Raw genomic sequence first — 53480 nt, 5'->3', positions numbered from 1 at the left:
ATCAGAAGTGGTTGAGATGGTTAGAATCTTATTAGAAACATGAAGAACTTGGAACTACATCTTCTAAAATACTTTAATTGTAAGGATTTTGGTTTGTTTCTGCTTCGAAAAATTTAATGTAGCAAAATAATGACACAAAACATTTATTTTGATAGTCCTATTTATGACGAATATTAGATGAATATAGGCTGTGCTATAGTCTTGATTTTTCTAGAAAAACTTCAAATAATTCTGAGGTTAATTCTGAGTTGATAATTAAAGACACTCAATAATAATTTTTATATCCTACATATTTAGTCAATAATTCCAATAAAAATTTGTAAAACTTCACTTGAATGTTCTAATTTAAAGGTTCTAAAATTGTGGATTTTCACAGTTTTATTTTTCTTAATAAATATATAGATATCATTCATTTACCATGTTAAAGTAAACTCTTTCACACATTTTTTTCAAAAATGCCATTTTCATAAAAAGGGGTTAAAGTTGTGTTGATTTTTGATAACACATTGAGTTATTTTTTTCTAGTTTGAAATCCAGACAACATAAATTTGTTGATTTTTGATTAGTTTACAAGATGAATTGCAATGATTGTGAGGTTTCCAAAATGTATGTAAGAGAATCAACATATGTATTTGAATAATTTATATATATATATATATATATATATATATTATATATATATACACCCTAAAATTTTAATTTCTACGGACGTTTCCTCTTAAAAATTTAACCTTCATTCGGAGTATACCCCGGTCGTGCGAGGCGAGGCATATACCAATATCATATCATAGTAGGACATCTAGTCACAAATTTTGAGTAAAATATTTAAAATCAAACGATAAAAGGTAATGCATAACTTAGTAAATGAGTCTTTTTTCTAAACGTCCAATGTTTCATAGATAAATTTAATAAGTTAATCTTATTTAATAAAGTAAGAAACTAGATCAAATGGATATGAATGGAATTAGTAAATGAAATTTTCAGATTTTTATAAATTAAAATCGACGTCTATGAATTTTTGAAGTACGCTGTTTTGTGCTAAAAAGATTGAAAAATTTAAAAACTAAACTAGTGGTGCATGGCATCGTGCCTTAAGCAAATTGCTGAAACTTCCGAAAGAAACTAAAATTTTTAGAAAACTGAAAAAATTAGATTTTTTAAAAAAAAAAGACACGGAGTTTCAAAAAATTTTTTTTCAGCATTGAATTTTTCTAAAATCTTTTTTAGCTCAAGAAACATTATATCGTCTCTTTCAGTTAAGTTTTAATTTTTGCCATGTAGTTTTTTTTTTTTAAATTTGTAAACAATTTTTTTTAACAACTTTAACAGAAGAATTTTTAAAAATTTTCCATGTAGTTTTTTTTATAAAATTTTGTAAAAATTTTTTTGCAAAAACTATTTTTAAGTGATTTCTGCATGCCTTCGTATAGAACTTTAACAGAAGAATTTTTGATTACGGTTGAAATACTATTAATTTACTATCTACTAACTATTCATTATAAAACTTATTAACTTACTTTACAGTTTAACTTCCCTTAGGGTAAATTGTAGTCATCGTTCAAAAATCGAAAATAATTTTTTTTGCATATCTTTATGTTTCACAGCTTTCTGAACATTTTGGCATACCTTATAAAAAATGGATGTGTGTGTATGTATTTTTCGTCGACGTTTTCGGGAGTTCCGGTTAACCGATTTGAATGATTCAAAACGCATTCGATTATTATTGATTGGGAGATGTGCTAATTAGTTTTTGGCAAAGTCAGGATCAGCCGTTACGGAGATATGGGGCAAAAAGTGCCCAAAAGGGTAATGCACTTTGTGAGAGAACGAATACTCGATTTGAATGATTTAACGAACATTTTACTTGTAATGACGAATTGAATAATTGATGAAATTTTTGGTCTAGCGGTTTTGTAGATACAGACTAAAAAGTAATAAAAAAATATTTGGTAGTCAAAAATGAACATTCAACGTATGCACATCAAATTATCAGATATTTGATGAAGTTTTTAAAAATAAGTACTAATTTTTTTTTACAATTTTCTTGAGTTCTGTACCAAGATTTTTAATTTTTGAAGTTTACTTCTACGATTCAAGGAAGTTTCAAAATTTTCCGAAAAAAATTCAAATTTTCAAAAATATACAAAGTTTTATACGTCAAATATGAATTTTAAATTTACAATTCAGTACCAAAATGTATATATTTCAAATGCGTTATGCTAATCGTAAGAAATATATTCACAGATGGATTCATTCGACACCTTTTGTAAATGTAAACTTTTTCAAGTGCTTTGAGCTATAAGATCCTCACTCTATGTTTTATGAACAATAAAATGTATAGTGAATATTATTATCTATTTGAAAATGTATAAAACGATTGTTGTAAATGATTGATCATTTTTTATTGATTACTGATTTTTTCCCTCGAATATGTAATTCTGGGACGGGAAGTTTCAGCAATTTCCCTAACACCACTAATTCTTTTTTTGAACTGAAGTGTGTCACTTGAGGCCACTCGGTAACCCACGGGGTAAAAACACAAAAACTATACATAATTTTATTTTTACTTCCTTCCTTCCAGCTCTCCGTCTATTACCTATATATTCACCAAACTGTACAAACTTCTCATCCAGAAATCTCCTGGTTTTCCTTCCAACTCCTTCCATGTTCCGAAACTCCGTTCTTTCTGAGCCGGTTCCATGTAGATATACACACACGGTGCGCCAGCAAGTATGAACCGAGAGCGCTATGGCGCTGCCGAAGGAAATTTCAGTACTTGATGTCGGAGCAGGAGTACAGTCGTCCTAGTAATTCGGAGTTTGGAGTGTATTAGGATTTCTGATAAGGAGTGAAGCAAGGAATAGACGGAGTGGTTTTACTGCACTATACCAAGAAGGATGTAGGGATGGGAAGATGATGGTTGAAGGTTTTCGATCTGTAGTGGGGTGAAAAATTAAGGTCACGAGTTTTAATTATTTTTTTGTTAGATAAAATTATTTGAGTGTTTGTTATTTGTTAACTTTCCGTAGAGTAAGTTATAGTAATCGCAAAAAAATCGAAATTAAAAATTATTATATATCTTTACGTTTTAAAGGTTTCTGAATATTTTGGCATACCTCAGTAAAAATGGATGTATGTGTGTTTTGTTTGTCCGCATTTTTTTGTTCACGTTTTCGGGCGCATGAATTAACCGATTTGAATGGTTCAAAAAACATTCGAATCCTATTGATAGGGAGATGTGCTGATTAGTTTTTGGCGAAGGCGGGCCCAGCCGTTACGGAGATAAAGAGCAAAACGTGCATAAAATATAAATCAAGTTTTTGAGAGAACGAAACATCCGATTTGAATGATCTGAAAAACTTTCAAATTGTAATGATGAGAAGAAGTCGTGATTAGTTTTTGGCATAGACAGGAGCAATCGTTTCGTAGATACCGAGCAAAATGTGCAAAAATGGCAGGTTTTGAGAGAACTATTAAACATCCGATTTTAATGATTCAAAAAAACTTCCTGCTTGTGTTGACAAAACGATTGCTTTTGGGAAAAAAATAATTTTTCAGAAATTTTTTAGTTAGATTTGTTGTTTAATTGAATAAAAAACTGGTGTAAGTGGCATTTAGCCTTAAGACATGTTGCGTGAACTTCCCGCTCTGTGTAAACGATAAACTTGATCCATAAAGGTAGACTTAATTTCCGTTTTTCTGATTATTCAAAATTATAAGCTCGCAGAAGTTTCTAATTGCCGACAGTCCAGCAGTCCGGCATTCGATAGACCGGCATTCTGAAAATCCGGCGAACTATGGATTTCTGGGTTTTTGGATTGTCGGACTATCGAATTGCCGAACTGCCCGGACTGCTGGACTATCGCAATAATAAACATCTATTTAAGAACTACAAAACTTTACACTTTGGGACTCGAATTTTTCTGAACTTCAAATTTTAGGTTCTCCTTAAAAACTGACTAAATTTCGACTACTGAAGAAACTTTTTTCCATTAAATTTTATTATTCAAAATACTCCAGTCATTTATTTAAAAAAATGCAGATGAGTTATTGAATTTTCATTGTGAAGCATAATAGTATGAATGCTATAGCATTCAAATTTCAATGTAAATTATTAACTTCCCGTACGGTAAGTTATTGTGATTATTCAAATTTATGCATATTTTCACGTTTCAATGGTTTCTGAACATTTTGGCATACCTCAGAAAAAATGGATGTATGTGTGTGTGTGCGTGTGTGTATGTATGTATGTGCAAATACAATTTTTTATCGACGATTTCAGGAACACCGATCAACCGATTTGAATGGTTCAAAAAACATTCGATTCCTATTGATGGGAAGAGATGTTGTTTAATTTTTGGCAAAGGCAGGTCCAGCCGTTTCGGAGATACGGGGCAAAAAGTGCCAAAAATGATAATTCAATTTTTGGCACTTTGAATTTGATTTGAATAATTCAATAAAACATTTTATTTGTATTGATGAAATGAAGAACTTATAAAATTTCTGAGAAGGCAGGTCTAGGGGTTTTGGAGATACAGAGAAAAAACTAAAAAAAAATGATGAAAGAGAAGAGGTCAAAAATGATCATTAGACTTATGCACATCAAATTATCAGATATTTTATGGAGATTTTAAAAATAAATACTATTTTTTGGGGTTCCGTACTGAGATTTTTAATTTTTAAAGCTCACTTACACGGTTCAAAAAAAAATTTCAAAATTTTCAGAATAAAAAAATCAAAAGTTTCAAAAATATACAAAATGTAAATGCTTTAAATATAAATTTTAAATTAACAATTCAGTTTAAAAATGTATATATTTAAAATGCGTTATTCTAATCGTAAGAAATATATCCTCAGACGAATTCATTTGGCATCTTTAGTTAATGTAGACATTCTTAAGTGTTTTGAGCAATAACATCGTCACTGTATAATAAATGCACTATAAAATATATAGTAATTGTAATTATCTCTTTGAAAATATTTAAAACAATTGTTATTAATCATTGATCAATATTTATTGATTATTAATCTTTTTTGCTCAAATATTTAATTTTGTACGGGAAGTTTCAGCAATTTGCCTTGAGGCGTGATGCCATGCACCACTAGTTGTAATTATTATACCTGTCCAAGTAACGACTAACTGATTCTTGACATATTTTTTTATTATATTGTCTTTTCGCATAAATTAGCTTGGACAAGAATTTTGGGTGAAATAGAAGTGCAATACTTGACGTGGATGCTATAGCATTCATCTAGTATATAATGATTAAAATATGATAATCTGACTACCCCTTAAATTTTGGTTATCACAACCAACTTAAAAACTAGTAGGGTGCATGGCATCGTGCCTTAAGGCAAATTGCTGGAACTTCCCGTACCGTAATTAAAAATCTTAGTACGGAACCTAAAAAAAATACCCAAAATGTGTACACATTATTAAAATCTTTATAAAATATCTGATAATTTAATGTACATATGTCCAATAAACATTTTTGACCGACAAATGACATTTTTTTCAACTTATTTGTATTAAGAGTCCATAACCGCTGGACCTGCCTTCCCAAAAATTTAATCAGTTGTTCATCTTGTCAATACAAGTAAAATGTTTTTTGAAATATTCAAATCGGACGCTCCGTCAAAAACTCGATTTCTACTTTTTATACTCTTTGCCAAGTATCTTCGGAACGGCTAGACCTGCCTTTGCCAAAAACTACTCAGCTCGCCTCATTATTAATACGAATCGAATGTTTTTCAAATTATTCAAATCGGTTGATCGGTGTTCCCGAAATTATCGACAAAATTTGTATCCGCACCACACACACACACACACACATACATACACAGACACATACATTAATTTTTTCTGAAGTATGCCAAAATGTTCAGAAACCTCTGAAACGTAAAGATATATAAAAAAATTTATTTTCGTTTTTTTTGTGATTACTATAACTTACCCTACGGAAAGTTAATCACACGACTGTCAATTATTGTACCTCGCCGAAACTTTTACTGTCCGCGAACGTGTCAATAACAATTTTCCTAAAATCTACCATTTAATCTTTCGCTGTCCGTCCGAAAGTTTTTTACTTCACAGCATGCGAACTAAGAAATGTCAAAAATTTCAATGTGTTCCTTCCTCCTCGTCTCTGACGTCGACGTCTTTTGTGTTTTGTCGGATGGTGGAACGTGGAACGTGGAATCTGGAATTCGGAATTCGGAATTCGAAATAGAGGATTCTGGATTTCGGGAACTCGACTTGAGTTTTCGATATCAAGGGACTGGGACGAGGACAAAACAGCCGAGAGAAACAGAGCCCGAGCCCGAGCCGAGACGATGGAGAATTCTGAGCCGGGCCGAGAGCTCGCTCATATGTTTGTACGCTAGACTGACTGGTCTCGGTGGTGGATAAAGACAGGGTTAAGGAAAAAGTTTTAAAATTTTGATAAAAATCGAAAATAAAATTTTTTGCATTCACGTTTCAGAAGTTTCTGAACATTTTGGCATATGTGCGTATGTATGGATAAAATTTTTATATGTATGTTGAACTTCAACTTGACTCGTTGAGTAAACGCTCGTGATGTCTTAGAGAACAAAAATTGTAATAGAGGTATCTTAGAAATAGATACCTTAAGGCACATTGCTGGAAATTCCAGTATTGAATACTAAATTATTTAAAAAATATTTGCAAAACTTTAAAAAAATTAGATTTTTGTCAAAATTTGACTTATTTGAAAAATTTGATTTTTTTTGTATTTTAATTTTTTTTTTTAAAATTGTCAATACAAATAAAATATTTTTTGAATTATTCAAATCAGTTGATCTGTGTTTACAAAATCGTCGACAAAAATTTGTATCCGCACACACACGCACATACACACATAAATCCATTTTTTCTAAGGTATGCCAAAATGTTCAGAAACATTTGAAACGTAAAGATAAATAAAAATTTTCATTTTCGATTTTTTTGCCATCACAATAACTTACTCTACGGGAAGAAACAGAAGTAGCAAAGGAAAAAGAAATAAAAATATGTAAAGTGTTGCATATAACTGTAGGATCCAGATAGACAGAATTTATTTTGTTTACAGTATTAAATACTCGTAAGTAAATTATTACTATTATTATTATATTAATTATTATTATTATATTTACTCAATTAATGCAGAATTTTGCTTTAACTATTGTGCCTTAAGGCAAATTACTGGAACTTTCTGTGCCGAAAGTTTTTGTTTCAATTATTATCTTATATTCTTATAACCTGGTCATGTGCTAGTATCAGTGCCTTGTTCCGTATAGTCTGTAGTATCCTTAAGTTTGACTTTCTTAACACATTCTATGCGGATCTTTGTTTAGAAGCCCTTATAATAAAAAATGGGTTTAACATTTAGTGTAAAGAAAATATATTTCTTTAAAAAACATAAGAAGAAGGTTTATCTTGCTCAGACAAATGATATCGTGAATTTTTATGTTGAATTAAGCAATGTAAAATATTGCTATTTATAATATTTTGTATAGGTAATTTAATATGTAAGAATATGGTAATATTATGAATAATTATTTGTGCCTATTTTTATTCTTAGAAAATCCCCTTTTTAAACTTAGAAAAAAATCCATTTTTAAGAACTTTAAAAATTTTCAGAAAAAAATTACGTTTTTGAATTTTTTTTTTAATATATTTTGATATATATTTTTAACTTTTTTAAAGCAATCGTGCGCAGCTGAATTGTAAACATTGAGAAACAAGAAACAAGAAACATTGTAACAAAAACCATAGAAATGTACAAAAACTTTTACCTATTATTAAAATTGCCAAATGGCATTTTTGTACTTTTAATGGAATTTCCGAAACGGAAAAGCTAACCAGCACGTCCCACCATCAATACAAATCGAATGTTTGAATTATTTAAATCGGTTGATTCGTGCTCACAAAATCGTCGACGAAAATTTTTATCCTCACACACACACACACATATACAACATTTTGGTCTACCTTAGAAAAAATTGATGTATGTGCGCGCAGATACAAATTTTGTCATTACGGTTAACCACGTGATATATGACACATGACATTTAATAAATCGGGAGTGTTCTACGATTGTCGGCAACGCTCGTTTACTAAGTGATATCACAGTCCCCTTCTATCTTTTGACATTGACTTATTTTGTACTCGACTAGCAAGCGGTCCATGTAGTGTAAGGCCTATTATTATATATTATAAATTTGAATGACAATTTTGTAAGTACATAACACTTCCGATTTTGTTTGGATTTCTATTCACAGGTATATCTTTCTTTATATCTGTTCTATCAATACAATAATAATTATTTTAAATATAAAAGGTGTGATACAATAGTGTGACAAAAAAGGAGAAGATAATTTTCTTAAAAAAAAAATTACATGATGTTTATAATAATAAATGATTATACAAAAAGAAAAACAAAACAATAGATTTATTGACTCTGAAAATCGGTAACGAGGGATTTTGTAAGTTAAAAATTATTTTTCTTTACCTTTGGCCACCACTGCTCTACAAGATACGTACATGCACACAGAAGAGTATGCTCAGAAAGTATTCAGTATTCGGTTGCTATATATTTAATGTTCAAAATTTCTATATTTGATGTCGGAGCTATATCAAGAGACACAGCAGACACAGGAAGGAAAAAAATGCACGAATTTTCTTTTTTCTTTTTTTTTTTCTCTCTTTCCAAGCCTGCCTGAACGCCGTCATAGACGGACAGGGACGAACTGGGAAAAGATACAGTAAAATATTAGAGGCCTACGAAAAGTGGTTGAATTGTAGAAATTCCTAAACCAGACATTTTGCTGGAAGAAATATACATACTTGTAATTTTAACTGTATTTTTTTGATGTTTTTGTTTCAAAAGTTGAAAATCGCTGGATACAAATTTGTAGAGAAATTTATGAGATTTAAATTCATATGAAATAATATATATATAACAGAAAAAAAAATTACACAATAAAAGCAAATGTAAAGTTATGTACCCAAAGTTTCCGAAGAAACGTATAGTGCAGTAAACAAAGAAGAAAAAATGGATTTTCAGTTTTTTACTGTGCTTCGATTTGCATGAAATTTTGGAATTAGGTTCATCTTACCCTCAAGTTCAAAAGTGAAAACAATTTAGACTCCCCTTCTCAGTTGTGCAATTTTATTTTTTCAAAATAACGTCGGATATCGATAGAATAACTAATTATAAGAAAAACATGTCTCTTAAAGTTTTGCAAAAAATCTAATACTCTTCAAGTTACTGGGTACTAAAAATTCATATATTTTGGCGTTTTTCTTAGTTTTTTTGCAAATGTCTCCAAAAATATACAACTTGGGGGTAACGGGTAAGATGAGAATTCCAAAATTTCAAGAAAATTGGAGCACAGTAAAAAAATTAGACCCAAAACGCTCCATTGACTGGAGTAGTAACTAGTTTTGTAATTGTATAGTTTAACTATTTGTTAATAAATATGTAATGTTAAAAATTATTGCAGTCAAAATTCCTACAAAATGTGTGGTATAGTGTTGAATTAATACAAAAAATTGTAGCAAAAAATTACTGAATTACCTCTTTCAACTCCGCTTTACTACATCCAATTTTTTCTTCTATTTCCATCAAACCTTGAATAGAATTTATCGTACCGATTTCACGGCAAATTGCATACAATTTAAAACGTTTAAATAGTCAGGGACAGAATTCAAAATTGAACGTTTCGAAAAAAGAACCAATTCCCTATTACTAATTGTAAGAAAGAATTACTTTTATAGATATATTTAGCAATGCGAATTAAAGTAAATGGCCTTGGTTGAAATTAGTTGAGGTGGTTACATAGTGTGAGAGCTAGAAGGAAAGGAAGGGAATGATTTGTGGGTTTTAGAAATATTGAGTTATTATTATGATTGAATAACTTCAGGTACAATAATTTATTTATGCGATTTTTTCTGTAAATTTTGTGAGTTTTAAAATGGTTTTGAAGTGTGAAGAATCATATTGCTTAATTATTGCATATTATTGATTATGGCAGATTTTTGTAAAATAAACAATACATAAAGACTGAATGGTACATAAGTTGTCTTGTTCCTTGAGTATTATCAGATATTTTATATCAGTACTCTTAGAAAAACAGTATATTATATTTATGTAACAAAATAGAAAACATTCGACATTTTTTCAAAAAAAAAAATTATTAAGACATATTTTTAGTAATAGTGTTTTATGTAATATGGAAAAACAGTATATTATATTTATGTAACAAAAAAAAATTCGACATTTCTCCCAGAAAAAAAATTAAAATAATAGTGTGATTCAATTGATTGATCAGGGTATGGTGTGGCATAGCGTGTTTGCCATATCAAATTATTTCTTTTGTAAATTGGTCAAATGCTAGTTTCAGTGCCTCGTTCTGTATAGTCTGTAGTCTTCGTAAGTAATTTTACTGCTCTTATGATGAAGAAATGGGTTTATTTCTCTTGTAAATTGGTCAAGTGCTAGTCTCAGTGCCTTGTTTTGTGTAGTCTGTAGTCTTCGTCAATTCGTCCTTTTTGACACATTCTATGCTGATTTTCATTTGGAGGATCTTGGAAAATGATTTGTAATTTTACTGCCCTTATGATAAAAAATTGGTTTATTTTTCTTGCAAATTGGTCAAGTGCTAGTCTCAGTGCCTTGTTCTGTATAGTTTGTAGTCTTCGTAAATTCTTCTTTTTGGACACATTTTATGCAGCTTTTTATTTGAAGGTTTTTGGATAATAATTTGTAATGCCGTTATGATAAAAATAGGTTTATTTCTCTTATAAATTAGTCAAGTGCTAGTCTCAGTGCCTTGTTCTGTGTAGTCTATAGTTGTCCATAAATTTGTCTTTTTTTACACATTCCATGCGGATTTTTGTTTGGAGATTCTTGGTTAATAATTTGTAATTTCACTGAGCTTATTAAAAAAATAGGTTTAACATTTAGTGTAAAAAATTTATATATTTCTTACAATAACATAAGAAAAATGTGTTTCTTGCTTGGACAAATAATCTCGTTAATTTTTTTTGAATTAAGCAATATTTTACATTTACAATATTTTCATATAAAATTTTTCATAACGTGTAAACGGTGTATGTAATAATAAGGTAAAATTAATAAAAATTATTTGTGCCTTTTTAATACAGTTGATTTTGACAAATATAAAGCAATATAAAATTTGTATAATTTTAATAATATTTTTAATATTATTTTAATAATATAATCTGCACCATGTAAAATATTCACATCTTTTATCTGTTACTACAATAAATTTTAAGATTAGGGGATTAAATATGTACAGACATTTCGTTTTTCACATCTCTTTTAACCTAGATACTTTATTTAAAAACTTGTTATTCTTATATAAAACAGCCGACAATGTAAATTTGTATTAATATCTATTTAAAATGGTTTCTTTTCTATAAATATCTTCGAAAATTTCATTCCCCAAGTATTATTTGCAGCAATTTGAATGCAAATTGTAATTGGGTGTCCATTGATGTAAATCGATCCATTTCCACATTAATTTGTTCGGGAACGACTTCTTTTAATTGTAATAGGGAATTGGTAATGTACTATTAATTAGTATCTTTCTCAAAGTTTTTAACTTTTCAATTTTGGTTAAGGATTGTTTGCTCAAACATGTACGTAAAATTTTGTACTTTTCTGCTGATTCTAAAGAAACGGTTTGGCCGATCTTCGTATAAAAATAAGCAACGCTAATCCGTATAAAGTTTCATCGAATGTGTTTAAAATTTAAAAATCGGTTTAGTCGTTTTTTGAGAAAACGTTGATGAAAAATAACAAGAGGATCTTGACCAATCACATCACACAATGATAGCCAATGGCAATCAATATTTGTGGCGTAACGTTATTTCCGTTGCATTTTAGTTTTACTTTAAAAAAATATTTCAAATATTTTCTCTAATTTTGGTTTCAAACTATTCAGAATAACTTTTAACATTGAGATAAAAAAACTGCAAAATCGAATTTTCTGAAAAATAAATATATTTTAGGGACATCAAAAAACTAAACACTTTTTATATTATAAAAAATATAAAATTTATTTACAAAATTAATTTGGTAACTTACATTACAAACTTATATACTAATTTCATACTTGTATAAAAATATTTGTGAACATTAAAATAAATATTTAATATTCGGGAATGTTGTAATAAAAATTGTAAGTCTTCTAATAATTTTCAAAAATATTGATTAATTATTTTAGGATATATACATATTTCGATTTTAAATTCATAATAATGCCAATATTTTAATAATGCTAATTAAAACAATATTTTGAGGACATTTAATAAAAAAGTAAAAATAAAATTGATAAAAAGATTTAAATAAAATTATTTTTGGAAAAGCTAGTTGTTACAAACAAAAATGTTAAAAATATAGTTGAAAAGAAATTAAGTCGATTTTTTACTCATGATTTAAAGTCATTCAAAACAAATAAAGATTTTTTTTTAATTTTGTGTGGAATGCCTTTTCTGTATCATTTTCCCATCAGCTATTATTATGATTAATTTTCATTTGATAAATATCATCTTTAAATCTATCTGAAGATGCAGCAAGTTCATCCAGATGAGCTAATTCTTCATCTAACATCAATTTCGCGATTTTCATCTTAACAGTAGCTTGTCTTCTGGCAGAAAAATTTTTCAACAATTTTGCATAACCGAGAAAAATGTGTTCGGTGCCATCTAAATTTTCTATACACCTAAGGGATAAAAAAATAATAAAGGATAAAATACTTACTGGGAAGATTAGTATTTTTGAAGAGCTCTACAGGGCGCACCGCTTGTACTACAACCTTGTAATTTAAATATATCAAAATTCAAAGTGTCTATTATAAGATACATTTTTAATTTCGACAAGTTTTCTAACAAAATTTTGCATTAAAAAAGATTTTATCTATAGATGTCTTATATGTAAAGTGTGGTTTATGGGTGAAATGACTCTCGGAAATTTAACATTTTCAAAGAGCTCTACAGGGCGCACCGCTTGTACTACAACCTTGAAATTCAGATATAACATTATTCAAAGTGTCTATTATGAGATACATTTTTAATTTCGAAAAGCTTTCTAACAAAATTTTGAATTAAAAAAGATTTTATCTATAGATGTCTTATTTGTAAAGTGTGGTTTATGGGTGAAATGACTCTCGGAAGATTAACATTTCCAAGGAGCTTTGCAAGACGTACCGCTTGTACTACAACCTTGAAATTCAGATATAACATTACTCAAAGTGTATATTACAAGATAAAATTTTAATTTCGACAAGTTTTTTAACGAAATATTGAATTAAAAAATATTTTATCAATACATGTCTTATATGTATTGCTGAAGTGTCTCTCGGATGATTACTATTTTCAAAGAGCTCTACAGGGCGCACCGCTTGTACTATAACCTTGTAATTAATATATATCAAAATTCAAAGTGTCTATTATAAGATACATGTTTAATTTTGAAGAGTTTTCTAACGAAATTTCGAATTAAAAAAAAAATTATCTATGGATGTCTTATATGTAAAGTGTGGTTTATGGGTGAAATGAGTCTTAGAAATTTAACATTTTCAAAGAGCTCTGCAGGGCGCACTGTTTACACTACAACCTTGTAATTTAAAAATAGCATTATTCAAAGGGTCTATTATAAGATACATCTTTAGTTTCGACAAGTTTTCTAACAAAATTTTGCATTAAGGAAAATTTTATCTACGCATGTCGGCTGAAATGTCTCTCGAAAGATTACGATTTTCAAAGAGCTGCACAGGACGCACCGCTGTACTACAATATTGAAATTCAGAGATATCAAAATTCAAAGTGTCAATTATAAGATACATTTTTAATTTTGACAAGTTTTCTAACAAAATTTTGAATGAAAAAGGTTTTCGTCTATAGATGTCTTAAATGTAATATGTGCTAATAAACAATAATTGATCAACTTCAAAGAGCTCTACAGGGCGCACCGCTTGTACTACAATTTTGAAATTCGGATATATCAAAATTCAAAGTGTCTTTTATGAGATTAATTTTTAACTTCAATACGTTTTCTAACAAAATTTTGAATTAAGGAAGATTTCATCTAAGCATGTCTTATATGGCTGAAATGTATCTCGGACGATTACTATTTTCAAGGAGCTCTACAGGGCGCACCGCTTGTACTACAATCTTTTAATTAAGATATATAAAAATTCAAAGTGTATATTTTGAGATGCATTTTTAATATTAACAAGTTTTCTAACAAAATTTTGTATTAAAAAAGATTTTGTCAATAGATGTCTCATATGTAAAATGCGATTGTAAATAATCTATGGGTGATATGTTTTTCGGAAGATTAACATTTTTAAAGAGCTCTACAGGGCGCACTACTCGAACTACAATCTTGTAATTTAAATATATCATTATTCAAAGTGTCTATTAGGAGATACATTTTCAATTTCGACAAGTTTTCTAACAAAAGTTTAAATTAAGAAAAATTCTATCTATACATATCTCATTCGCAAATCCTGGTTATAAACGATAATAACCTTTGGAGTGTGCATTTGGAAGGATTTTTTCACTTTTTTTAATTATTTATCACGTGATAAAAAAATTAAATTTTAAATATATAAATTAGATAAGTTTTTATTACCTGTGGGTTGCATTCTTTTAAAATAATTCGGTATGTCACTTCCACAAGGAGTTTTGGCTTCATGAAGTTCTACTTCTACAGGTTGCTCATTGGGAAGATAGCAAGGTAGTTGTTCCTGAAAATAAAAAAAAATAGTTTATCACCACAAATTTGTTAGCACAAAAATATGCAGTATCATGTATACAAAAATATATCCAAAAACAATTTATCCTTTACCCTACCTCATCGAATTCTGGTAACTGCAATTCATCAAAAGTGGCGGCATGTTCTTCAGCAGATTCCATAGATTCGCATTTCATAGTTTTGGCATCTTTTTCTTTTTGGGCGTTATTTGCAGCATTATTGACACTGCTCTGGAAAGGCTTAACGAAGTCCATGTGTTTGGCCCAGGGCCAGTTCTTGTAGTTCTTTGCTGCCAGATGGCCAGCTTGACTTCGCAGATGTTTCGTGTAAGTGTCGCGCAGGTTTTTCCATTTTTCTTGATATCTTCACCTGGGCAATGGTAATAGACACATGATATAATGAAATTTATAAAATAAAGTTGTCTCATACAGTTGCACAATTTTTTTTTCATTTTGCTGCTGACAAATCTTCGAAAAAAATTACGGGTTACGTCCGAATATTTTTACAACCTGTCAATATCATCGACGGTGTGATTGACATACACCTGATTCTTTTCCATTTTTTTCTTTTGTTAAAAATTATCTTTTTCAAAAATTGTCGACTCACCTGTGGTGTTAAGTTGCTTTCCAATGTCCTCGTAGATGGCTTCTTTAAGTTTTGCATTTTTGTACTGAGGATGTTCCATGTCGTACAAAAGTTCATTCGATCGCACTTTGGCGATCAGCAAGGCGGTAAAATCTGCCATTATCATTAGAAGGCGATTTTTTAATCTAGAATAAAAAGAAACTAGGTATAAGTGGCATTTTGCCTTGGCAAGTTGCATGAGATTCTCGATACTCGATACTCGATATAATCATCTTCAACAATAAGAATTGGGATTCGAATTCCACTGTTTAGGTAAAATGTTCATTTCGAAAACACAATTATCGGTTTTACTAAAAAATAATTAATGCGATTTCCAATTGGTGTCTTTCAAACATACTTATAATATCTGTAAATGTATAAATTAAATTAATTTGTGCATTTCATATCATCTACTTCGTGTTCTAAAAATGTATTTTCTAAAGTAACGAAATTCTAAACTTTTGTGAATATTTATATTTTAACCGCTTATCGTAAGCCTATAATATTTTAGTATATTATTTCAGACTACGAAATTTATCGTTATATAAAATTTCATCAAAATGCCAAAAAAATCAACATGAATTACGAAGAAACGACGTGACAGATGATATTTTACAATTGCAATAGGATTTTTGGCTAAAATGTGGACGAATTTTTTTTGTAATTGATTACTATTAAGTAAAAGCGAGTTCTAAATGCCTAAAAAGTGTCTAAAAATGGCAAATTGGCAAATAGGATTTTTTTGCAAAAATCATAAACTTATCTTTCGGGACATTTATAATAATTATACGTACTGGTAATAATAAAAATAATAAAACTATTTACAGTGATGAAAACATCTGTTCTGGAAATATTATGTACAGAATTTATGTCTATATTTATGAAAGTAATGAATTATCTGTAAACTATTATGAAGCAGTTTTTTTTTATTCTCTTTATTGAATTACAATCTGTCTTTACAAAAAGGAAGACATTCAGTAATTTTGATGATATATGAAATATTATGAAGTAGTGTTATCAAAAATGTATGTCATTTTGAAACAGAAAAAAATTATAAACCCAAATTTCTAAATTTATTATCAAATATTGATTATTGATACAACAACGGTTCATCTGATTGCAATCAATCAAAAAATATATCACTTGTATTAAATAGTGAACAATTGGTTATTTGGAAAGACAAGTTCAGCGGTTTTGGAGATCCAGGAAACAAGATTACAAAAATGCAATTTGGTGGTTAAAAATGATCATTAGACATATGCACATCAAATTTTCAGATATTTTAAAAAGTATAATTTGTTTTGTTTATAATTGTTTCATTTTTTTTTTGGGTTCCGTACCGAGATTTATATTGTTTTAAGTTTTTTTTATATAATTCAAACAAATTTTCTCGTCATTTTTGACATTATGGATTAACCGACTTGAACGGGTTTCAAAATTTTCAAAAAAGTCAATTTGAAAAAATTGGCAATTTTTCAAAATAATTACTTTTTCAAAAAATACGATTTTTTTCAAAAATTTGAAATTTTCAAAAAATTTCAAATTTTTGAAAACTTTCAAAAGAATTCTTTTTTTTTAAATGATCGATATTTTTAAATCAAATAATTTAAGTTTGATCCATTTTATTCCAAGTAAAAAAAAATAAATAATTACTAGTTGAAAATTTAGACTTTAGATATCAAAGGAAAGTTTTTAATCAATGGGAAAATTTTATTTTCGAAATGAAGACTTGAAAATTTTATCTAGATACCTAAATATTATCAAAATATTAATTAAAAAAGGAAAACATTGATCCATAAAATTCCTACCAATCGTTTTACATTTGCCAATCATATTTAATTTTTTTAATGATTTTAATATACACATATAAATGAGCAGTGTAAAATTTACTACAAAATACAAACGATTGAAAACCATTGATTTGAAAATCATAATATGCAAGTGGACTTTAAACAGTATAAATCTGATCTTTGACGCTTAATTTTACAAAAATATGTGTTTTATAGCGTATTTTTATAAAATGGGAAAACGTTGACCCAACAACTGGTTTGTATATGCTTATATATTTACTAGTTAATTTTAATTTTCAATAATAATATTACAAAAATTAAATGTGAGTTCCAAAAAGTAGTTCCAATATTACTAACGGATATGCTACAAATAGAAAAGATCGAAAACCATTGGTCTTACTTTTTTACCGAGGCAATCATTCGAATGAATTTAATAGAAGTTCGAAGTAATTTCAAACTAACTAGTATTGTATGACATCGTGCCTTAAGGCAATTGCTGAAACTTCCCGTACCGAATTAAAATTTTGGAAATCTGTATTATTTTCAATTGTAAAATATTTTTACGAAAAAATGCGAAAAATTGTATTCATTTATACATACATACACACATACACACACACACATACATACATACATACACACACATTCATTTTTTCTGAGGTATGTCAAAATATTCTTCAAAACGTGAAGATATGCTAAAATGTTCATTTTGGATAAACTACCCGTTTTATATAATTAACCTCGGGGAAATTAATTTGAGAGAATATTCAGTAGATATTTTAATAATTTTTTTAAATAATGTGTTATTTGGCAGACCCTGTATTATAAATGTGTATTACATATAAATTCGAAAATGAGTACGAAAATTACTTGAAGATTTGCCCCAAATAGAAAAAAATAAAAACAGTTTATCATTGAGAAAATATATATTTAACACTGCATAAAAATATGCATATGGTTTATCATTACCCTCCTACAAGCCAACTTACCAACTGTTAAATCCAACACTGAAACACTCGTCTTTCTACTTAATGACTGTACTCAACAAAAATACAACAAAAAAAAAAAAAATTTAAAATCCCTTCCCGCCCGTCGACCGTTACCGTCCGCAATCCAGCGGCGACTGACGCCTGACGGGACGGGACGGTAAGAGGCGGTAAATGCAATCGCATTTGGACGAACGGATGGCAGTCGGCAGTTGGCAGTTGGCTTAGTCTTGGGTATTTCGTCGTTCGTTGTCTTACCGCTAACAGATCGCCCCTCCACTAGAAGGACTACTGTTATGACGCTCTTCGGAGGTCGCCTTGCCTTGCCTTGCGTTTTACGTTGCCGTCGCCTTGCCTTACGTCGCCTGCTTGTTTCGAATGGTAGTTACTAAAGGTGTCCAGAACATAATCGATACAGATGGACAAAATCGATTTTGTAGGATTTTTTCAAAATTATTATACGATTTTTGAATAAAGTTGAAAATTTGTTTTAACAGATGATTTCAATACATTATATTATTCAAACGTTCAACCGGTTTGAATAATTTAAGATTTCTATTGATAGCATTCGATTTCTATTGATAATGAAACGTGCGGATTAATTTTTGTACAAGTTGGTCCAGCCGTTTCGGATATACGGAGAAAGAGTACAAAAAATTGAAATCAAATTTTTGAGAGAACTGTGCATTCTACTTTTACTACATTTTTGCAAAGGCATTTCCAACAGTTTCGGAGATCCACAAAAAAAGTTGAAAAAAAGCCATTTGGCGGTCGAAATTAAGATATATTTAATTTGAATCAACCGATATGAATGAGTATAAAAATTGTCAAAAAAATTCAAAAATTTCAAGAAAGCATCAGTATTTCTAGAGGCAATTTTTTCTATATTCAAATTCTTCAAATGTCTTCGAAATGTTAAAAAAATTCAAAATTTTCAAAAAAAATCTAATATTTCTTTTCGAAGTTTTTAAAATTTTTAAATTGAGGTACGGAAAGTTCCAGTAATTTGCCTTGAGGCACGATGCCATACACCACTAGCTACATTCTTACAATGGTCTAATCTACTCGTATGTATTTCTGTTTTCGAGTGGTAAGATGCATTTTATTCTCGAAACTATACAATTGAAATTATTAAATTTTAGTTATTTAAATTATTGCCTTTTGTATTAATTTTATTATCGATTTTTCGTTTCCATATAACCGAAAAAGTGGACATACCTAGTAGGCATCGTAGGTAGTAAAGGTAGGTAGAATTTATTCGTGTTTACCGCTTACGAAACGAATGAGCGAACGGTGTTTAGTAGGAGAGCTGATGTCAAATAAAAAGAGTAAATTAAATACACTTATGTATATAAGTAACCTTCATTTTTTTTCTGCATATCTATCCTTTCGCAGGTCAACTAAGCGGTCGAACACTTCCTTTTTATGTCTAGACTATATATATATTATATATGTATGTATAACAATGTTGACGTATATGTATTACACCAATGCTCATTAAAGACAATTTTCACTTGAGGTTATATTTGACATATTTAAGTTTGAGTGGCAATTTTATATCATTCTGCTTGATATCCAGCTGGTCAAAATTATGATCGTTCCCGGGATTAGTTTGTGCTAGCCCGCATTCTTATCCATTACACTATGATGAGCTGTACGCAAAAAATGATAGAGATCTGAGATAATTTATATCTAGAAACGTCAATGTTTGAAATTTTTTAATATATTTTTAATTTTTTTTAAAAAAGAACCTAGTTAATTATTTTCTAGATTGTCTGACTCCTTTTCATAATTGTATATTGATTTCTAAAAACATCATTACATATTTGTAATTTTTTTTAGTTTTTTTTAATCACTCACATCTTATATATTGAAGTAATAGATCTTTAAAATATAAAAATTGAATAGTTTTAACTTTATGAAGATAAATAATTTGATTATAATTAATTATCTCGTATTAGTTTTTTACTTCAACTATATCATTCATTTTACGTTTTACGGTTTTAAACTAATAATTTTTTTTACTAACCATCATATAATTCTTCAAATGTTTTTTTTTTGCTTTGTACGAATTTTGCTTCATAATTTCTATTAATTTTCGGTATTTTTTCAAATATTTATACTGTAAAAATAGGAAGCAATTAATATTTTTGAGCAGTTTCTCCAGTATTGTCTCAAATACCCATTTTTGGCTCACTATTATTTAACATTTTATTAATGGTATATATGAAGTTAATAATAAATAGTAAATTAATTGTCCTTATACTTACCGATTAATTTTATGTTGCAGATGATCTTAAGTTAAAATTGAAACAATTGTGAAGAGTTTACTGGTGCAGTCACAACATGACTCAAAGGAATTCTGGTGAGTTCTTTAAAAAATTATTCTTAATAGTACAAAAAAGAATTTGTTTAGCTTATAATTAGAAATATTTTGATTACGTTCTGATGCATTGAAAGATGTAACTAAACATCTTATTTACGGGTTCAGTTTAACATTAGCATGATTTTTACCAATCATTTATCTAAAATGTTTACGAATCCACATAAATCTCTAGATATGATATTCAGGAATTGTGAAACTAACTGAACGATAATTAGTATGTACTATGCAAATGTATGTTCTATCTATTATTTAGTATTCTCTTATTATCCTTAAGTTGTTGAAAGAATCCAAATGGTGCATCCGATCTAAATGATTCAAAAAACATTTTACTTGTATTGTCGAAATGAAAAACTGAATACATTTTTGGGAGAGTCTAGTTTCGGAGATACAGAGAAAAATGTAAAAATAAATGATATTTGGCGGTCTAAAATGATCATTAGATATATGCATATAAATTATTAGATACTTGATAAAGTTTTTAAATATTAATTTTTATTTTTTTCACAATTTTGTTGGGTTACGTACCAAGATTTTTAATTTATAAAGTTCACAGTTCAACAAACAAATTGTAAAATTTTCAGAACATTTTTTTTTCAAAATTTTCAGAAATATACAACGTTTTTATCTTCATATATAAATTTTAAATCTAAATTTAGTTTAAAAATGTATACATTTCATATGCGTTATTCTAATCGTGAGAAAAATATCCTCAGATGGATTTGTTCGGCATCTCTTGTTAATGTAAACATTCCTAAGTGTTTTGAGCGATAAGATCGTTGCGATATATATGATATATGAACGATAAAAATATAGTATTTATAATTATCTATTTAAAACAATTGTTATTAATCAGTGATCAATATTTATTGATTTTTTTTCTTGAATATTTAATTTAGGTACAGAAAGTTCTAGCAATTTGCCTTAAGGCACAATGCCATACCCCTAGTTTAAAAATTCTCTGAAATTAATAAAATCATAAAAATACATAAAAATACTTGACCTAAAAACATGAATAAATATTTTCAACCATTACCATCCTTGTGAGTAATTTTTCCTCCAGTGTCCCCATTAGCAGACGCCGCGCCGGTCTTCCCGTTGTCCGCGCCGTGTGTTTGCCTGCGACGATCGCTTCGACAAACTAACTAAGAATAAGGCAAAGATGGGCAAAGACAAGCCAAGCCAAACCAACTGCTGAAACTAAAATTCAAACTCGAACTCGAACGAAGCAAGCAGGTGTCTCCAAGGTTCCAAGAACACAGAATGAGAGGAATCGAATAACACTATTATTATTGTTGTGAATGAAATTTAAATGTTCCATATGGAAGGATAAAGGAGCGTCTTATTTGGATCAAGATTCGTTATTTTAAATCTGTATGAAATATATTTTTTTTAACTTCCCGTAGGGTGTTATTGTAATCGTGCAAAAACCGAATGTAATTTTGCATATTTTTACGTTTTAGAAGTTTCTGAACATTTTGGCATATCTTAAAAAAAATGGATGTGTGGATACAATTTTTTGTCCGCGTTTTCGGGCGCTCGAATGAACCGATTAGAATGATTCGAAAAACATTCGATCCCTATTGAAAGGAAGATGTGCTGATTGGTTTTTGGCAAAGGCAGGACCACTAGTTTCGGAGATAAGGAGCAAAGATGAACCTCTTGATGATTATCCAGATTATACACAGTACACCTCAACTTACAATGAAAATGCTGTAAAATATAAAGATGAAAATGAAGAAAAATATAAAATTCTAGAAAGTAATGGCAATAGTACCAGTGGATACACACAAGAAGAGGGAGAATATGACAAATCAAACGACTATTAAATTTATATTAAATTTGCTCTTTGTTGGATTAATTTCTGACGTTTTATAATATAGTTGTAGCAATAATTGACAAATCTTAAAATCTTTATTTGTAAATATTTTTTTTAAATATTTAAATATTTACAGTTTTTAGTAGCCATTATATTTAAAATAATTTACATTATCTGATAAATGTATTATGAAATAAAATAATTTTAAATTAAAAAAAAAGAAAGAATAAATAAAAAAGAGTACAGAAAATAGAAATCAAGTTTTTGAGAGAACGGAGCATCCGAATTAAATGATCCAACGATTATTCAATTAGTAATGATGGGGAGAATTGGTGATTAGTTTTTGGCACAAGCAGGTCTAGCCATTTTGGAGATACAGAGCTAAATGTGCAAAAAATGGCAGTTTTTGAGAGAACTAAACGTCTGAATTAAAATGATTTAAAAAACTTTCTGCTTGTATTGACGAAACAATTGCTTTTCGGGATTTTTTTTTTTTTAATTTAATTTCCGATTTTTTTTGTATACCGAAAATCATTCAGATCTTAATTTTAATTATGTCTAAAGTGTTAAAGCTCACTTATATTCTTTAACTTTAAATAAATATTTTTGACTTTGTGATTCATTTATATAATCCTTATAAATATTAGACAATGTTACAGTGTTTATAATAATCTATTTGAAAAAAATTAATAATCCTTGAACAATTTTTTACAGTACGGGAAGTTCCAGCAATTTTCCTTAAGGCACGATGCCATACACAACAAGTTTATATTTTTATTAATGACTTTTAAATTACTTGTTATAATTAAATACTGTCTTCAAAAAATAGTAGCTGAATAAATTCTCTAAAACACTTTCTCAGACAAAAATTGTTTAAATTTCCTGCTTACATTTTTAAAATATTTTTGAAAATACTTAATATTGATACGTGTAAAACTTTGTAGGGCACAAAAGCGGTATTTTTATTAATAACTTTTAAATTACTTATTATAACTAAATACTGTCTTTAAAAAATTGTAGCTGAACAAGTACTATAAAACATTTTCTTAGACAAAAATATTGTAAATTATTTGCTTATATTTTTAAAATATTTTTGAAAGACATTTTTCGTTATTTTTATTAAGAATTTTTAAATTACTTATTATAACTCAATACTATCTTTGAAAAAATGTAGTTGAATAAATTCTTTACTGTAAACATATATAAATGTTGTCTAATTCATAATTTCATACATTTTGTATATAAAATAAGAACAATGCAAGTTACAATATTTATAATAATCTATTTGCAAACATTTGAAGTTTCTCGAATATTTTGTTACGATGCGGGAAGTTCCAGCAATTTGCCTTAAGGCACGATTTCATACACTACTAGTTATACTTTTAATTACAATTAGTCATACTAGGACATTCAGAATATTCCAGAATATAACAGCTACTATAGAGTAAATACTGATATTTCTATATACTTAATAGAATATATATCACTATATTTTAATAGTGAATATTTAATAAATCAAATGGAAAATATTTAAAATATCGAATAAAAAGTACTTAAGAACATATTTATAAATTAAGAACATATTTATAAATTAAGAGATCTCACATATTTGGATTTTTGCCACGATAGATAGCGCGCGCGTGCCTAAATGCAACCTCGCGCTGCGCAATATAGTTCGCCCGTTTAAGTATAAATACAAATTCCTTTGTTCGAGTAGTTTTCTTGCTTCGGCAGAACATATACTAAAATTGGAACGATACAGAGAAGATTAGCATGGCCCCTGCGCAAGGATGACACGCAAAATCGTGAAGCGTTCCACATTTTTTCGAGAAATTTTGCAAAAATAAAGATCTTCCACATATACAGTAAAAATGTATAAAAGTGAATTAAAAATTTAGAACTAAGAGTTCCAATATTTTCACGTAGGCGTATGTTCAAACTTCGATTAAATTTACTTTTCTCCTGGTGAATTAACTGCCTAAATTATTGCTGATCAAAATGTGGCACAACCGGAGTAACTATCTATCCACGTCAAAAATTGAGCCGTAACTACACACATATATTTTTATTCAAATTATTCTTTCCTAAGTCGTTTCATTGTACACAAAATGGTCTATTGTGGCAGAGTTTTCTTCTTTATTACGGCCATGCAATGACACAGCCCACGAGGCATATAATAAGGCACAATTTATGCATTGTCTGCATATAATTTTCTCCACTTTTTTCTTTCTCTGTGACATCTATGATCTAATAACATATGATAGTCGTTATTATTCGCAATTATTATTATTTAATGTGATACACAATACAGAATAATAATACGGTACGTTTCATATAAGTAGACTCATTATGGTGCGATTTCTTTCGCAACGGGGCACGGACATGGGCTCTTGAATATGGAATATATTATATTGATAATGGATGCTGTCTTGTGTTTTATTTATACCTTTGAAAGGTAAATTTGGGGTTGCATCTTAAAATAATCATTTTTTGTAAGGTTCACAGTGAGACTTACTTCCAACTCATATATTGGGATGCTGAATAGGATATTTCACTCGATGATGCATCTAATATGGCTCAACAATCAACAAACAACATACATCAAGATGTAACAGAATTATTTGCAATATTTTAATTATCCAAAAATCAAAATTGAAAACTCTTGTATATCTTCACGTTTCAAAGATTTCTGAACATTTTGGCATACCTTAGAGCAAATGGATGAGTGTGTGTGTATGTATGTACGGATACAATTTCTTGTCCACGTTTTTGAGCACGGATCAACCGTTTCAGTGGTTCAAAAAACTTTCGATTCCTATTGATAGGGAGATATGCTGATTAGTTTTTAGCAAAGGCCGGTCCAGCTGTTTCGGAGATACAAATCAAAGAGTGCAGAAAATAGAATTCGAGTTTTTGAGAGGACGGAGCATATGATTTAAGCGATTTAAAAAACATTCGATTCCTAGTGATGGAGAGAAGTGGTGATTAGATTTTGACAAAGACAGGCCCAGCCGTTTCGGAGATATAGAGCAAAAAGTGATAAAAATGTCAGTTTTTAAGGGAACAGTTCAACCGATTTGAATGATTTAAAAAACATTCTATTCGTAATTATGGGGAGAAGTGGTGATTAGATTTTGGTAAAGGCAGGTCCAACCGTTTCGGAGATACGAAGCAATGAATGCAAAAAATAGAAATCGAGTTTTTATGAGAACAGGTCAACCGATCGCAATGATTTAAAAAAACATTCGATTCGTAATAATGGGGAGAAGTGGTGATTAGATTTTGACAAAGACAGGTCCGGCCGTTTCGAAGATATAGAGCAAAAAGTGCTAAATTTGCAGTTTTTAAAAGAACAGATCAACCGACTTGAATAATTTAAAAAAAACATTCTATTCGTAGTTATGGTAAGAAGTGTTGATTAGATTTTGGTAAAGGCAGGTCCAGCCGTTTCGGAGATACAGAGCAAAAAGTGATAAAAATGGTAGTTTTTAAGAGAACAGATCAACCGATTTGCATGATTTAAAACACATTCCATTCGTAATGATGGGGAAAAGTGGTGATTAGATTTTCGCAATGGCAGGTCCAGCCGTTTCGGTGATATAGAGCAAGAAGTTTTAAAAATGCCTGTTTTTAAGAAAACATCAACCGATTTGAATGATTTAAAAATCATTCTATTTGTAGTGATGGGGAGAATTGATGACTAGATTTTGGCAAAGACAGGTTCAGCTGTTTCAGAGATATAGAGCGAAAAGCGCTAAAAATGTCAGTTTTTAAGAGAACAGATCTACCGTCAAGATTTGAGAGTACTGTAAGCATCGGATTTCGATTATTCAAAACACTTTTTGCTTGTGTTTTGGAAAAAAAAATTTTCAATATCAAAAATAATTCAGATTTTAGTTTTAATTCTAGCTAAAGTTCTAAAGCTCACTTATATAATTTAAATAAATAATTTTAACTTTGCATTTCAGTTTATATAATTCTTATAAATATTAGAAAATGTCACGTATTTATATTAATCTAAATTATTTGAAAATATTTAAGATTCCTCGAACATTACGGTACGGGAAGTACCAGCAATTTGCCTTAAGCCACTAGTTTAGATTTTTATTTATATGTATAACACAGCAATGCTTGATCGGATACAGCTAGTAATTAACAAAAATCAAATTGGTCCTTTGTGCCTCGCCCTATATCATTTTTATAAAAATAAACCTTACATTTTAATTTTATCTCGTCTAAATTATTTACTTAAAATTCGATTTCGTTTATCACTCGATGTACAAATGCTGTTCAAACACAATGTTTATGATTATGATATTCGGCAAGGCACATAAGAACTATGTATGTATTTTTATCAAAACGACACAGTTTATTTTTCTACGCGTTTGCGAATGGAACATGGTGTTTTACGGAATAGTGAAACTTCGGGTCAGTTTTTTATTGCCTTTGAGACATACATGTACATTCGATGGGAAAAATGGGAATTATGTATAATAAAATTTCTCGAAAAAATGTGGAACGCTTCACGATTTTGCGTGTCATCCTTGCGCAGGGGCCATGCTAATCTTCTCTGTATCGTTCCAATTTTAGTATATGTTCTGCCGAAGCAAGAACATTTGTTATACAAAGGACTTTGTATTTATACTTAAACGGGCGAACTATATTGCGCAGCGCGAGGTTGCATTTAGACATGCGCGCGCCATCTATCGTGCCAAAAATCCTAATATGAGAGAGTTTTTCATTTTCAAATATGTATGTATTCTATATTCTATGTACTAAATATTATTCATTTATATTCAATATTAAAATATAGTACTATATAATCTAATGTTAAATGTAAGTTTATAAAAATATCTTCAGCTGATTTTATCTCATTCTGGAATATATATATAAAAGCTATAAATGTGACAATTACTAGATTGATATCCACGCAAAAAGCCGTATATTAATTACTGAATGTCCTAGTATGACAAATTGTGATTAAAAGTATAACAAAACTAGTAGTGCATGGCATCGTGCCTTAAGGCAAATTGCTCGAACTTCCCGTACCGCAATGAAATATTCGAGGAATATTGAATGTTTTCAAATAGATTATTATATATATTGTAACACTGTCTAATATTTATAAGAATTATACAAACTAAATTGCAAACTTGAAATTATTTGTTTAAAGTATATTAGAACAGAATTAAAATTAAAATCTGAATTATTTTCGATATAAAAAAAAAAAATTGTTTTTGATAAAAAAAAAATTGAAACATTTTTTTTCCAAATGTAATTATTTTGTTGAAACAAGCTGGAAGTTTTTTGAATCATTCAAATCGGACGCTTAGTTCTATCAAAAAATGCCATTTTTCAAACATTTAGCTCTGTATCTTCGAAATGGCTGCACCTGCCTTTGCCAAAAACTTATCACCCTTTCTCCCAATCATTACAAATTGAATGTTTTTTAGATCATTCATTTCACTCGATTTGTATTTTCTGCACTCTTTGCTCCGTATCTCCGTAATGCCTGGACCTACCTTTGACAAAAACTAATCAGCACATTTCCCTATCAATGAGGATCGAATGTTTTTTAAACCATTCAAATCGGTTGATTCGTGCACCCGAAATCATCGACGAAAATATGTATCCGCACGCACACACACATCCATTTTTTCTGAGGCCTGCCAAAATATTCAGAAACCTTCAAAACGTGAAGATATGCAAAAATTTTCATTTTCGATTTTCGACCCATTACTATACCTGCCCTACGGAAAGTTAGTTACAGTATTTATAATAATCTATTTGAAAACATTTAATGTTCCTCGAACATTTCAATACGGTACGGAAAGTTCCAGCAATTAGTTCCTTAAGGCACGATGCCATACACCACTAGTTTTTTTTAGTTCTTTACTAATAGTTCACTCGTCATTTATGGAAGACTATATTTATTACAATTAGAACATATTTAATTAAAGTATATATGTGTATTAATGTTATATATGTAGTAAACAAGTAGTTACATAGTTGTTCCCAATCAATTACAATTATTACACAAAACAAATTTAATTTTACACTAATACCTTACATCATTGCAACATTAATCCATTACATGTTACGAATGATTGAATGAATAATCTCAGATCCATTGAATGAAATCAATAATCAATAATTCATTGCGGCGATATTTAAACGTGTAAGTGTTGCGAATGAATGCATTGGCAATCATTGGTAATCATCAATTGCATTTGTATTATATTAATATTGTGTATTGATCAATTGTTTCTTAGTCGGATTAATATTATTAAATGGCCCAGAACAATTATCAACAACAGAAGTAGTTCGCAATATCTGATATTGGCGAGCGATGTCATACTAACCTTTGCCAGATGGGGGTAAAAAACGATTTATTGTAATATGCATGAATGTATATATATATATATATGTATATATATATATATATATATATATATCGATGATCCGACAGCCGTTGTCCTGTACCCACATCTACTATTCAAAAGTTCCAAATTTTTTCATTTTCTATCCTATACTTTTGAATATTCTATTTGATGACCTGTCTTTGTAATTCATTTATGGTCTTAGCATAAGCAGTATAAGAAATTCAGAAAAAAATAATATAGTATCTGCGTCAAAAGAACCATATCACACTTTATTTTACAACACAACATAATCGCTTCAATAATTTAGTCCAATAATTTAGTCATAATCTCGTACGATATATTAGTTGCTTTTTGGCAATTATAATTTCTACCGTACATTTCTCTTACTAACAATTTATTAAACATTATTGTTTATGTTCAAATCTTAGGTGAATTAATTTGTAAAATCTATTTCATATGTGCACTCTTCAATCCAAAATCAACTTGCTAAATATTCCATATCCAATGCCAAACATATGAATTTTTGATACATGAAACAAAATTCTAAATCATTTTTTAATAAGTAAAAATATATTTTTTGTATTATTAAATAATTTAGTAAAGTAAACCAAAATGCGACATGCATAAGTTTAAAAAAATAATGTATACGCAATTTTGGACTTATTGCATTATTTATAAAACTGATTTATATAATTTCAGCTGCCAAACTCATACTGTTAACTGTATCTTATATTATTTTAATTTTTGGCACATCTCAGTTGATTTTCGACAATAATAATATAGACATTACATTTTTCTTGTATATTGTATTCTAATATTATCTAGGATTATAATTTCAGCTAAATTCAAATTTCAAGTGAATCGACATTTCTAGCAGATGACATTTCAAATGTTTTCAATGTCAAACAATGATAAGTGTTTTTTTGTAAATTTTGCCAATCATTTCTACAATATTGCTATAGTTTTATCGTTTATTGAATCTTAAACATTTCCTTCGACAAACTGTAAAAAGAATTATCAAAATCCGAATAACCGTTTAGGAGAAGTATCAATACATACACCCGTACAGAAGAATTTTATTTATAAGATAATTTGAGTTAAAAAGTCAGGCGTTACATCAATAAAAATAGTATGAGAGTTTTCATAAATTTATTCAAAATCCATACGTTTCGGCTAGCATTTTAGCCTTCATTCAGTGGTAATCAATTTGAAATTTTGGATCCTAATATAACATAAATTACAAAAAACTTTCATACTATTTCTATTGATGTAACGCCCGAATTTTTAACTCAAATTAAATATATTATATCAAGATCAAATTCAAGACTATTCAAATATATATATATATATATACTAGCTGGCCCGGCAAACGTTGTTTAGTCGTAAGAGATAATTCTAGGTAATTCTTTGTATAACTTGAAAATGGCATTTTGGCTTAAGGTAAGTTGCAAAAATTCCTTATGGGTGTAATAATTGATTAAATCGATCGAAATTGAGATCTAGATATTTAGATAAAATTTTCAACTGTTTATTTTGAAAAAAAAGTGAAAGTTTTTTGAAAGTTTTTGTTTTCAATTAAATCTAAACATTGCGATTTCCAATTGAATTTTCTCAAACACATTTAAATTATCTGTAATTATATTAATTATTTTGCACAGACACGTGCTTGTAAGTCCTAAAATTGTAGTGTTTCATTCCACATTTTAATGAATGACAATGTTTGACTCATCACATTATAAAAGCAACTTTTGACACAAATTTTGACTATAATATTTTTTTTAAACTTTGATGAATTTTTAAAATTGAACTACTTGTCGTAGGGACGTAATATTTCAGTATGTTCTATAAGATCATGATATCGATCAACAAAAAAAGTTTCATAAAAATCGTCAAAAAAAATTTCTATAGTTAATTACAAGAAAACAGTTCGGTCGATCTTGATTTTTCAAAATTTTTGATTTTTTTTAAATCTATTCAGGATTGTGGGCTTAAACGTAAACGAAAAGTTCCACACTTTTTTGCAAATTATAGAGAAACGACTCGGTCGATAGTCGCACAAAAATGAGAATCGATAGTCCTCATCGAGACACATCGAATGACTTTTAAATTCTTGAAATCGGTCTAGCCGTTTTTGAGAAAACCTGCATTTAAGGTAAAAATCTGTTCACATACACATTCACACACACACATACATACTTAAAATTTGTTCACACACACACAAACTTTTTCCAAATTTCTTGGCTTGAAACGTCGAGAAAACATAAAATTAGCAAATACGATTTTTGATAAGAACATAAACTTCTCATTCGGGAAGTTAAAAAAAAGTTTTAGGGTTGGTCAACCCTTGACAAAGATAAATTAATCTAAAAGTAAAAATTTAAGCATTTTTATAATCTCGAAAAAATATGAACAAAATGCATGTCAAAAACTTTTATTGACTATACTCGTGATGAAAAAATATCCGATTACTAAAATGACTATTACGTAATAGGAGTTTGTGCTAGGTGGGTGAAAATTTAGGGCTGCTTGGGGTTTTTAATTACTCATTTTAAAAACAGAAAATGATTGTAACTGGTTCTAGAGATATGAAAAGTACATTTACAGCTCATAATATTGGTCTGGTGTATATATTGCATCGTCCAATAACTTTTATATTCGATAACATCGCAAAGGCACGAATATGTAATAAACCTCCGACAGCAGAGTTTCCACGCACTGTTTGCTTTCGTATTTGTTTATAATTCTTTGTTAGGAAAATGAAACAATGTCCGCGGTTGAAGGTCGCAATATTCCTTTATATTACGACACGATATGAATTGTTCAAGAACATCAGCGAATCAGCGATTCACTTTCAACTAGAGACATGCAGAATTATGGTGCAGAAATTAGGACAGGCTGATATGGTGAAAGAGATTTATTTAATCCTTTGCTTTAATATAGAGGATGTTTATTACATATCATTATTTCTGCCAAAGCCCGACATCAGGCAACTTTGATGTCAAATTTCCACTTTTCCAATATATTCCCCAAGTTTATGTTTTCATAAAAAAATCCGATTCGCTAATTTTATGTTTTCTCGACGTTTCAAGCCATTCTGATCGAATGAAACCAAATTTGGAAAATGTGTGTGTGTGAACAGATTTTTTGCCGTAAAATGACTAGACGGCTGAACAGATTTCAAAAATTTAAAAGCCATTCGATGCACCTCGATGAGGACTATTGTTTGTCAGTTTTGAGCGACGATCAGCCAAGCCGTTTCTTTAAAGCAAAAATAACAGAAAAATGAAATTTTCTTTGTCCACGCAATTCTGAATCGATTTTGAAAATTCAAAAACCGTTCGAAAGATATTGGTTGGGAATCGTGCTGATGAGTTTTGTTAAAGATCGACAGGACCGTTTTATTGTAATAAAGTGTTAAAAAAATTGTTTCGACGATTTTTATGTTTTGATTTTTTGACGGTAGATACCATAGTCATCTAGATCATACTAAAATATTACGGTTCTACAAGTCAAAAGTGTGTTTGTCAAAATTAGACATTTCAGCGATGTTTTCTCAGAAACGCCTGAACCGATTTCAAAAATTTAAAAAGCATTCTATAGAACTTGATTAAATTTTTGATACAGACAGCTCAGTAGTTTCTTTCTAATTAGCAGAAACGTGAAAATTTTTCCGTTCACATTTTAGCCAAAAATTGTGAATCAATTTTGCAAGTTCAAAAACTAGTCGAAAGATATTATTAGGGATTCGTGTTGCTTAGTTTTGGACAAATATCGTCCGAGACGTTTCTTCGTAATTGACTGTTGAGTTACTTGTTTTTCCGATGAATTTTTTTATGTTGATAGATATCATGGTGCTAAAGAACATATTAAAACTTTACGCACTACGACATGTCGTTTAATTTAAATAATTCATCAAAGTTTGCAAAAATTAGTGTCATTTTTTGGGCGTTTGTTAAAATTAGACCTTTGATCGACGTTTTCTCAAAAACGCCTGAACCGATTTCAAAAACTTAAAAACCATTTTACCATTTAAAAACCAAAGATAGAACTTGATATGTACTCTTGTTGGTTGAATTTTTGATACATTCTGAATCGATTTTAAAAATTCAAAAGCTAGTCGAAATCGTGCGGATTAGTTTTGAATAAAAATCGGCCGAGCCGATTTTTTTTTCGTAATTAACTTTTTTTCGATAATTTTTTTTATGTTAATAGACATCATGGTCTTATAGAGCATACTAAAATTTTACGGTCCTACAGCAAATATATTAATTTTAAAAATTCTTCTAAGTTTGAATAAATATTTTAGTTAAAATTTTTGTCAAAAGTTGCTTTTGTGATGTGATGAGTCAAAATTTGAATATCAAAAATTTAAAAAACATTTTTTGGAATCAAGGGAAAAATAAGTGTGTAAAAAATGTTTCCATTATTATTACTTTTTTTAATCATTAAATAATATTAGGGACTATGTACATGATATATGTAATCGTGCGGTTGTGAATTTTATTTAAATATCTAATAAATCTCAATTTCGGTTAATTAAGTCGATTATTACACATTTCGGGAAGTTCATGCAACTTGCCTTAAGGCAAAATGCGACTTTCAACTACTTTTATTAAATTAGACAACAAGCGTATACTACAAAGAATTTATGTATATCTCTACAAGAAATGTAAACATATATGGACAAACAAAACCTAATCGATCCGAGGAAGACATCTTTCTGCTAATTACATAGAAACGGCTCGGCCGATCATCGCGCAAAACTGACAAATGATAATCCTTATAGAATACATCAACAGGCTTTTAAATTTTTAAAATCAGTCCACCTGTTTTCGAAGAAACGTCGACAAAAGGTCAAAAATCGTTTCACACAAACACATACTTTTTTCTAAATTTGGTGTCATTCGAATCAGAATGGCTTGAAACGTCGGGAAAACATAAAATTAGCGAATCGGATTTTTTGATGAAAACATAAACTTCACCTTCGGAAAGTAAATAAACGTTCATATAAACACCATGAGTATAGATTTTTCACAGTTTTGTGACTACCAACCCATTTAGAAAACATGATTTATGAAAATGTGCCCGAGAATAGCAAATGTTATATTAAGCCCATTTATCTCAGTTGCCTACCACTGTCTTAGACATATACCTCCATGACTATTTTACCACCTTGCGATACAATTTTATCTAATCCAATATATCTATTATGGCCTCATTAAAATTGAAATCGCAATGTATTTTCTAGTGCAATACTTTGTATTAATCCGAAGGATGAATTAATGTAGTTCGCGTGTGTTGTAATAGCTCTTTAAGTAGCTCTTTTACAATTAAGTCAACACGCAATGAATGAAAAATATAATAATATAAAATGAAAAAAAAACAGAAACAGCCGACTGCAACATGGATGCAACATATGAAACAATAATAATAAAGGAAAAACTTATTATTGCAATAATGAGCCATTGTTGCGTTCCGGGCCGCGGGAATCGGGTTATATATATATATATATATATATATATATATATTTATACACATATAGATCTGTGTCCGGGATAATTTTTATAACTAATTATTTTTGAGTTTCATATTAATAAACCTGCATATTTTATATATATTCAGTCAACTTCACAAGTCTTATGAGCTATTCTGACTTATTGAGTGACGTGGTAAAGAAATGTAAAATTTTTGATTTTTTTTTTGAAAATGTTTGAATTTTTTTAAATTCAGGTAAACAATAAATACATACATACTATACCCCTCCTTTCCCCACGTGATACTTTGTGATTTTTTGTTAAAACCAACCATTAACCCTTCCCCTAAAAACCTCACATGATTAATGGACGATCCCTAAGTTATTATAATAGTCCAAAATTGAAATTGAAAATTTTTGCATATTTTTACGTTTCAGAGGTTTCTGAACATTTTGGCATACCTCAGAAAAAATTGTGTGTGTGTGTGATTTGATTTGTCATAAGATATATTTAAATTTTTTGAACCCTCTTTTCACTCGATTTTTTACATAAATTCATTTGTAACACACGTACGTGTAAAATAAGAATTAGATGTATATAGGGGATGTCCCAGAACTCAACGTCAAGTAGAAATTATAATAGTAGAAATATAGTATTGACCAATTGACCATAGAGGGACACTAGCAAAACATGTTATTTTTAGGTTTTATTTTTTTTTCTTGATTTTTTTCTATTAAGTATTAACTTCCCAAAGAGAAGTTTGTATTCATCAAAAAATCCGATTTGCTAATTTTATGTTTCTCGACGTTTCAAGCCATTCTGAATCGAATGAGATAAAATTTGGAAAAAGTATGTGTGAGAACAAATTTTTTACCTTAAATCGACGTTTTCTCAATTTCAAAAATTTAAAAGCCATTTGATGTATCTCAATGAGGGATATTGTTTGTCAGTTTTGCGCGACGATCGGCCGAGCCGTTTCTTTGTAAATAGCAAAAAAGCGAAAGATTTTTTGTTCACGTTTTACCCCGCAATACTGAGTAAATTTTAAAAATTTAAAAACGTTTGAAAGATATTGGTTAAGCATCGACTTAATTAGTTTTTGTAGAGAGATTTACTGTTGAAAATTTTTTTTCGAAGATTTTTATGAATATTTTTTGACAATAGATATCTTGGCCTTCTAGATCATACTAAAATATTACGCCCCTACGACAAGTCATTTAATTTAAAAAATGAGTCAATGCTTGTAAAAATTAGTGATGTTTATTTTGGCGTTTGTCAATATTAACCCTTTCATCGACGTTTTCTCTAAAACTATATTTAGTCTATTAGGTATCAATCAATATAAGTATTAACTATTAACTATTATGTATTTTACTATTTTACAATCATGATTGATTGTGCAATTTTTTGTAAAACTTGTCAACACACTTTCAAAGAGTGCCTCTCGAAGTCGACCGATTATGAAAATTTTAAATTTATAGTTCAGCAAAAAGTCTTAATTTTCGAAATTTGGGGCAATTGTGTCATTATTTTTATCTATGGATCTGGGTATTATTCACGATTACAGATCCAAAGCATGAACGAAAAAAAAAAACTAGTTGGTTTGGTATTTAGCCTTGAGGCAAGTTACATGAACTTCCCGATATGTGTAATTAATCGACTTAATCAATAAAAACTAAATTAATTCATGAGTGATTAAAGTATTCCTAGTGGATTTATTACACCTAATTGAAAACGAGCGACCACTTTGACACGGAGAATTTTTCTAAAAGTAAATTTTCAGAAATCAACAATTGTTATAATTGAACCAGTTTCCATAGGACATTAATATGTTCATTAAAACCAAGTACTCTATCGTTATACCAAGTAAAATCGTCCAATTTTAATTTTATCAAACGTCAAAAAAAACTACTTATTTTCTTAAACTTTGATGAATTTTTAAAATCAAACTATTTGTCGTAAGGCCGTAATATTTTCAGTAAATTCTATAAAACCATAGTATATACCGCTAAAAAAAATTTCATAAAAATCGGCTTAAATTTTTTTTTAAACAGTTAATTACAAGAAAACGGCTCGGTAGATTTTCACCTAAAACTAATCAGTATCATTTCCAACTAATATCTTTCGAACAGTTTTTGATTTTTTAAAATCGGTTCGGTAGGATGAGCTTAAATGTGGACGAAAAGTTTAACACTTTTTTTCAAATTACAAAGAAACGGCTTGGCAGATCGTCGCCCAAAACTGACAAACGATAGTCCTCGCCGAAATACATCAAATGGCTTTTAAATTTCTGAGATCGGTTCAGGCGTTTTTGAGAAAACGTCGATCAAAGATCTAATTTTGATAAATGTCAAAAAAACGATACCAATTTTTGCAAACTTTGACGAATTTTTAAAGCTAAACCATTTGTCGTAGGGTCGTAATATTTTAGTATGATCTAGAAGACTATGGTATCTACCGTCAAAAAAATAATAATAAAAATCGTCGAAAAAATTTTTTTTAACACTTTATTACAAGAAAGCGGCCCGGCCGATCTCTACCAACAACTCATCAGCACGATTCCCAATCAATATCTTTCGAATGGTTTTTGAATTTTCACGATCGATTCAGAACTGCGGGCTAAAACGTGGACGAAAAATTTTTCACTTTTCTGCAATTTACAAAGAAACGGCCCGGCCGATCGCCGCACAAAACTCAGAGACGATAGTCCTTATCGAGATACATCAAATGGCTTTTAAATTTTTGAAATCGCTCCAGCCGTTTTGGAGAGAAAACGTCGATTTACGGAAAAACGTTCACAAAAAATCTGTTCACACACACACACACACACACACACATACTTTTTCCAAATTTGGTCTCATTCGATTCAGAATGGCTTGAAACGTCGAGAAAACATAAAATTAGCCATTCGGATTTTTTGATGAAAACATAAACTTCTCCTTCGGGAAGTTAATAACCACAATAACCGAAAAATAGTCATATTTTCACCATTTTAGAGGTTGCACTCAAAAGCTCATAATTTTCCAAATGCGTGAAATAATTTACATTCATTAATATACTGCTAAACGCGGGAGATACGTTCCATCAAAGTAGAGCGTAATTCAAAACAGCGCTAAACGAGGCTATCTTTACATGGAAATATTAGATTAGGGAAAGATGGCTAGAAAATTGGTTTGGTATTGAATTTGAAAAATATGTTTTTCTAATAAAAATAAGCCCTAACATTTATTTCTTAAAGCTCTAATTAATACTACATTATTATTTCTTGTAAAAATAAATTTTTGAAATATTCATCCAATGTTGATCGCGTTGTTTTCTTAAAAGTTCTTCATGAACGGATAAGAACAAAATTTGGATCATTTTCACTGAATTGATCCATTATTTTAGTTATGGTAAAACTCATTTTTACAAACGCCATCGAATAATTTTTTTTGCTCTTCCTCTGAATCAACGGTGTCAACATTTTTGTTTTCTTCTTATTCAGTTAATTCCTTGAGCTCATCATTAGAAAGACTGCGCTGCTTCTTGAATTATTTCTTCAACATCTGGGTTGAAATAAAAGAGCTAAACTGAAACAGCGCTAAACGAAACAGCGTTAAGCGGGGTATCGCTGTATATATTTTTCTCGTCATTTTTGTACTTTTATATTCATTTAACTTTTTTCGCAATAAATTCAAAATATGTATGTATTGAATTGAATATTTGTTTAATTCTGCAACATTGTAACAGCTAGTCTCCCTCGCCTTTAAATAAAGAACACGGAACGGGCGGCGAGAATAAATACGACACGCACGGCGAAAAGCAAATGCAAACATACAACAGAGCCTTATAGCGATATATAAATATATAAAATGTATAGATTTATATTATATATATATATATATATATATATATACAGGGCCGGTCCTACCTTGAATGCAATGCATGCGAAAAATGCGGGCGCACGCCTTAGAGGGCGCCAACACGAGATTCATGAACATGAAATATACAATATAGTTTTTACAATATCATTCAATTCAAGAAATATATTTTTATTTTTGCATCTTCTACTAATTTTAGGTCAATATTTTTAAAATACGTTAAAAATTTAACTTTAAATAAAATAACAATGTAATACACGATGGGTAAGTAAAGTAGAATACATACAATTCGGCCTTTTACGATATCAATTAGGAGAAGTTTACGATGCAATTTTGGATATGTTAAATAATAAAATATTAAATTTAAAATACTCAACATGAAGTACGAGTGTTATGTTTAATAATGAAATGCTAGATTTTTTTTCCTAGCACAATTTGCTCAATATAATAAATTGCATAAAATCCCTAAAATAAATAAGCAAAATTTTCAAAACCCAAATATTAATATTACGTATGCATTAGAAACAATAAAATAATTAACTTCTCGTAGGGTAAATTATTGTAATCGTCCAAAAATCGAAATTGAAAATTTTTGCTTATCTTTACGTTTTGAAGGTTTCTGAACATTTTGCTCTTCCTTAGAAAAAATGTATGTGTATATGTGTGTGTGTATGTAGAGATACAATTTTTAACTTACCATAGCGTAAGTTATAGTAATCGCAAAAAAATCTAAATTTTTTATATATAACTAGTAGTTTAAAAATCTTTGAAACGTAATTATTAATTACGTTTCAAATATTTTTGAACATTTTAGCATACCTTAGAAAACGTGGTTGTATGTGCGTGTGTGTGTGTGCGGATACAATTTCTTTATCAACGATTTCGAGAATACGGATCAATCATTTTCAATTTTTTAAAAATATTTAATTCCTATTGATGAGAAGACGTGCTGATTAGTTTTTTGGATAAGGCAGGTCTAGTTGTTTCGGAGATACGGAGCATAAAGTGTAAAAAATCACAATTCAGTCATTTGACGGAGCTTCCGATTTGAATGATAGGAAACAATTTTTATTTGCATTGGAGTGCAAATATTTGTGCGCAGGGCGACGAAATTTTCAAAAAATTTCAAACAATAAAAAAATTGAATTTTCAAAAAAAATCTAATTATTCAAAAATTACAAAATTCTCAAAAATCTCCATTTATCTCTAAATCTCAATTCTCTGTATCGACTGCGTACACTCATTGGAACATTGTATAACAACTTGTTTTAAATCAAAATGCCACTTACACCTAGTTTATATATATATATTATATATATACATATATATATATATATATATATATATATATAATTCAATTTGTTAACAATACTCATTTTACAGCTTGCAATAGATAGCAGTTGTTGATAAAATTAAAGTGCAGTTGGGGTCACCAATAATAGTACGACCCTGCACATAATTATAAGTATATATGTACATATATATATATAAATATATATATATATATATATATATATATGTATAATACTAAAATAAATACTATCGCGACTTTTGTTGACATTAGTTGCGCTCGGTATGTTTGCCGAAGCAAAATTCTGACTGAAATTCTTGCACGGACAATGTACACATTTAGCTTAACACTGGGGTTGACGCCAACTTCCGCAATCGCACCAACCATCTGCTCGAATTTTCGAAAAAAATCTGAAAAAAAATATTTATAAACCATACACTTATGGAAAAAATAATCTAAGTGTAAGTGGCACCGAACAGTAGAGTCTACTGTGCCCAGAGTAATCACTCTTTTTAAAGAACTGATGCTCTTATTAATTCATAAGCTCTTATAGTTGTCTATGAAATACGATAATAAACGAAGTTACAGTATTTATAATAATCTATTTGAAAACATTTAATATTCCTCGAACATTTCGTTACGGTACGGGAAGTTCCAGCAATTTGCCTTAAGGCACGATGCCATACACCACTAATTTAATTATTTCATTATTCCGAGTCAATCATAATCTACTAAATAATTTCCGGACGGTCGAATTCAAAAAGAAATTGTATATTTTCAAACTTAAATTCAAATTATGTAGGACTTTTGAAGAAAAGGGAACAACTGAAGCGTGATTTAATCGTATTTATTAATTTGCAAATATTCTTCGATTTTTTCTGACTTTTCGGCGATTGATGTTTCGTGCAGAATTTTATGTTATTAGGTTATGTAAACATTGGAAAATCATAATAAAATTTTCTGTCGAATAAGGGGAGACTGGATTAACTTTAACATAATATATATATATATATATATATATATATATAGATGACCCGATATATATATATATATATATATATATATATATATATATATATATACTAGATGACCCGACAGACGTTGTCCTGTATCCACGTCTACAATTCAAAACTTCCAAATTTTTAAATATCCTATCCTATAATTTTTAATATCCTATTTAATGTCCTGTCTTTATGATTCATTTATGGTCTTAGCATAAGCATTATAAGAAATTCAGAAAAAAATAATATAGTATCTGCGGTAAAATATCAATATCACACTTGATTTATCCACACAACATAATTGCTTCAATAATTTAGTCCATAATTTTCATAACCTCGTACCATATATTAGTTGCTTTTTGACAATTATATTTTCTAAAGTACTTTTTTCTTACTAATAATTTAATAAACATTATTGTTTATACTCAAATCTTAAGTAAATTAATTCGTAAAATCTATTTCTTATGAGCACTCTTCAATCTAGGATCGACTTGCTAAATATTCCGTATTCAATGCCAAACAAATGAATTTTTGCCACATGAAATATAATTCTAAATCAATTTTTTAATAAGTAGATATATTTTTTTGTATTGTTAAATAATTTAGTAAAGTAAACCGAAATGCGACATGCATAAGTTTAAAAAAATAATGTATATGCAATTTTGGACTTATTGCGTTAGTTATTAAACTGAATTATGTACAATTTCATCTGCCTACAACATATACTGTTGACTGTATATTATATTATTTTAATTTCTGGCACATCTCGGCTGCTTTTCGGCAATAATAATGTAGACATTACATTTTTGTATATTATATTCAAATATTATTCAGGCCCATAATTTCAGCTAAATTCAAATATCAAGTAAATTGACATTTACTAGCAGATGACAGTTCAAATGTTTTCAATGTGAAACAATGATAAGTGTTTTTTTTTGTAATTTTTGCCATTTATTTCTACAATATTACTATGGTTTTATTGTTCAATAAATCTTAAAAATTTCATTTGACAAACTCTAAAAAAAATGATCAAAATCCGAATAACCGTTTAGGAGAACAATCAAATCGTACACTCGTACAGAAGAATTTTATATATTTTATAAGATATATATATTTTATAATATATATATATATATATATATATATATATATTATATATATATATAAATGCAAATTTTAATTGCAATATTAAAAAATCGTTCCCACATGGTTCAAGAAGTTTTGTCACCAGAGACGAAGAAGATTGTTTCTTTATCGGTTGAAAAGATAGCAACGTCTTTCCCATTATATTTTTAATCATATGTTGTATATATGTAATTAAATTATATGTATATATATATATATATATATATATATATATGTTAGTATTTGTGACCTAGCGACAATGTTTGAAATATAATATCTCCTTTGAAACCCTACACGCACGTTGCTGTTTTTAATTTAGCCTCTTCTATCTATCTTGCTGAAGATGATGAGAATTGGATCCACTGGATGTCTAAAGATGAATATATGGAATTCTAAGATCAGAATTTTTTATAATTGAACCAGTTTCCGTAGGACTTTAATGCTTTAGTTGGTTTATTAAGACCAATCATTCTATCGTTATACCAAGTAAATCGTCTAATTTCAATATTAACAAACGTCAAAAAAACTACTCATTTTTTCAAACTTTGATGAATTTTTAAAATTAAATTACTTGTCGTAACGTAAGGCAGTAATATTTCAGTAAGTTCTATAAGGCCAAAAAAAGTTCCTTAAAAATCGGTTTAAATTTTTTTTTCAACAGTTAATTACAAGAAAACGGTTCGGTAGATATTCACCTAAAACTAGTCAGTATCATTCCCTACCAAATCGTAGGTAATCGTAAGTATGAGCTTAAATGTGGATGAAAAGTTTAACACTTTTTTCTAAATTGCAAAGAAACGGCTCGACAGATCGTCGCATAACAATAGTCCAAATCTGACACACAATAGTCCTCATCGAGATACATCGAATGGCTTTTAAATTTTTAAAATCGGTTCAGCCGTTTTTGAGAAAACGTCGATTTACGGCAAAAAATCTGTTCACACTTTTCCAAATTTGGTCTCATTCGATTCAGAATGGCTTGAAACTTCGAGAAAGCATAAAATTAGCGAATCGGATTTTTTGATGAAAACATAAACTTCTCCTTCGGGAAGTTAAAAATTAACTAGTAGTGTATGGCATCGTGCCTTAAGGCAAGTTGCTGGAACTTTCCGTATCAAAAATTAAAATTTTTAGAAAATCTTTGAAATTTTTTGAAAACTTTAAATAAAAATCAAACTTGAAGAGGATTTTTAAATTTTTGTAAAAATTTGACTTGTTTGAGAAATTTGTTAACTTCCCGTAGGGCAAGTTATAGTAATTTCAAAAAAATCGAAAATGAAAATTTATAGTATATCATTTATAGTATATCTTTACGTTTTAAAACCTTCTGAACATTTTGGCATACTTTAGAAAAAATGGATGTATGTGTGTGTGTGTGCGTGTATGTATGTGTGTTCGGATACAAATTTTTGTCGGAGATTTCGGGAACACGGGTGAAGCGATTTGAATAATTCAAAAAACATTCGATTTGTATTGATAAGGAGACGTGCTGATTAGTTTTTGGCAAAGGCAGGTCTATCCGTTCCGAAGATATGGGGCAAAAAGTGCCAAAAACGGTAACTCAGTTTTTAAGAGAACGGAGCATCCCATTTGAATAATTCAAAAAACATTTTACTTGTATTGACAAGATGAAGAACTGATCAAATTTTCATGAAGGCAGGTCTGGCGGTTTCGGAGATCTAGTAAAAAAAGTAAAAAAAAATGCCATTTGGCGGTCAAAAATGATCATTAGACATATGCACATTAAATTATCAATTATTTTCTAGAGATTTTAACAATAAGTATAAATTTTGTTTACATTCCTATGGGTTCCGTACCAATGTTTATCCGTTAGACGGCGAAGCGGCGCTTACGCGCTTCAATATTGCGTCTCTATGCAGTTAAAGCAGTACGATTGCTTTGCAAAAAAGTTTAGAATTTCAAAAATATGTCAAAATAAAGAATAAAAAAAGAATTTTTTTTGTCAAATTAGTTATTATTATTTAAAATAATTATTTTAAAACTATGAATAGGATATTTTACATATTTATTATTGTTTTACCAGGTATGACGGATAATATACCTACGGGTAAAAATCCGAACGAAATGAGAAATATTATTATAACATATTTATGTTTATTGAAATATATTTATTATTATCATTATTAACTACGAATAGGAAAAAATCGTACATCAAAACATAATTAACTTCCCGTAGGGTAAGTTATAGTAATCGTCCAAAAATCGAAATCAAAAATTTTTACATTTCTCGACGTTTTGAAGGTTTCTGAACATTTTGGCATACCTCAGAAAAAATGGATGTGTGTGTGTGTGTGTGTGTGTGTGTGTGTTTTGTATGTCCGCGTTTTTTCGTCCACGTTTTCGGGCGCACGGATCAACCGATTTGAATGGTTTAAAAAACATTCGATTCCTATTGATAGGGAGATGTGCTGATTAGTTTTTGGCAAAGGCAGGTCCAGCCGTTACGGAGATATGGAGCAAAGAGTGCAAAAAATAGAAAGCGAATTTTTGAGAGAACGGATCAACCGATTTAAATGGTTTAAAAAACATTCGATTCCTATTGATAGGGAGATGTGCTGATTAGTTTTTGGCAAAGGTAGGCCCAGAGGTTTCGGAGTTACACAGCTAAATTTAAAAAAAATGGCTGTTTTTGAGAGAACTAAGCGTCCGATTTAAATGATTCAAAGAACTTTCTGCTTTTTTCAACAAAACAATTGATTTTGGAAAAAAAAATTTTTTGTTTCTAATTTTTTTTCAAAAAAATTTTTTTGTAATTTAGGACTAAAAATTCAAAAAATCACCCAAGCTAAGCACAGTCTAAGCGCAACTCTGGTAGAAATGTTTACGCAAGTGCGTTTAGACTGTTTATGTACTGGAGCACTTTTCCAATTTTGTGAAAATTATTGAAAAATGTGAAAATGCCGCCGAACTGAGCACAGTATAAGTGTAAATGTCGCACAGAATTATTTGCAAATGCGTTTAGACTGTGACTATGCGGGAGCACTTTTTCAATTTTGTGTAAATTTGGCAACTATTTTTTTTTGGAATTTGATTCGAAATGAAATGACGATTGTTAATGTTCTGGAGATCATAAATTGATTTATTTATAATTAACTTTCCATAGGGTAAGTAATCGCAAAAAAATCGAAAATGAAAATTTTTATATATCTTCACGTTTCAGAGGTTTCTGAATATGTTGGCATACCTTGGAGAAAATTGATGTATGTGTGTGTGTGTGCGTGCATGTGTGTGTGTTCGGATACAAATTTTCGTCGACGATTTCGGGAACACGGATAAAGCAATTTGAATAATTCAAAAAACATTCTAGCCGTTCCGAAGATATGGGGCAAAAAGGGCCAAAAACGGTAACTTAGTTTTTAAGAGAACGGAGCGTTCGATTTGTATAGTTCAAAAAACATTTTACTTGTATTAACAAGATGAAGATTTGATCAAATTTTCATGAAGATAGGACTAGCGGTTTCGGAGATCTAGTAAAAAAAACTAAAAAAAAATAACATTTGGCGGTCAGCAATAATCATTAGACATTAGACATATGCATATCAAATTATCAGATATTTTATTGAGATTTTTACAATAAGTATAAGTTTTGTTTACATTCCTATGGGTTCCGTACCATTGTTTTTCTGTTAGACAGCGACGCGGCGCTTACGCGCTTTATATTTTGTCTCTACGATTGCAGTTCAGTTATTGATCATTTTTCCTATAAAAAAAATGCAAAAAAAGTAATTTTTTGTCCAATTTAAAATTTCTAAAAAATCTCATTTTTTCGAAGTAAAATTTTTTCAAAAATGTTAATCGTCTTTAAAAAAATAATAATTTTTGGTACGGGAAGTTCCAGCAATTTGCCTCAAGGCACGATGCCTTAATTGCCTTAAGACAGAATTCCACTTACAGCTAGTTACATATTATACTTGAACTACAATAGATGGCGCTCATCCCCTACTTGTGTAGCTCGCGCTGCGCAATATAGTTCGCCCGTTTAAGTATAAATACAAAGTCGTTTGTTCGTGTAGTGTTCTTGCTTCGGCAGAACATATACTAAAATTGGAACGATACAGAGAAGATTAGCATGGCCCCTGCGCAAGGATGACACGCAAAATCGTGAAGCGTTCCACATTTTTTTTGAAAAATTTCCCAGTTCAAAATAATTTATATTTACCTATAATTATAGAGCTTTATAGAGTACTACCAATGTATTAGTTCGCATGAAATTTTGCGCATAAACATTTTCATTTTCAGAGCGTTCCCTAAATAATTGCATTTCGTAATTACCATCAAAGGCAAAATATGGTTTCGACAATATTTTGAAATGACCTTATTTACATATATGTGTATGCAAATACGATATAATTATGTATTGAACTCGAAAATGATTATCATAACGGGTTATGGGAGCTCTCTGCACTGCGTATTATAAAATCATAATTTGGAATACTGCGACTAGGCAAAATTTGGAAAAAAAAATTAAAAAACTAGTGGTGTATGGCATCGTGCCTTAAGGCAAATTGCTGGAACTTTTCGTATCTTAATAAAATATTCGAGGAATTTTAAATAATTTTGAATAGATTATTATTTATACTGTAATTTTCATTATTCTTATTTTATAAACAAAATGAGAGCGTATAAATTGGACTACAACGTTTATATATATTCACAGGAGCGTAAATAAACAAAATTTAGTCAAAATCCGAATTACTTAAGATATAAAAAAAAATTTTTTTTGGAAATTAAAAATAATTGAATTTTTGTTTTTTTCACCAAAAGCAACCGTTTTCAACACAAAGTTTTTTTGAATATTTCAAATCGTATGCTTAGTTCTCTCAAAAACAGTCATTTTTTACAAGTTTAGCTCCGGATCTCCTAAATTGCTAAACCTGTCTTGACCAAAAACTAATCGCCACTTTTGTAACTGTAACTTTCATTATTTTTGGATTCTTGTTATATTTGAATTAACACTGTGGACAAATCAATTGTAAATCATAAATTAATTTATCTCGAAGTTTGCTTGAACATTAACATTCATTTAATTTCTAATTCAATTTCATTAGTTGCGTATATTTCATACAAAATTGAAAAAGTGCGCATTTTCAAAATGCTTGGTGGCATTTTTACATTTTTCAATAGTTTTCACAAACTTGAAAAAGTGTTCCTATATAGTCGCAGTCAAAACGCATTTGCACCAGGTTGTCACTTAGACTGTGCTCAGCCTGGGTAATTTTTAATTTTTTAACCCAAAATTACATTTCTATAATTTATTTATCTAGAATTATAATTAATGTCCGAATCATTTTAGAATTAAAAACAAATGAAATTTTGAAGTATGAAAAAATTGTTTTTTCCAAAAACTAATAGTTTATTCTCACTGTCAACACAACCAAATTGTTTTTTGAATCATTCAAATCGGATGCTTTGTTTTCTCAAAAACTATGATTTCTTGCACATTTAGCTCCGTATCTCCGAAATGGCCGGACCCGTCTTTGCCAAAAACTAATCAACACATCTCTCTATCAATAGGAATCGAATGTTTTTTTAACCATTCAAATCGGTTGATCCATGCGCCCAAAATTGTGATCCAAAAATTGTATCCACACATACCTACACACACACACATACACTGACATCCTTTCAATTCAGAAACCGTTGAAACGTAAAGATATATAAAAAATTTAATTTTCGATTTTTTGCAATTACTTATACTTATCTTATTAACATTTTTTTCATTACTCTATTTCTAATGATCTTGACATTTGAATAAATTGCATAAGAGAAATTATGTAATCGTATTGCATTTGCATATCATATAATATACATATTGTAATAGATATCACAAAATATCCTATTACTTATTTATATAATGCCCTATTAGTATTCAATTTCGCAAAAATGCGATCTCATTTCGAATTTGTAATTTAAACTTTTGTAGTAATTAGTTGAAACTATATTTAACTAATTAAACAAAAGATATATATATCAAATTTCATTGGAAAATAGACAACTTAGTTTTCGGGATGTTCGAAAATTACTATAAAAATATTATATCCTAAAAAAAAATTTGGGTTTATTTTGGAGTAATGATTCAGAGCGAAAGTTTGCACAAACTAGCTCGATATCAAGCAGTATGATATCAAATTTCCACTTGAGGTTATTGCCATTCGTGGGCATTGCTGCAACACATATTCGTCACAAACATAGCTCGATTTTTATGTTTTCTGTACGTTTCAAGCCATTCTGAATCGAATGAGACCGAATTTGGATCAAAAGTATATGTGTGTGTGTGTATATGTGAACAGATTTTTTGCCGAAAATCGACCTTTTTTCAAAAAACGGCTGGCCGATTTCAAAAATTTAAAAGCCATTCGAAGAATCTCGATGTAAGACTGTCGTAACATTTATAATATAAATATAGTCTATAGAAGAAAGAAGAGTGGTTGACCATTGGGTTGCCCTTTTGAGAAAATATTTAAGTTAGGCTGTACGACAATTCATAGAATACGTAATTCTGATAAAAAAATGATGATAGCATTATGTACCGACTTATCAATCACATATTATTGTATTTTTTTCTATATTACTCATATTATTTTGTTTCTATAATCATTAAAAAATTTTGTACCATCAAAATTACTGAATGTCTTCCTTTTTGTAAAGACAGATTGTAATTCAATAAAGAGAATATAATCATTAAAAATTAAATTTTGATATTCTATGAATAATATTTTTATCGGAAGTTTATCATTCGTGTAGTTTAAATATTTACGCACCTTAGTGATTAAATAAATGTTAATACATACATATTTTCATTCTAAACTTCTTATCTATATATTTCTTTTAATAATGTTTATTTTAAAGATAACAAAGTCAAATCAAAATATTAATTGAAAAATATTGTTCCTTATCAAAATGAATACTACGTTGCCAGATAGATAATTTTTTATCAGTCCGTGGTAAGTGCTCAGGCTTAAAGAATCATGGTTCGGGCGACTTGATATCAAGCAGTAGGGATAACAGTAATATATCATGATATTTTTTATATTTCTTTGCGTTCCAAGACCCCTTGAACATTTTGGCATACCTTAGAAAAAATGGATCTGTGGGGATACAATTTTTCGACAACTGAAAATAAAAGTATTGCTGGGTTCTGATCTTTTCTTTATAATTTTTTTTCATCATTTTTTCTTTATGTATACTTATTTATATTCTATATAATCTCCATATATATCGTACATTACCTTTATAAATGCTATACTATCTTTTTATTTATATCCATTCTATCAAATTTTTTTGCTTTTCACAAATAATTTCTTCATTTTTTTGTTTTGCTAAATCTGATCTTTTCGAATTATAATCTTGCTTTTTCTTCTTTTTTCTAATTTTTTATTCAAATTCAACTTAACAATTGAAATTCTATTTTAATGCCAAATTAACTATATTTTTCAAATTATATGTAAATGATATTTATTTACTCCATCATTGTTTTCTAAAAATAGCTCCCTTCTATTTCCGCGATTTTCTCCCAAATATTTTCTGCAAACCTTCCAAGTACCACATTCAAAATCACAATTCTGTGTATTATTATTTCAATAAAAATGTCACTTATTTGTACATCGAACATGGCATATTTCTAAAAAAAAATCTGTTTTGAATGACAGTATAAAAGACATACCGACAGACAGACAGACAGACAGTCAAATCGGCAATGGGCGATGTATTGCTATTTTTTTCTTTTAGCAGGAACTTTTTAGTAGGAAAAGGAAAACATTCTTCAGAGAAGTGAGCATGAAAGTGAGAATTGTTTGATGGCAGATTAGATTTGTACTTGTACTACCAAAAATTTGTACGAAATCCATTCTTAAAAAAGGGCTAAAAAAAACAAATCTTCAATATTATTGTCTTTATTATTAGTCAAACACGCGAAACAATATATTAGTTAGATATAAATGCAAACAAATTTTTTTATAATTTTTTTTTTTTTTTTTTTTTTTTATAATTAAATTTATTTATATATATATACATTATTTTCATATCTCAGTCAGGCAGAGTTGCCTGGTATGAGAGATTATGAAAACAGTTTTCATATAATATATACATTTCATTTGACTATAATAATCTATTTCATTAATATAATATCTATATATAACTAAAATATCTTTATATATCACTCTTCAGTCTTCTTGGTCTTCAATTTCCTTATAGTGTTTTTTTATTTTTCTTTTAAATTTATCGTCATCTTTGGTCATCTTAATATTGTTTGGCAATTCGTTATATGTTTTGCTGGCACTCCATATGACATTTTCTCTGAAATTCTTCTTTCTATTGTGTTCAATGTGAAAATTGTTGTGTTGTCTAGTATAGTGTTCATGTATATCTTGATTTATGTCTATTGTTGTGCTTGTTTTAATTCGGTTAAATTTCATTTTGTGTATTAGTTTGCATTTCTCTATTTTAATTATGTTATTTAGTGAAAGATTATTTGTTTCTCTCTGTAAGTATTTGGTGGGTGTCAGATGTGGAAAATTGTATGCTATTTTGGTGGCTTTATTCATTATTGTCTGTATGTCATTTAAGTTAGCTTTAGTTGTTTGGCTCCATGTTGTTATTCCATATAAAATTATAGGTAGTATTTGTGTTTTAAGAATTAGTATTTTATTTTTTTGCCGAAAGAGTGGATCCTTTTCAATGCCCCTGTTAATGTTCCAATTTTTCTTTTTATTTTGTTTATATGTTCTGTCCATGTCAGTTTTTCATTTATTATCAGTCCTAAGTATTTTATGCTTTCCACTTCTTCTATTTCTCTATTATTTACTTTAATATTTAGTTTAGTGTTCTCAGTATTTTTTTTATGTTTGAAATATATGTATTTTGTTTTATTGATGTTAATTCTTAGTTTATTTTTAGTTAGCCAGTCAGTGTATGTTTTCATGTCCGTGTTTATTGTATCTTCAAGCCTTTTTTTGTCCTTATCTGCATATACTATGGCAGTATCGTCTGCATATAGTATGTATCTGCCCTTTAATTTTACATCTTTTAGGTTGTTGGTATATAGCAGATATAATAAAGGACCTAAAACAGAACCTTGTGGGACTCCACAAGTTATGCTACGACCCCCACTTGTAAAATTTCCCACCTTCGTCCTTACCACCCTTTCCACGAGAAAATCTTTAATTATGCTGTAATACAAACCTACTACACCCAAATCTATTAATTTATTGAGCAATATGCCATGATCCACAGTGTCAAAAGCTTTTTGTAAGTCAATAAAATTGCAGCTGTATGCATATTTTCCTCAAGGTGCTGACTGATGGCATTGGTCAAATCTATTAGGGCACCTTGAGTATTTGATGAAGGGAGGAAACCATATTGATGTTTATCTATTTTTTGAATGAGTAAATTTAGTAGTCTTTCTTTAATTATTTTTTCATATATTTTGGAGAATGTATTAGTTATTGTAATTGGTCTGTAATTATTTGGATCTGTTTTGTTTCCTGTTTTAAAAATTGGTTTTATTGTGGCTGTTTTGAGGCACGAAGGAAAAATACCCCTTTTTATGCAGTTATTGATTAAAAAAGTGAGTAGAGGAGCTATTTGATAAATTATTTTTTTTATAATTCTTGCTGTTATTTTATCTTCTCCAGGTGCAGCGTTGTTTTTCAGGTTTTCCACAATTTTTATTATTTCTTTTTCATTTGTTAGTTCAAAATTTTGTTTTTTGTTTTCAGGTCTAGATATTGATGATATCGGTTAAATTTAAAATCGGTTCAGTAGTTTAGGTCTACATTCCGGACAAACATCGTGACATGCACTTTATATACTATTATACTACCACTTATATAATTTTTGTGCGCTTTCTTTTGGTATGAACTTGCTAAATGCAGTGTCGAAACGTACAAAATAAATTTATATATATATACATAGTTCAAATTTTTCATATTTTTATGTAGTTCCAATTTTTGTTTTTTATTTCGACAGTTTGGCTGAAAGTAAACCTGCAAAAATATGTTTCAAATCTAATAAAAAAAATCTTAAGTATGATATATAAACTTTATTAACTTCCCGTAGAGTAAGTTGTAGTAATTGTCTAAAAATCGAATAATTTTTTTTTAGATTATCAGATTTTTTACATTCAATCTTTAAAATCATTTCCTCTTACAGATCTGTTGTGTTCTTTATGATAGTTCATAGAAAAAGGCGGCATCTTCAAAATTCCCAAAACTATTCAAGTGTAACCCGACACATTAATATCTTTTCAATGTTCATTGGAAACGGTTGTGGAGTGTTTCTTTGAATTCATTTTTTTTTTCAAAATTCTCAAAAACTTTTTGCTTCTGTTAGTGGAACAGGATGCAAAATATTTTGGAACTTCTGGAAGTATCCGTTTTTTTTGGGGAAATTTATGGTTGTTTAGAAAGCGTATTTTGGATACAAGAAAAGCTCTTCAGAATGGATAGAAAATCTTTTACCTCAAGGTGAAATGAATCTTACGGAATCATTTATAACGTTTGTTGAGAATGAATGTCTATTACGATTGCGTGTGTTTGTACGTGTGCAAATGTGCATCATCCCATCATAAAATTCGGTTCTGCATAACAAACGTGTATTATTGCCGACTCGACGGGAAATTAAATCACTTAAACAAAATGTAGGATATGTAAGACAGATCCGAGAGCCGACGAGATTTGTTCTGATATATGCCATATACACGGTTAGATATGACTAGAAAATTATTTCATTCGAGGGCAAAGAGAAATATTAGGATGGTTGAAAGTTTTTATTTTGTTCGACCGATTTCAAAAATTTAAAAGCCATTCGATGTATTTTGATGTGGACTACCGTTTCTCAGTTTTGTGCGACGATCGTTCAAACCGTTTCTTTGTAAATCGCAGAAAAGTGAAAAAATTTTCGTCTACGTTTTAGCCCGCAATTCTGAATCGATTTTGAAAATTCAAAAACCGTTCAAAAGATATTGGTTGGGAATCCTGCTGATTAGTTTCTGGTAGAGATCGGCCGAGTCGTTTTATTGTAATAAGGTGTTAAAAATTTTTTTTTTGTCGATTATTATTATTATTTTTTTTAACGGTAGATACCATAGTCTTCTAGGCCATACTAAAATATTACGGTCCTGCGACAACTCGTTTAACTTTAAAAATTTCGTCAAAGTTTGCAAAAATTAGTATTTGGTCTTTTTAGAATTTGTCAAAATTAGACCTTTCATCGACGTTTGCTCAAAAACGCCTGAACCGATTTCAGAAATTTAAAAACCATTTGATGTATCTCGATGACGATTATCATTTGTCAGTTTTATGCGACGACCTGCCGAACCGTTTTTTTGTAATTTGGAAAAAAGTGTCAAACCTTCCGTCCACATTTAAGCTCATACTACCGAATCGATTTTAAAAAATCAAAAACTGTTCGAAAGATATTCGTTGGGAATGATACTGATTAGTTTTAGGTGACAATCTACCGAGCCATTTTCTTGTAATTAACTGTTGAAAAAGAAATTTAAGCCGATTTTCATGGAACTTGTTTTGGCGATATATATCATGGTCTTATAGAACTTACGGAAATATTACGGCTTTACGACAAGTAGTTTAATTTTAAAAATTCATCTAATTTTGAGAAAATGAGTAGTTGTTTTGACATTTGCTAAAATTAAAATTAGACGATTTACTTGGTATAACAATATAGTACTTGGTCTTAATGAACATACTAAACAATTAAAGTCCTACAAAAAACTGGCTCAATTATAACAATTATTGGTTTTTTAAAAATTTGCTTTTAAAACATACTCTGACCGGGTTGACGTGTTCGATTTTCAAAAATGTGTAATAAATCCACTTCGAATACTTTTAACTACTCATTTAATTTATCTATCATGAATTAAGTCGCTTATTTACACAAATCGGGAAGTTCATGTAACTTGCCTTAAGGCAAAATACCAAT

The 53480-nt window shown here is 29.3% G+C and overlaps 3 non-coding genes across 3 annotated transcripts; 2 read left to right on the top strand and 1 right to left on the bottom strand.

The window, feature by feature from the left end:
• The first annotated feature begins 24104 nt into the window (after positions 1 to 24104).
• Positions 24105 to 24213, top strand: LOC113388639. The gene has a single exon (XR_003368190.1). It is a non-coding gene; the product is annotated as a U6 spliceosomal RNA (small nuclear RNA).
• A 2682-nt stretch (positions 24214 to 26895) lies between these two features.
• LOC113388636 lies at positions 26896 to 27002 on the bottom strand. Its single transcript, XR_003368187.1, has one exon. It is a non-coding gene; the product is annotated as a U6 spliceosomal RNA (small nuclear RNA).
• An 18555-nt stretch (positions 27003 to 45557) lies between these two features.
• LOC113388635 lies at positions 45558 to 45664 on the top strand. The gene has a single exon (XR_003368186.1). It is a non-coding gene; the product is annotated as a U6 spliceosomal RNA (small nuclear RNA).
• Positions 45665 to 53480: the final 7816 nt, after the last annotated feature.

This window comes from Ctenocephalides felis, unplaced genomic scaffold (genome assembly GCF_003426905.1).
Source record: "Ctenocephalides felis isolate EL2017-DRISC unplaced genomic scaffold, ASM342690v1 CF-g0.4_SCAFFOLD_03572, whole genome shotgun sequence".
Lineage (NCBI taxonomy): Eukaryota > Metazoa > Arthropoda > Insecta > Siphonaptera > Pulicidae > Ctenocephalides > Ctenocephalides felis.
This window is presented reverse-complemented; position numbering and strand designations above follow the sequence as displayed.